Here is a 72,089-nt window from a genome sequence, read left to right on the forward strand (position 1 = left end):
ACTCACCGTATAGTTGGGATCTGGAGTACCGTGAGACGAGCGCGAGTGGTCATCCATTTCCATGAATTCTTTGAAGAATATTGGAATTCGGGCGAACCAAGGTACTAGATTCGATCACTGTTCTTGATAGCTGTATTTAACGCTTCAAAGCTAAAATAAAATTGCTGTTATTCATCTGAGGTGTTTTTGTTTAGCAAATGTACTCACAATTCAGTGGAACGTTAACTTTTTAAATCCAGTAACTTTGTTCTTATTCGACTGCAAAATTCAACTAGTAATTACCTGTAGTAGAAAGAAGCCTGAGAAACAATTCCCATTTTGATTAACTGTAAGGTTTACCTTCGTGGCAATAATAGCTCTGCCTACGGTAATGCAGTTCTGTGCTGAGAGTAGCTATCAACCTGTATCAATGATCCACAATAAATATCATCTAAAGCGGACATAATTCATATTTTACCTAATATTATAGTGAATAGAACTCAAAAGTATTTGTTCGTACTGATTGCACCGATCCGAAATTAGATTTAACAAACTGCGAGAAACTTTTTAATTTGCCCTACACGTTATCAACTTCACATCATCATCTTCATTCGATGCCTATTCATCTACATTGTCTCATCTGACATCTATTGCCTATCCTACCGCGTTAGCGCAATTATAGCTTTCTACACTATCGGTGTGAGTGGCCGGGCTGCCAATCCGTCCGCAGTCGTGGCAACAACTTGAATAAGTAAAAATTGAGAAAACTCGTAAAAGTTTTGCGTAGCATTTCGCATACTGGGGTGGTTAATTCAGGTGGAAAACATATTTTTGGCACATGCAAAGGTATTTCGTTTACTGATCAATTTCATCCCGAAAGCAAAATTATTGATTTTTTATTTTAACTGATATTTACCTATTGCAATAAAATGATTTGTAGTAAAAGTTTCAAACTCGTTGACTGATGAGAATCGTGGTCGTACTTGTTTTATTGCATTGAGTTTGACTTTCTTTGGGTGATCGACTGTACGTTGGATGATATCTTTAATTGGCATTTTAGTCTAATTTGGTCAATCAAAAACAACTATATGTTTTCTTAACTCGACGTTTCGGTCCTTATTGGACCTTTTTCAAGGATTCTGTAATGTTTGAGTTTGACCATATCGTTGCATTCGAAATCACGGTAGCATAAGTGGAAAATTTTTGACAGCTCCTCCCCTCTTAAAGTATATTCTCTCATACCTAATAGAAGGCCCCTAGAAATATCATAAACTTCCCCTAAAATGCTACGTCTTTAATGGACGGTTCCTAACAACAAATACTTCATGTCATCATTTTGCGTGTTTCTCTCCGGTAGAAAAAAAAATGTTTTTATCCTGGGCGTTTTTACATATATTTTCATATATTATATTAAACATAGCTCCATATGTTTGATTCACAAGTCTATCTAATGCAAAGTATTTATTTTATTCTAAATAGCTTTTTGAGATATTTGATTTTTAGTAACAAAATTCAGTTTCTTCAGAAGAAAAACTAAATAAATTTTTCAATGTGTATTTTTCTGAGAGCCGCAATATATTATTCTACAACTTTACTGAAGACACCTTTCCGATCGAACAAGCCGTTTCCGTGTTATAATTTTTTATTTTCTTGTGTTCCATTTTTTCATAGGCCCTAATTGAAAGTTAATCGAGACAAAATATGAACTTTTGATATGAAAAAATGGTTTCTCACATAAAAAGGAATAGTATACAAAAATATCAAGTAGATTAAAAACATCGATTAAAATGGATTCGTGCTGGTCTGTGGAATGCCTCTGCTCAAAACATTTCTACCAAAATAGTTCTGAACCAAAATCAACAGATGGCGCTAGTGTTCAACGGTTTTTATTTTAAAATTTTGGGCGAGAATTTCATGAACCTTTGCACTAGAAAGCACGTCGGTTCGTCGGTGCTAGAATGTCCAACTTGTTGTTTAGAATCCCCAAAAGCATAATTTTGCATGAAGACTCCCATGATTCATAGGTTTTTTAAGCCCTTCATATCTCCTAATAATCACTAATATCACATAAAACCCCAAAGTTCCTTAAAAATCCCCAATATAACCTTAAATATGCTTTTTAATTCTCAGATTTCCAAAAGGCATCATTTTCCTTAAAAACCCCTATGATTCCTAAGTATCCGTTATCCTCCCACATATCTCTTAAAAGTCCCCAACGTTCCAATCCCTAACTTTTCCGAAAATGTCCAACTTATTCTCAGATTTCTTTTAGGCACAATTTTCCTTCAAAGATCACCATCATCTTTCCCAATATTTCCCAAAAAATCAAAACATTTAAACACTATCTCCTAAAAATCCCTCAATATTCTCCAAAAACCCTCAACGTAACCTAAAAATCCCCAACTTCCCCTAAGATGTCCAACTTATTGCTTAGATTTCCCTAATGCATCATTTCCCATGAAGATTCTCATGATTCATACGTTTCCTTTAACACCCTCAATATTTGTAATTTGTAATTTGTAATTTTATTAAAAACGATAACCTGCCAGTATACACTTTAAATGAGGTCAAGGAAACTTACTTATTTTAATATTACTTAGGATACATAAAAATTAACAAATTTAGCTACGTTAGAACAAAATGAAACAAATTAACAATATATCAATGAAAAGTGAAAGTTGAATAGTTAAATACTGATTAATTTGGATTTTGCGCAAGCCGTTTCACGGCTGTCTTGAAGGTCGTAATTGTAGGCTTCTGCTTCACATCTGTCGGTAGGTTGTTCCAGCAGGCGGCTCCAGTGACAATCAAACTTTTGCCGCTCGATGTTGTGTGCCTCGGGATGATAAGGGAACGGGTTCGTTCCATCTGACCATGCACAAGATGATCTTGGATGTATCCTGGTAGGCTACCATCATATCCCTGCTTCATAAAACAACAGGTTCGCAGGTGGTAATTGGCTGGCAGGTCGTGTCCCAAGATGCTATTCCGTACGGTGCCCGTTGAATCACGACGACGTAGGTTGTACACAAACCGTACAGCAGACTTGAAGCATCGGTGGAGTTGACGCTTGAGTGCTGCAGAAAGGCCATGGTAGTAGACTATATCACAGTAAGTGAAAATAGGCACAATCACGGCTTGCACCAGTTTATGTCGAGTTGGCATGGAGAGAACGGCAGCGAAACGTCGAAAAGTTCTAAGAGTGTTATAGACCTTTTGTACCACCGTATTGACTTGGTGGGACCAGGTCAAATTGTTGTCAAGGTGAAGGCCGAGGTTAACCACTCTGTTGGATGGCGGAATAACCTCTCCATCAAACACTACATCTGTTTGAGGTCTGACTGTCCCAGTCTTACTGAAGACGATCATCTGGGTTTTCTTTGGGTTTGGATACAATCGGTTTTGTTTTGCCCACTGTGCAACCTCATTTAGGTCTTCGTTGATGATACGTACCAGACGATCGATGTTGTCGATGGGTCCAGATATGTAGATCTGGAGGTCATCAGCGTAAAGCTGATAGTTAAATTTCAGAGTGGTAGGGAGATTGTTGATGTAAAGGCTAAAGAGGAGGGCGCTTAGGCAGGAGGCTTGGGGCGTTCCGTCGGTAACCTCGCAAACAGCAGACATCTTATCACCAACACGAACCGTCTGGTGTCGTTCTCCTAGAAATGATGATACCAGGTCACATGCAGTTCGGGAGAATAGAAATTCTTCGTTGAAGTTGGTGCGTAGCATGCGGTGATCCACGCAGTTGAATGCTAGTGAAAAATCCACTAGCACCATGATGGTACAACTGTTCTCGAAGTTGCTGTACACGTCGTGAACCACTTTCGCTGGCGCGGTCGTGGTACTGAAACCTTTCCGATATCCAGATTGATTTCGAGCAAGGAGACGAGCATTCGGGTTATCCAGGTGTTCAGAAATCTGACCATCTTCTCTAACACTTTCGAGACTGCAGGCAGAACGCTGATGGGGCGGAAATCCTTCGGCGTTGTAGGATTGGATGTTTTCGGTATTGGCGTAACGATGGCGGTTTTCCACAGAGACGGAAAGGGGTGAGTTTCGATAATTGTGTTGAAGAGATGGCAAAGCAGCGGAAGGATGAAGGGACACATCATTTTAATAAAAGATATTGGAATGTTGTCGGAGCCAGCGGCATTCGTCTGAATCTCAAATATCTTCCGGCATACTTCTTCAGTGTTCGTGTTACGAAAATTGAACTCCATTGCTCCATGGTCAACGGCTGTCCGATGGAGCGGCTCTGTTGATGTACAGATTTGGTTCCTACTCTGAAGCTGGCGATGTCCATCCGAGAAAAACCTGTTAAGTCAACTTCATCAGAGACACTGCTTCGTCGAGTTGTGGATGCCCTCTCTTCTGAGGTTGCACCACAGCTTTTTGGCAGGAAGGTTGTGGTCAAAATGAAGCTCGGCGTATCGTTTTTTGGCCTCGAAGATTATCCCAAGTAACACAGAAAACATCTTTGTCTATCGAATTTTCAAAACATGCTTTATAAACGTATTACAAGAGCATTAGAAAACAATTAATGTTTTTTTTTTTCAAGTTTTATTTTTGTTGGTTGCTGGCTAATAGAAAAATAATATCATTGGCTGTAAAACGTGAAAAAATATGTATACTTTCTTACCGATTTTGGCAACACGAGGTGAATTTTATGTTGCCAAAATCGGTAATTTTTTTTGTGGAATATTTTCAACTTTTATACGTCAATTTGACTTATATTTTAAATATGGACTATTCACAAGTTATAACACGATCCCTTTAGGTGACGTTCATAAATTACGCCATGATTTATAAAATTGTTGATTTTGGAAAATTTAATGAATATTGATTTTTTGAAGAAGAGTAAGGCTGAAATATAAAAACGTCTACAAATACAAACGATTTTTCGGTAAAAAAATTTTGGTCAAAATTTTTTGTTGCCAAAATCGGTAAAAAATTGTTGTCAAAATCGGGTGTTGCCAAAATCGGTAAGAAGTTGTTGCCAAAAACGGGTGTCGCCAAAATCGGGAAGGAAATGTTGCCAAAAACGGGTGTTGCCAAAATCGGGAGTAGACAAAAACGAGTGTTGCCAAAATCGGTAAGAAACTGTTTTGTTTATTTGTTTATTTTTTTATTTGTTTATTTGTTTATTTGTTTATTTGTTTATTTGTTTATTTGTTTATTTGTTTATTTGTTTATTTGTTTATTTGTTTATTTGTTTATTTGTTTATTTGTTTATTTGTTTATTTGTTTATTTGTTTATTTGTTTATTTGTTTATTTGTTTATTTGTTTATTTGTTTATTTGTTTATTTGTTTATTTGTTTATTTGTTTATTTGTTTATTTGTTTATTTGTTTATTTGTTTATTTGTTTATTTGTTTATTTGTTTATTTGTTTATTTGTTTATTTGTTTATTTGTTTATTTGTTTATTTGTTTATTTGTTTATTTGTTTATTTGTTTATTTGTTTATTTGTTTATTTGTTTATTTGTTTATTTGTTTATTTGTTTATTTGTTTATTTGTTTATTTGTTTATTTGTTTATTTGTTTATTTGTTTATTTGTTTATTTGTTTATTTGTTTATTTGTTTATTTGTTTATTTGTTTATTTGTTTATTTGTTTATTTGTTTATTTGTTTATTTGTTTATTTGTTTATTTGTTTATTTGTTTATTTGTTTATTTGTTTATTTGTTTATTTGTTTATTTGTTTATTTGTTTATTTGTTTATTTGTTTATTTGTTTATTTGTTTATTTGTTTATTTGTTTATTTGTTTATTTGTTTATTTGTTTATTTGTTTATTTGTTTATTTGTTTATTTGTTTATTTGTTTATTTGTTTATTTGTTTATTTGTTTATTTGTTTATTTGTTTATTTGTTTATTTGTTTATTTGTTTATTTGTTTATTTGTTTATTTGTTTATTTGTTTATTTGTTTATTTGTTTATTTGTTTATTTGTTTATTTGTTTATTTGTTTATTTGTTTATTTGTTTATTTGTTTATTTGTTTATTTGTTTATTTGTTTATTTGTTTATTTGTTTATTTGTTTATTTGTTTATTTGTTTATTTGTTTATTTGTTTATTTGTTTATTTGTTTATTTGTTTATTTGTTTATTTGTTTATTTGTTTATTTGTTTATTTGTTTATTTGTTTATTTGTTTATTTGTTTATTTGTTTATTTGTTTATTTGTTTATTTGTTTATTTGTTTATTTGTTTATTTGTTTATTTGTTTATTTGTTTATTTGTTTATTTGTTTATTTGTTTATTTGTTTATTTGTTTATTTGTTTATTTGTTTATTTGTTTATTTGTTTATTTGTTTATTTGTTTATTTGTTTATTTGTTTATTTGTTTATTTGTTTATTTGTTTATTTGTTTATTTGTTTATTTGTTTATTTGTTTATTTGTTTATTTGTTTATTTGTTTATTTGTTTATTTGTTTATTTGTTTATTTGTTTATTTGTTTATTTGTTTATTTGTTTATTTGTTTATTTGTTTATTTGTTTATTTGTTTATTTGTTTATTTGTTTATTTGTTTATTTGTTTATTTGTTTATTTGTTTATTTGTTTATTTGTTTATTTGTTTAATGATTTAAAATCATAATCAGTTCAACTTGTTTTTGTTGTTCAAATATCGGCGTGATTACATTACTCCCCATTTTCGCATTTCAAGCACCTCACTACTACCAAGAAAATTTGAATCCGCTCATAGCGCACGCTGTTCCCAACGGAAAAGCCTCCAGTTTCGCCTTAAGGCGAAACTGGAAGCATTTTCTCATTTTTTCGGTTTTTGATTTTTTATTAAATAACGAAGCAATATTTTCAAAATCGGTTTTCGTGCACATGTAGAGTATAGATCAAGGTATCTTCTGAATTTTTTGAGGTGGAAAATGTTTTCCGTTTTCGTAGAAACCATTTTTTTGTGAAATTTTGTTCAAAAATGGTTTCTGCAAAAACGAAAAACATTTTCCATTACAAAAAAAAAATCAGAAGATACCTTGATCCATACTCTACATGTGCACGAAAACCGATTTTGAAAATATTGCTTCGTTATCTAATAAAAAATTAAAAACCAAAAAGTGAGGAAATGCTTCCAGTTTCGCCTTAAGCAATAACAAGCTAACAGGAGCCGAAAGGCTTAGAACGATTAGAATAACAAATTTGAAAAATAGCATGTATGTCGCTTAGTGGCGATACTAGAATATTAACAGCATACTAACGAAGCGGTGCGCATAGCATGAAGAAGATTAGGATAACGAATTGGTGATGGTGCACAAGGCACATAACGCCTCCCCTCCGATCCGAAGAAATACTGCATGGTGGTACCGGAGGGGAATTTAAGGTGGAGGTGAACTAGGAGAGTGTTTTTAGTGGGCAGGCGCACATTCGAATCCCATACAGCGTCTGTAGAAGATTTTTGGACTCCTAAAATAAAAACACACACACACACACACACACACAAACGTGCGCGTACTCAATTTTATCACTCTGCTAGTTAGTGTTCTCCGTCGCAATTTTCGAATTTCTTATTTCACCGGTCAGGTTGGAGGATCATCCATGTGTAAAAAAATCATGTTTCCATTGTATACGCACCACATTGTATGCAGTCGTTGAAAAATTAATTGGCGGAAGAAAGGGTGTTCGCTACAGTACGAACATGACCAGCTTTTTATGTACTAAACGAATAGTATTTCTTCAACTTTGTGAAGGGGGGTGCTGAATATGATGTTCGTATAAAAGCGTATATCATTCATTCAATAACATTCACATTTCGTTTATCAATATAACAGTACGTTAGTTAGTTACTCCATAATGAAACTAAAGTTCGTGGTAAGTGTAACATAATATATTTCATACAACCGCTATTTAATTGAAAAGAATATCGTTCCTCAGAAGGAGGTCACTTTTTTTTAAGACTATTCCTTCTAGGAAACCATTTGACCCATATCATTAGGAGTCATCCTTATAAAGTGCTGTTCGTTTGATTGCTGATCGCTGGCAAACCTGGTTTTCAAATTAAACTTTTGTGTAAAGCGAAGATAAGGGTAGCCACATTGCATGCTTTGAATAATTTATATTTGATTTAAAATAGGTGAACTGGTGACTTCGGCAGATTAATTATTTTACTTTTGGCCAAGGAGAGTGCTAACAAATCAGCATGTCATTATTGATACTTGTTTGAATAACTCTAGAACGAAATGTGCAATTGCGATAAAATTGGCAAGTATCAATAAGCAAAAGCCTAGTAACTTTCAGATGCTACAAAAAAATTGAATTCATCAACAGAAGCTTGAAAAGTTGATTGGATATTAAATCAGTTGTTCTAAAAATTATTGCATATTAGTCATATTGATATCTGTGTCTTGTTTGAATTATATCTTTATTGCTAACTGGCCTATTATAATAAAATCTTGCATTCATAATCTCACACATTCTTAAACGATTGACATATAGTTGAGAAATTATTTGATACACACTTGATCGAATGTATCTGAAAAATCAAATAAGATTGCTCCCATGTACTTTTTTCAAGATACCATAAAATGGGGTGTTAAGAACTCATGGGGTGTTAAGAGATTCATCTTCATATTCTATTTTGAAAAATTGCCAAACCACATAAACATTTATTTACTAATTCACTGCAAATGTGTATTGGAAATAGTCTTTAGAGACTATTTAGATTGATACATATAATAAGAAAATTGGTCAAATGTTTCTATTCAATGCCGCAGTAGTCCCCTCTTTACAGAAGTTTGTGTTCTACATGTGTTTTTTTTATGTTTAAACGAATGTATGTATATTCTTTAAAATCAATATCCCATCTGTTTTCTTATTTAAACATTACACTAGTTTACAAAATAAAACGAAAGTCGTGAACTTCTGTCAACGACCAAAATTTTTGGAGCATAATTTAGCGCTGATTTCGAAACCGTGCTTCAAAAAATTTAAAGTAGAACAGTTTTTGAGTTTTAGCTCAATATCGAGTTTTACAACTTTTTAAAATATGGAATTAACTAAAATTCAAATATCTTTCGTTTTGTTCAACCAATTTTAAATCTTTTTCCATAAATTAAAAGCTGAATATCATACCATTCGATCATCTGAATACAGGTTTTGCGTCAGATTGATGAAATTCAAGATATTGGCGAGTTTTGACGATCTCCTTAAATTTTAGCAAAATTTCAAAAAATATTCGAAGGAATGTGTTTTTTTTTTCAAAGAGAAAAAAAAAATTTAAAAATTCTTTCTCAACGATTATTTGACATATCATATGTAGGCGAGTTACAGTAAAAAAAATAAGCTCAATCGGAGCATTGGTTACGGAGACTGAGCTGTTTCAAGTGAGCGACATTGCTTGAAAATAGAACAAAAATAGATTTCAAATCATCAACCTTGTATGGAAAGTCGAAAAAATTTCCGCTCTACTGTAATTTTTTTCCTTCGCGTTTTCGAATTCAGGGCATGATTCTACACCAAAAACGATCATCAACTTATCGAGTTCAAAAATGCTGTAAACTAGTGTTATCAATGATTGACGCTAAAACTTGACATCCAAAGCTTTTTGGAAATGTGGAATATGCTCGTTTGTATATTATGTAAACCAGACTATCACTAATCTTGGAAAAGCAAGTATTTATGAAGAAGAAGCATGCAATTAGTAAATAATTCAAAAACTTATCGTTTTTAACAAAAAACACAAACAAATAGGAAATTTAATGGCATGTCACAACGACAAAAAAGATATATTAAACTTCTTCCCGTGCAGAGAGGAATAACAAAAGCATAAGAAAATGTGTTGTTTTGGCAAAATAACTAAGTAACAAAATCAGATATTTTTGTGTTATTAGCATAACATGTTATGTTATAAACTTGCCTGTCATAAGCGGCAAAATCACAAATAAATGTTAGTTTCATTGACATCTTAATAGCAGGTAATGAAAAAATAATTGAAAAACAAATTATGAACTTTAAAAGGTATTGATAATAATCCAAAGCAAATTTGCCTTTGGATTATTATCAATACCTTTTATAATATTAAACTCATAACAAAGTAACAAAGTTATAAGTCTGTGGTGGGTTGCGTACTTGCTTCTTGACAGTTGAACTGGTCATAGAATGAACGCCATCCTCAGCCTACTTCATTAGTTCCAAAACTACCACATCTCCTTTTCTTTATATTTGAAAAAGCTTTTTACATATTAAATGGCCGGAATGTTTTAGCTCAATCCGTGATGGACTTTGATTTTGTCTTGCGCTCATGAATGTTCGTGAGGGACTTCATCTGTCATGCCCTTACCGAACCAACCAACAGGTTGTCCGTGAAAGACTTTACTTGTCGTGCCTTCACCGGACCAACCAACCGGTTGTCCGTGAAGGACTTTATTTGTCGTGCCTCCACCAGACCAACCATCCCACATTGGGCAAAATCAAGCCCAAAGGTGGAAAAAATTAATAACTTTCTTAATACAAGACACTATGTGACCATCAATGGCTTATTCGAAAGCAAATTTTCTCAAGAATTGATTGGTGGATGATTAATGTACGGGCAACTTATCTGAAGCGAGTTATAGAGCCCGTTTTACCCCAGTTCCTCCTAAAATTTGTGAATTTCTGTTATTGTACGGCACTTGTTATGATTTTAATGATTATTTCGCTGGGAAACCATCGCCCCACTCCCATTGAGTAACGTTACATACAAAAAGTTATTAAAATGTTGGAATTTTAGGGTGTTGTGGGGTCAATTAGACAATGGTATATTTTCAAGGTAGAAATTCATTTTTTATTTTTATTTATGATTTTTTACGTGACAATAACTAAATAAATGATCGAACACACATGGTTTATTTCTAAAGAAACCATTTTTGGCGAGTTTGATCTCAAATTATTGGTTATATTTAAGTTTTCCCGCATACAAATATGAATAGTTCCCATCCTTATACCACCGATTCCAAACATTTCCAAACGATGAGCCATTGCTTATATACTCCAAAAATATCCTAAATGTTGTTTGCGCATAGCCCCATAGACGGGAGGTGACGGCAGCATATAGTTTTAGAGCTTAGTTTACCCAAACTCCCCTATAAACTTATTTTTTATTGTTTTTAAATTAGAACAACTTTAACTTCAAACTTCTATGCATGATATGAGTTAATATTGATAAAGAGCTAACCAGTAATTTCTCTGCATCCTATGAAGTTTGGAAATTAAAGGTAAATGAGAAAAAAAAACATTCAAAAAGCTTGAATGACCATATAAGGTGACAAATAGCTTGTTTGGCAGATAATTTCTATACGAATGATTCTTGTACTTACGACATTCCTTCAGCGGGGTGTAAAGTCTGTTTCACCCCAATTTCCCTTAAAGTATAATAAAATTATTCCATTGCAGTTGATATAATATATCATTCATATTATAACCTTCTGATTCCAATGAGTATACATGAAAGATGTTACAGTCAGGTCTTTTTTTACGCGGTTTTCATTTACGCGGCCGCGCTTCGGCTATATGTGTTCTACCTGTGCATCAATCAGTGATTAATGAACTCGTATGGATATATTCTTTCAAACAAGTTATTTGTCGACTTTTGATTGTTTTTTTTTCATTTAACCCCATTGTACCCTAAATTTCCAAATTTCATAGGATGCAGTGATATTACTGGTTAGCTCTTCATCAATATTAACTCATATCATGCATAGAAGTTTGAAGTTAAAGTTGTTTTAATTTAAAAACAATAAAAAATAAGTTTATAGGGAAGTTTGGGTAAACTAAGCTCTAAAACTATATGCTGCCGTCACCTCCCGTCTATGGGGCTATGCGCAAACAACATTTAGGATATTTTTGGAGTATATAAGCAATGGCTCATCGTTTGGAAATGTTTGGAATCGGTGGTAAGGTACACCGGGGCAAGTTGAAACGGGTGGGGCAAAGTGAAACACGAAATTTTGAAATAGATTTCAATACAATTTGGAAATTTATCCTTCGCTAAAAGGTGGTTTGAATCAAAAACTATGTTTTATGGCGATCAAACTGTTTATCATCATTAGAAAACATCATGTTAACCCGCTGTTTCATCTTGCCCCACCCGTTTCAACTTGCCCCGGTGTACCTTATAAGGATGGGAACTATTCATATTTGTATGCGGGAAAACTTAAATATAACCAATAATTTGAAATCAAACTCGCCAAAAATGGTTTCTTTAGAAATAAACCATGTGTGTTCGATCATTTATTTAGTTATTGTCACGTAAAAAATCATAAATAAAAATAAAAAATGAATTTCTACCTTGAAAATATACCATTGTCTAATTGACCCCACAACACCCTAAAATTCCAACATTTTAATAACTTTTTGTATGTAACGTTACTCAATGGGAGTGGGGCGATGGTATCCCAGCGAAATAATCATTAAAATCATAACAAGTGCCGTACAATAACAGAAATTCACAAATTTTAGGGGGAACTGGGGTAAAACGGGCTCTATAACTCGCTTCAGATAAGTTGCCCGTACATTAGTCATCCACCAACCAATTCTTGAGAAAATTTGCTTTCGAACAAGCCATTGATGGTCACATAGTGTCTTGTATTAAGAAAGTTATTAATTTTTTCCACCTTTGGGCTTGATTTTGCCCAATGTGCATCCGGTTGTCCGTGAAGGACTTTACTTGTCGCGCCTTCACCGGACCAACCAACCGGTTGTCTGTGTAGGACTTTATTTGTTCCTCGTGCGTCTTGAGGAGGCGTGGCACCGTAGATTTGATCGCTTCGTTAAACTTTCATTTCCAGCCGATTCATTGTCTTCAATTCGATGGTAGCACGGGTTCCCTCGGTAAATCTTGTCGCAATAGATCCTCGATGGCCAGCTTTTTGAACTTTCGAGCCGAAAACATTCAGACGACTTTGACACATTGGGCTGGACTGAGGGTATCGCATCTTCGATTTATTCATGGGTTCATTCTACTTCTTTTTCTTTTTCATTGAAATCGAGCAACTTCCCCGAGATCCGATCCTCGTCACCCATTTGTGGTAGGTTGTGTACTTGCTTCTTGACAGTTGGACTGGTCATGGAATGAATGCCATCCTCAGCCTACTTGATTAGTTCCAAAACTACCACAAAGTCCACAACATAGAACATAAAAAGAGCTTTTAGATCGAGTGCTTGAAGTACCCTATATTTGTTACTCAATACGAGGGACAGAAAATCTGGTCATAGTTGTCCAAGTACTAAAACTCCTAAGCTAAGAAGTTGGCTCTGTATCAAAATGTAATGCCAGAAGGAAGAGAAAGAGATACTGAGAGAATACGCACACGCTCCTCATCACGCAATGTTCTAAACAACGGAATTCTCGAATGATGTGAATTTCAAAATTTGCTATTGTTGTGCTATTGTTGATACAATATTTGTACACTCTCAATAGTACAATAATAACTAAGCTTGGCCTGCAATAAACATATATTAACCAATAGCTTGATCATAACAAAATAAGATTGTTAAACAAAATATGTTATGGGAAGGTAATGTCTTGATAAGAAAATAATGACAAATGTAACGAATCACCTAATGAGACCCGAAATAAACGTGATCCGAACGATCATTCATACCAGTTAGCAGGGTTGTGCAGTTTCAGGATGGTTAATGCCGAACGACACTCGCTTTAACCATCACTTCATACGACAAACGCAGTCCATCAAAACATAATCGATTCACGCAAAAGCCACTCAAGCCAACCCTCGTTCAATGCAGAGTCAACCACATCCAGCAGCAGCGATCGTCTCTTGTTTTCGAACCACACGATTAAACACCGAAGCGAGTTTTTGTTCTACGCCTTGCATTCTATTCATAGGGCGTGCTATGTTTGTGTTTGCTACGCCATGCAATACTACTAAACAAATTGACCTTCATCCTGGCCCTTTTAGATGAGAGTCACCCGGCAGTGAGTGACATACAGTCGAGACTCTTATAAGATCACTGGTCGGGGGGCGCAATAGGAATCCGCTTAATAGGAGACTAAGAGCTTATGGGATTTCGGCATTTTGGGGGTGTGGCCTATTATCTCGAGTGTGTTAAGAGTTAACGCAATACTTTCTTCGGCAAAGTTTTAGGGCATGTTAAGATCTACCATTTAGAACTTTGGTTCATATGATTAGTTGGCAAGTTGGCAATCTGATGCTAAATTGCACTACGGGAACCATATCAGGTTGTCAAGCAAACGTTACGATATGCGACAGCTCAAGACCCTGATAATTTGGAAGGATAGTGTCTTCGGGAAAGTTGTTGGGTACGCCAATAACTTACTGACAATGAGTTGCGAAGTTCGAAATTCCTCCACTGGGCGGCGCTAGTGAGCAAGTAAAATTTCAAAACCTCATATCTCAGAATCCCGATAACTTAGGAATATGGTGTCTTCGGCAAAGTTGATCAGTATGACATGAACTTACATAAAAATAAACACTTGTTTCGCAATTCTGCCACTAGGTGGCGCTAATGAACTTGCAAATTTTAGAAATCTCATAGCTCAGAATCCTGATAACTTTGAAAGTTGGTGTCTTCGGCAAAGTTGATCAGTATGACATAAACTTACATAAAAATAAACACTTGTTTCAAAATTCTGCCAATAGGAGGCGCTAGTGAACTTGTAAATTTTAGAAATCTCATAGCTCAGAATTCTGATAACTTAGGAAGTTGGTGTTTTCGGCAAAGTTGATCAGTATGACATAAACTTACATAAAAATAAACATTTGTTTCGCAATTCTGCCACTAGGCGGCGTTTACCGGGTTTTTTCGTCTTTTTTCGACTTTTTTGGCGGTTTTTCGGCTTTGCATGTTCACTAGCGCCGCCTAGTGGCAGAATTTCGAAACAAGTGTTTATTTTTATGTAAGTTTATGTCACTCTGATCAACTTTCCCAAAGACACCAACTTTCTAAGTTATCAGGATTCTGAGCTATGAGATTTCTAAAATTTGTATGTTCACTAGCATCGCCTAGTGGCAGAATTTTGAAACAAGTGTTTATTTTTATGTAAGTTTATGTCATACTGATCAACTTTGCCGAAGACACCAACTTCCTATATTATCAGGATTCTGAGCTATGAGATTTCTAAAATTTGAAAGTTCACTAGCGCCTCCTAGTGGCAGAATTTTGAACCAAGTGTTTATTTTTATGTAAGTTCTTGTCATTCTGATCAACTTTTCCGAAGACACCAACTTTCTAAGTTATCGGGGGGAGCGACACTAGTTTTGCCAAGCCGAAAAATCGCCAAAAAAATCGAAAAAAGATGAAAAAACCCGGTAAACGCCGCCTAGTGGCAGAATCGCGAAACAAGTGTTTATTTTTATGTAAATTTAGGTTATACTGACCAACTTTGCCGAAAACACCAACTTCCTAAGTTATCAGAATTCTGAGCTATGAGATTTCTAAAATTTGCAAGTTCACTAGCGCCTCCTAGTGGCAGAATTTTGAACCAAGTGTTTATTTTTATGTAAGTTTATGTCATACTGATCAACTTTACCGAAGACACCAACTTCCTAAGTTATCAGGATTCTGAGCTTTGAGATTTTTAAAATTTGCAAGTTTACTAGCGCCTCCTAGTGGCAGAATTGCGAAGCAAGTGTTTATTTTTATGTAAGCTCATGTCATTCTGATCAACTTTTCCGAAGACACCAACTTTCTAAGTTATCTGGGGGAGCGACACTAGTTTTGCCAAGCCGAAAAACCGCCAAAAAAAATCGAAAAAAAGACGAAAAAACCCGGTAAACGCCGCCTAGTGGCAGAATTGCAAAACAAGTGTTTATTTTTATGTAAGTTTATGTTATACTGATCAACTTTGCCGAAGACACCAACTTTCTAAATTATCAGGAAGCTATGAGATTTCTAAAATTTGCATGTTCACTAGCGCCGCCTAGTGGCAGAATTGCGAAACAAGTGTTTATTTTTATGTAAGTTTATGTCATACTGATCAACTTTGCCGAAGACACCATCTTCCTAAGTTATCGGGATTCTGAGATATGAGGTTTTGAAATTTTACTTGCTCACTAGCGCCGCCCAGTGGAGGAATTTCGAACTTCGCAATACATCGTCAGTAAGTTATTGGCGTACCCAACAACTTTCCCGAAGACACTATCCTTCCAAATTATCAGGATCTTGAGCTGTCGCATATCGTAACGTTTGTTTGACAACCTGATATGGTTCCCGTAGTGCAATTTAGCATCAGATTGTTGATGGTCCCTCTAGCGGCCAAATTGCCAACTAATCATATGAACCAAAGTTCTAAATGGTAGATCTTATCAAGCCCTAAAACTTTGCCGAAGAAAGTATTGCGTTAACTCCTAACACACCCGAGATAATAGGCCACACCCCCAAAATGCCGAAATCCCATAAGCTCTTAGTCTCCTATAACGCTCACCCCTGTCTAGTAGGAGTTCGTTTAATAGGAGTCCGTTTAATAGGAATTCGTTTAGTAAGAGACTCGACTGTAGCTCTGCGTCGAAACGACGGTAAACAAGCGTTCGGCTGCTCAGGAGATGTGCAGAGAAAGAGCGGGGCGACGGCAGCCACCGTATCAATGCGTTCGTCTCGAATGTGTTTCGTTAGCAACATAGAGACGGTCGGCTGTAGCGTTGATGGAGGAAGAAGGGCAATGTTGATGTTGCGGCTTTTTTGTGTTATGATGGTGATAATGCACAAGACTGCCAGTTAGTGTAGGTTTGAGCCGCTTGCTGATCGGTCGTCTTTCGTTTGTAATCTTTTTCTGTATCAATACATTAATTTTGTGTTAATTTCAACCTTCAATTGAAAAATCCGAAGAGTTCCAAATAATGAAATCCGTCGTGTTACACAAACAAGATATAAAAAGTTGTGTGATTCCGTAGTTATTTATTTGATTAATTTGCTCGAGTTGCAAGAATTATTTGCTTAACCTTGCTCATCAAGCATTGCTACTAAAACATCTCAATATCTAAAATACGACCTATATCAGCGATACTCCAGAGTAGTAATATGAGCATTGAATACACAGTTTACACCCCAGGCCATCTATGATGCTTCCATATAAAACATCTATTTATATCTATCTCTATATATAAAAATGGATTTCTTTCTGTCTGTCTGTCTGTCTGTCCAGTTTTCTCGCCTTAACCCCAACCGATGTCAATAAAAAATATCACTGCACTCTGTGTACCATCTGGATAACAGTGAAATCATTTTCATGAACGGATTTGTGAAATTAGACGAAAAAACTGCTTTTGAATAGTTGATGATTGCTGATGATTGAATAATGGTTTCATGAGCCTTAAAACCCTGAAATCTGAAAAATATCGTTAATTGCATCTGAATTGTAAGGCTTCCATTTTAAACAAACAGATTATTCACATTTAATATTTAGAGTAAACAAATTAAAAGGATGTGTATTGACAGTTTTTTGTTCACTTTAGAACACATTTATATTGAAACTAGCTGACCCGGCAAACCTTGTATTGCCCATTTGAATTGTGGTTCTTGCACTACGACGTAATTTTTCTAATGTTTTTGTTAATTTTCTTATTTTGTTCTACATATCATATTTCATTGATTATTCAGTTGTATGACTCCAAAGGGTATGTAAACTCATTTCCCAGTCAAAACATGATCGCATATGATGTCGCATAGGATGCAAAAGTGGAGGCGATATAAGCACACTTTACACGGAGTTAAATGGAAGCATGTACGCATATAGCCTCTACATTAGCATCCTATTCAACATCATATAGTCCCCTTATGTTAGAACTAGGTAACTGGTTTTGCAAAATCGCAAGAAATTTTTTTATATCTGAACGTACACCACAATAAACACAAGTTTGTCAATTGAAAATCCGAAAACACATATTAATTAAACTTTTAAGACCAACAAAGAGTTTGTTTTATACCAGGAACAGTTTTAAATACCAGCTATTTTTATCCGTATTTTCCAGAACGAGTTACCTAGTTCCAGCATGAAGGGGGCGATATAAGACTTTGTGTTAGCTGGGTTGTATATACAGTGGAAGGCCGGCTCCAGAGACACGTTATCTTCCATTTTGTACATTTGTCTCCATCCGTTTTCATAATCCAATATTGTAGACTAAGAAGAAGTTCACATTTCTATTAGAACATGCTTCTTACCCTGGGAAACACATAGCTCGTGTTTTTTTTTATCTTGATTGATTTTTTATGTCAAGGCCCACTCTTTCATACCAGCCTTTTTAAAAAGAAGGAAAAATCTCAGATAAAGAATGCTGTTTGGTTGCTAGCCAACTTTTCATCGATGTAAATTAAAGAGTTAACTACCTGGATTCTTGGAATGATGCGTGTATAAAATTCACTGGAGGAGTGCCTGAAGGTATTCCTAAAAGAATTCCTGGAGGAATTCTAGAGCGATCCCTAAGGGATTCCCTGGAGAAGCTCCTGAAGGAATGCCTGTGCGGATTCCTGGAAGAATATCTAGAGAAAATCCTTGAGAAATCTTCAGAGGAACTCCTGGAGGAATTCCTGGAGGATTTTCTTGAAGGATCGCTGGAAAACTTTCAGGTAGAATCCCTGGAGGAATCCTTTAAAGATTTTCTGGGGAAATTCTTCGAGGAATCCCTTATGGAATTTCTACAGGAATTTCATGAGGTATCCATAGAGAAATACCTGGAGGAATAACCGGATGAATCCTTGAGAAATCTCCAGAGGAACTCCTGGAGGAATCCTTGCAGAAATTCCATTAGGAATTTCCAGAGGAATTTCTGAAGGAATTCCAGGAAAAATTATTGGAAGAAAATCTAGATGAATTATTGGAGGAACCATCGGAGGAGTTCCTGGGGGAATCTCTGGAAGAATCTTTAGAGGAATCCCTGAAGGAATATCTGGTAAATACCTGAACCAATTCCAGAAGGAACTCCTGGAGAAAATGCTGGTGGGATTGCTGGAGGGATCCCTTGAACTAATTCCAGGAGAAATCACTGGAGGAATCCTTGTAGGAGAAATTTCTGGAAAAAATCCTCAAGGAAACCTTGGAAGAATTCCCGGAGGAATCCCTGGAAAACTCCTGGAGGAATTACTGAAGAAATTCTTAAAATAATTTCAAAAAGAAATCCCTGGAGGATTTTCTGGATCAAGTCCTGGATCAATTCTCGGGGTAATTCCTGGAGATATTCTTGGTGGCAATTTTGGAGGAAATGCATGGATGAAACCCAGAGTTTCTGAGGTAAATTCTGAAGAAATTCCTGAGTTAATATCTGCAGGAATTCCTGGTGGAATTCGTAAAGGTATTTCTGGCCGGTTGGTGGCCTTTTGTATTCAGCCTTTTGAAATTCAGCCTTATGTTAGCATCCCATCCCAGGCGATGAAACACAAAATTAAGACAAATCCACTACACATTTTGATCACACAATGTTCGCACGATCAACAATATTGGAATTAAACAACGCGAGGTTTACACACAAAAAACATTAATTTTTTGATCAGCAATTAGTATGCGACTAACCCTTCCGTTACCAACCCCCCCTAACGAGAGTGCGAAAAAATACTCTTTTCGTAATAACTTTTTTGTTTTTCAATATTTTTCGACCAAATTTTGACACAATAAGCGGATATCCTTCTAATTTAAGGATTTGCTAGGGATTGTAGGAATGGCCACCTGGTTCCGGAGTTATTCCGGAATCAAAATGGGTCATTCAATTTGGCCATTTTGGAAAAAGTAAATTTCCGATATGAGAGCCGTTCAGTTTTCAGACCTAAGTGCACTAGAATGACAGAAATTTTTTTCTCGAAGTCCATCCCGGTCAGTACGTGCCTTGGGACCCGTTTTACGGATGTTCCGGGGAACCGGTTCCGGGTCAATTTTTGAATATGATTCAATACCATCATGCGACACCTCAAACTTCGCGGTTTTTCAAGATGCATCATTCTGTGCTGTTTTGGCGTTGTCTGAAACACTGTTGGCCATTTTGGAACCGGTATTCGGATTTCCCGGGAATCGGTTCCGGTGGTTCCCAATTTTCGAAAATAAATAAACACCATCCATGCGACATATCAAACTTCATGATTTTGAAAATTATGGCATTTTATCATAGTGATTGGACACTTAGGATACATTTGGCCATTATGGAATCGGTATACAGATTTTCCGAAATCCAGCTCCGGGGCCATGTTTTGAAAATGGTTCAATACCGTCATGCGGCATCTCAAACATCGTGCTTTTCAAAATACATCATTATGGGCCAATATTTCGTTAGCTGAAATACTGTTGGCCATTTTAGAACCGGTATTCGGATTTCCTGGGAATCGGTTCCGGTGGTTCCGGGGTAAATTTTTCGAAAATGAAAAAAAGACTGTCATGCGAGCACGAGCGGAACCATTGATTGCTATTCGTATATTTATGCTTTTAACTAGAGACTGCCACTGTTGGGTATTCATTCTGAGAATGCATCCAGGAATACCTTCCGGAGTTTCCTCATGGAACTCGGCAACCTTTCCAAAGAATTCCCTCCGGAATTCATCCAGGAGATTCCTCTTGAAGGATATTCTTGCAGTTTATTCAATCCAGCGAGGTTACCAAAAACTCATTCCGAGGATTCCCCTAGGAGTTTCCCCCGAAAAGTGTCACAGGAATTCCTTTTAGGGATTCCTCCACGAGATTCTTATGGAGATTTGATTCCGGGGATTCAGAATTCCTTTTAGACATGCTTCCTGGATATTGTAAGGGTTCTTCCAGAAATAAATTACAGTGAATTTTCCAAAAACTCGTTTCGGGTGATTTCGCGTAAAATGCTTCCGAACGCTCTTGCACAAGTTACCTCCTCAAACCCCGGAGGTTCCTCCAGAAGTTTCTTCCGAAAATTCAAACAGGTATCACCTAAAGAATATCTCTAAAATTGCACCAAAGATTCCATCAGGAGCTCCTCCGTGAATTCCTCCGAAAGTGCATCCAAGAATTTCTCCAGGAAGTTCACCCTGAAGTTTTTATGAGTTTTTATGAGAATTCCTCCCAGACTTCCTTCGGGAAATTTTCCAAGGATTCCTTCAGGAATTTCCTCAAAATATTCCGCCAGGAGTTCTTTCGGAAATTCCTCCCATAGTTCATTGAGAAATTTCTTCAGGAATTCTCCCAGTAAGTTCCTCCAGGAGTTCCTCTGGGAGTACCACCGAGCATTCCTCAGGGAGTTCCTCCAGGAATCCTTCCAGGAGTTCCTCTAGGAATTCCTCTAGAAGTTCCTCCAGGAATTTTCCCAGGAAGTTCCTCTAGAGACTCCTCCGACCGAAAGTTCCTGCAAGAGTTGCCCCGGAAATTCCTCTAACTTTTCTTCCAGCGGTTCTAACGGAAATTTCTCCGGGAGTTCCTTCAAAAAATATTCCGGGAATTCCTTCAACATTTCCTCCAGCAGTTCCTTCGAAAATTCCGCCAAGAATTCCTCCAGGAATTCTCCCTGGAAATTCTTGCGGGAGTTTCTCTTGGAATTGCCTCAAGAGCTCCTCCAGAAGTTCTTCAAGGAATACTTGTAGGAGTCCCTCCGGGTGTTCCCCCAAGAATTCTCCCAGGGAGTCCCACCAACAGTTTCCGGGAGGAACGCCTGGAGAAACTTTCAGAGGAATTCGTGGAGGAACTTTAAGAGGAACTCTTGGAAGAATATCCGGAGGAACTTCTGAAAGAACTTCCGGAGGATTTATTGGAGGAATTTCCGGAGGAATTCCCGGAGGAATTTCCAGAGGAATTCCTGGAGGAATTTCCGGAGGAATTCCTGGAGGAATTTCGGAGGAATTCCTGGAGGAATTTCCGGAGGAATTCCTGGAGGAATTTCCAGAGGAATTCGTGGAAGAATTTCCAGAGGAATTCCTGGAGGAATTTCCGGAGGAATTCCTGGAGGAATTTCCGGAGGAATTCCTGGAGGAATTTCCGGAGGAATTCCTGGAGGAATTTCCGGAGGAATTCCTGGAGGAATTTCCGGAGGAATTCCTGGAGGAATTTCCGGAGGAATTCCTGGAGGAATTTCCGGAGGAATTCCTGGAGGAATTTCCGGAGGAATTCTTGGAGGAATTTCCGGAGGAATTCCTGGAGGAATTTCCGGAGGAATTCCTGGAGGAATTTCCGGAGGAATTCCTGGAGGAATTTCCGGAGGAATTCCTGGAGGAATTTCCGGAGGAATTCCTGGAGGAATTTCCGGAGGAATTTCCGGAGGAATTCCTGGAGGAATTTCCGGAGGAATTCCTGGAGGAATTTCCGGAGGAATTCCTGGAGGAATTTCCGGAGGAATTCCTGGTGGAATTTCCGGAGGAATTCCTGGAGGAATTTCCGGAGGAATTCCTGGAGGAATTTCCGGAGGAATTCCTGGAGGAATTTCCGGAGGAATTCCTGGAGGAATTTCCGGAGGAATTCCTGGAGGAATTTCCGGAGGAATTCCTGGAGGAATTTCCGGAGGAATTCCTGGAGGAATTTCCGGAGGAATTCCTGGAGGAATTTCCGGAGGAATTCCTGGAGGAATTTCCGGAGGAATTCCTGGAGGAATTTCCGGAGGAATTCCTGGAGGAATTTCCGGAGGAATTCCTGGAGGAATTTCCGGAGGAATTCCTGGAGGAATTTCCGGAGGAATTCCTGGAGGAATTTCCGGAGGAATTCCTGGAGGAATTTCCGGAGGAATTCCTGGAGGAATTTCCGGAGGAATTCCTGGAGGAATTTCCGGAGGAATTCCTGGAGGAATTTCCGGAGGAATTCCTGGAGGAATTTCCGGAGGAATTCCTGGAGGAATTTCCGGAGGAATTCCTGGAGGAATTTCCGGAGGAATTCCTGGAGGAATTTCCGGAGGAATTCCTGGAGGAATTTCCGGAGGAATTCCTGGAGGAATTTCCGGAGGAATTCCTGGAGGAATTTCCGGAGGAATTCCTGGAGGAATTCCCGGAGGAATTCCTGGAGGAATTTCCGGAGGAATTCCTGGAGGAATTTCCGGAGGAATTCCTGGAGGAATTTCCGGAGGAATTCCTGGAGGAATTTCCGGAGGAATTCCTGGAGGAATTTCCGGAGGAATTCGTGGAGGAATTTCCGGAGGAATTCCTGGAGGAATTTCCGGAGGAATTCCTGGAGGAATTTCCGGAGGAATTCCTGGAGGAATTTCCGGAGGAATTCCTGGAGGAATTTCCGGAGGAATTCCTGGAGGAATTTCCGGAGGAATTCCTGGAGGAATTTCCGGAGGAATTCCTGGAGGAATTTCCGGAGGAATTCCTGGAGGAATTTCCGGAGGAATTCCTGTAGGAATTTCCAGAGGAATTCCTGGATGAACTTCCGTAGGAATTCCTGGTGGAGTTCCTGGAATAATTTCCGGAGGAATTCCTAGAGGAATTTCCAGAGGAATTCCTGGAGGAACTTTCGTAGGAATTCCTGGTGGAATACCTGGAATAATTTCCGGAGGAATTCCTAGATGAATTTCCAGAGGAATTCCTGGAAGAACTTCCGTAGAAATTCCTGGTGTTCATCTTCGAAAAATTCACCCCGGAACCACTGTAACCGATTCCCGGGAAATCCGAATACCGGTTCTAACATGGCCAACAGTATTTCAGATAACGCAATATTAGCCCAGAATGATGTATTTTTAAAAGTACGATGTTTGAGATGCCGCATGACGGTATTGAACCATTTTCAAAACTTGGCCCCGGAACTGGATTCCGGAAAATCTGTATACCGATTCCATAATGGCCAAATGTATCCTAAGTATCCAATCATTATGATAAAATGCCATAATTTTCAAAATCATGAAGTTTGATATGTCGCATGATGGTGTTTGTTTATTTTCGAAAATTGGGAACCACCGGAACCGATTCCCGGGAAATCCGAATACCGATTCCAAAATGGCCAGCAGTGTTTCAGACAACGCCAGAACAACACAGAATGATGCATCTTGAAAAACCGCGAAGTTTGAGGTGTCGCATGATGGTATTGAATCATATTCAAAAATTGACCCCGGAACCGGTTCCCCGGAACATCCGTAAAACGGGTTCCAAGGCACGTAGTGATCGGGATGGACTTCGAGACAATTTTTTCTGTCATTCTAGTGCACTAAGGTCTGAAAACTGAACGGCTCTCATATTGGAAATTTCCTTTTTCCAAAATGGCCAAATCGAATGACCCATTTTGATTCCGGAATAACTCCGGAACCAGGTGACCATTCCAACAATCCCTAGCAAATCCTTAAATTAGAAGGATATCCGCTTATTGTGTCAAAATTTGGTCGAAAAATATTGAAAAACAAAAAAGTTATTACGAAAAGAGTATTTTTTCGCACTCTCGTTAGGGGGGGGTTGGTAACGGAAGGGCTAATCACACCGTCAGCACAGTAAAAAAAAATCGGAATTTCACTAATTACACAAGTTTACAAAATAAAACGAAAGTCGTGAACTTCTGTCAACGACCAAAATTTTGGAAGCGCAATTAAGTGCTGATTTCGAAACCGACCTTCAAAAAATTTTAAGTAGAACAGTTTTTGAGTTTTAGCTCAATATCGAGTTTTGCAACTTTTCAAAATATGTAATTTACTTAAATTCAAATATATTGCCTTTTGTTCAACCAATTTTAAATCTTTTTCCATAAATTAAAAGCTGAATACAATACCATTCGATCATCTGAATACAGGTTGCGTCAGATTGATGAAACTCAAGATATTGGCGAGTTTTAGGGACGATCTTCTTAAATTTTAGCAAAAATTCCAAACATTTTTGAAGAAATGTATTTTTCTCAATATGAAAAAACCAACTTAAAAATTATTTCTCGACGTTAATTTGACATATCATATGTAGGCGAGTTATAGTAAAAAATTCAGCTCAATCGGAGCATTGATTATGGAGAATGAGATGTTTGAAGTGAGCGACTTTGCTTAAAAATAGAAAAAAAAATCGATTTCAAATCATCAACCTTGTATGGAAAGTCGAAAAAATTTCCGCTCTACTGTAATTTTTTTCTTTCGCGTTTTCGAACTAAGGGCATGATTCTACACCAAAAATGATCATCAGCTTACCGAGTTCAAAAATGCTGTAAACTAGTGTTATTTATCCATCTTTTTCACATATATCTCTTTCGAGACGGACCAAGACTAATTATCTGAATTTTTCTCTTATAAACTAAACATCTTCTAGAACAATACTTTCTTCACTTCGGCTACTTTATCCCATGCACTTTTTGGGGTCAAATTTGGACCAGCACAATTGTCGATGTAATATAAGAAATTGTTGACTTGCCTACTTTTAGGCGTTTTGTTATATAGAAGATTGATTGAAATTATTAAATCACTACAATGTGTTAGTTTGTACAAATTAAGACGTGCAATTTTAACCAAGGAACATGAGGTCATCTTGACAAGGTATTCAAATCATAGAAGTGAATTAGAAGAAATGGATAAGAACAGTAAATCCTCGTTCCAATCTTATTCATGATTTCGATAATATGGAGTAATATTAGTCACCCAAGTATTCAAAGTTATTTGAAATACTCGTGCAAACTGATATCGTATTCCTTAAGTTAAAATTATACGTCTAAATGTTTACAAACTAACCCAATAATAGGCAATTTCCGATGGAACTTCGACCGCCATGGGGTCCCACTTTGACCACCCTGAAATCTTGTACTTTTCAACAAACACTTTTTCTTCGCCGTTTTGCAGAACTACTCTTTTTCTATCGATTTTTTTCTGTGCATACCTGGTTTAAACAAATATTTGTAAAAATACGACAGATAAAAAATTTTCAACTTCTAGGGTGATTCTTTACTTTTTGTTTAACTAATTGTGGCGTTTTTTTAAAAAGATTCCAATCAAAGCTGAGTCTCAGAAATGCAAGTATAAGTTATCACACGATCATAGAAAATAATTACATGAAATATTTTTGCGGAAAAAAACAGTTGAAAAAATATGTAAAACTAATGCATAAAAACAGCACGATTGTGCTGGTTCGTCCCGAAAGGGATATATATATGTTGAGTATCATTAAATATCATTAAGCCTAACTTTACAAAACACCGTATGTCACAAATGTAAACAAATCTATATTTCGACGATTCTGCAACAATGCAACGGGGGTAGACGGTACCGAGTCCGCCAATATTTAAAAAACACCACACTCTTTTCTTACACCTATTATGGGCTATTTACCTTTTCTATAGATTTTTGAAAGTGGTTACGGTGTTTTGGTATTAGGTATTTTGGACAGACCGTTCAACATAAGTTTGCAAAAAGCATTGTGAGTCGTGAGCCAAGGGATCAGAATCAAGCTCGCTTTCGCTGATTTGTGACTTCGACACGGCACAAGACCCAGTCAGCGAAAGATGAAACCCGAAGTTGTGCCCATCGTCACAATAAAAACCAGTTGACTTAAAATGAGAGTCAGAAAGAAAAATCTTCACGAAAGTCATTGTGTCACTCACTAAACAGATGTAATTGCTGCGTAAGCTATGATTTTCTGCTTATTTCAAATGTTTCATGATTTTGCGAATGAAAATCAAGGATTGCCTTGGTGATCGCGATGTTTAATCATTTTAATCAGTTTATGCTGTTAAGTGAATCCCCCTATTGTTCAAAAATTTAAAAAAATATTTTTTATTGCAAAAATCGTTGAACACAGATATCTGTAGCCAAAAACGGGAAAAAATCTGTGTAATTCTAGGTAAATCTGTGTATGTGGCATCACTGACGGTAACAAAAGTATGGAAGTGCCTTTGATGTTCGCCCAACACGCAGTTTCGGAAAATATTGAATTTAAAACAGAAATATGTGACTAATTGTCTGTAAAACATGTAAACTCATCATTCAATAACCCTTCAACGGCTGTTCGAGCCCGTATGAAGTTGATCATCAATATTAACTTTTTTTCTCGATAAGCATAGATGGCTGTGTAGCGTCGCTAGCGATTGTCTCAAATGGCTAAGAATAACTACGGACCGCCTGTTCCGGTAGTAAGAGTCCACCCCTAAGCATGCTTCATGCTTACCGTGCCTATGAATGAATCGCTACACGCTAACGCCGCTCAGCACTAAAGTGCATAATTTCCAGACTACACCAAAAATGTGTAACCCTTGCACATTTACAAAATCAGCTCCAGTGTCCGCAAAATTGTTAAAAACGCAAAAATTTTTGTACGCCAATCTAGGTAGGATTACTAGTGACCTTGGAAAACAAAAAAAATCAACATTTCGCATCTAGAAGAGTGTACGAGCTGTTTTTCGAGAATGTGTAACTGCTACACATTTTTGTGTGGTCTGGAAATTATGCACTTATGAGTAGGTCTTACACATTTTAGTGCTGAGTAGTTTTAGCGTGTAGGGGGTCTAATAAAAACCTAACCGCAAACAGAGCCTGTGGAGTATCAGAGCGCTCTTCACAGTATGTTGCCCTTACTGCGCTAACCGGAGCAATGGTGCAGTGGACCTTGTGTTTCTCCGACAATCGGCTGCCCTTCTTTAGTCTCACTAGAGGCTAAATAAGGGCGGGATTATAAAGATGTTCTTAATTAGTTTAAATTTTCACCTATATGGTTTCGCATTATGCGATTTACACAGTGTATTCTGTGTATCCTCGCCTTTGGCGTTTTCCAATCGATACCGATCTGGTTTTATTGCTGCTGTTCTTTGTTGTGCTGTTATTGCGAAGAGTTTAATCTTACCAAGTTTGGGTAGTGGCTACGGTTAGGATAGCTCTGATCAATCTTCAGCATAAAAGAACAGCAACGATCAATCTTTGCAGACTTATGCAAAATGGTACAGCCCAATTGGCCGCGGTCGAAGAACCTTACTTTCGTAAGTGGAATATCTATCTAGGAAACCTTGTGAACCCGGTGTTTGCCACTTTCAGTAAACATGAAATGGCGCACTCGCGTGTCATGCCTCGAACCTGTGTGCTTGTCAACAACGCAATAGTTGCTACACTCATTTCTGAACTAACCACCAGAGATGTATGTGCTGTCACAATAGATGTATCTGTTGGAAACCTACACAGGAAATACGTCTATTGTTCGGTTTATTTACCACATGATGAACCATCCCCTACGGATGGTTTCAAACAAGTCATCGCATACTGTACTTCAAAAGGCCTCCCGCTAATTGTTGGCAGTGATGCTAATGTTCACCATATCATCTGGGGTAGCTCAGACATTAACTTGAGAGGCTCCAGTTTGATGAAGTACTTACCCAGTTAACACAAAGTCGTACATGATGTAGAATAGGATGCTAAAGTGGAGGCCATATGCGTACATGCTACCATTTAACCGCGTGTAAAGTGTGCGTATATCGCCTCCACTTTAGCATCCTATCCAACATCATATACGATCGTGTGTTGGCTGGGTAATCTTGCATTACTTAACATAGGCAACCGCCCAACCTTCATGGTATCTTTTTTTTTCCTTCTAAACCATAGGGGGATAATCTGCTCAACAGACACCCTAACAGAAGGTTAGGGTAGTGTAGGTCTGACAGGCCGTCTTCTACAACAAAAGTAAAATCCAGGACTATTCTCTCCTCGTACCCACTAAACCATTCATATGGTCGCCAAACCCTATGTCTCTCCGGAACCACCAAGAAGGTATTGCTTCAGAGAGAGGCTGGTGCACATCGCACCCACAAGGTTAGCTGCGTAGCCTGCAGCAACGAACATCGATGACTCGCTTTGGAGAGTCCATCACGGTAGCATGCTGGCGCTTAGCCAGTTTCCCGAGTGGTCCTCGCCACTCCCTTTGTCCTCGGAAGGCGGGCAGGGTCAACCCCGCCCTTGGTATCTGCTAGAGAGGAAGTGTTAGACATAACACTTTGTTCTAGTAGAATTAGTCACGAGCTGACCAATTGGCATGTGTCAGATGAAGAATCTTTATCGGACCATCGCAACATCTTTTTTGAACATTTAAATGTTACTTCGTAAACATTGTGCTTCAGAAATCCCCGGTCAACAAACTAGGATCTTTTTACTGATTTGGTTGCGGCCAAATTTCATGGATACTCACCATCCATTGACACTCCAAGTGATTTAGATGATGCCGTTGATACTACAACGACCTTCATCATGGAAGCTTTTGAAGAAGCATGCCCTCTACGGTCTGTGAAGATCACAAGAGGAACAACTTGGAGGAACTGTGATATGGCAAAAGTTATATCATCAAATACATGTACTTATTTCATCAAGTATGTGAAACTACATGGCTCTGGATCAGTGTGGTCTGGTTGTTCATCAAATTTAAGCTAATTTTGTTACTGTTATAGTCATTTTGTTTAATGACTATAGGGCGCGCAGTTCATTGATACCCGCTTATTAGGCTTACATTATCACATGGTAAACATCAAATATGTTCATTTTTATTTTTCGATGCTCGAATATAGAAATTCATTGATACACCGTCATGAAAAAATAGTCATATATATCCCATATTTAGCGTGTAATAGTGCCTTGAACTTTTCGCATTTTTTTCTACCGCACCCTGTACCTCAACGAAATGCTTCAAGAATTTCTTCACGAATTCCTTAAAGAGCTCCTTTAGAAGTGGCTCCAATCTTTTAGGAATTCCTTCACGGAGGAACTCCTCCAGATATTGCTTACGAATATCTCCAGTAATTCGTCTTGAAATTCTTCCCGAAATTTCCTATGGTTTTATTTCAGAAATTCCTCAATTTTTTTCCAGGAAGGCTTCCAGAAATTGCTCTCGGAAACACTCTAAGAATTTCTCCATGAATTACTTCAAGGGTTACTCCAAGAATTATTCCAGAACCTACTCTAGGAATTACTCCAGGATTTCCTCAAGAAATGTCTCTAGAACTTCCTTCAAGAATTCTTTCGATTAATCTTTCAGGAATTCCTTCCGGAATTATTTTAAGTATAGGAATTCCTTAACCGTAGTGTGGCCAGCAAAAAAAAAAACACCCGTAGAATGCCGACAGGGTACTCGGGTACCCACGAAACTGAAATGATCATATCTCCGTCAATTTTCCACCGATTTTATTTTTTTTGGCCCATTCAACTCACAAACTCATTATCTATAGATATAATATTTGGTAAGACCGGTCCGATCACCGTGGATGCCGGGAAATCCGGATTTCCGGGCTTATGTTTTTATACAAAACAATGCTCGGAATTTTCGGTAGGTTAGCGGTAATATCGGTATCAATCATCCTAAAATTGCTTCAGCATATAGTATCTGACCAGCCTGGGATCATAAAACGTGTTGACTTTGTAGCTGCGATTTCGGATCAGGCTTCCCGCGGGGCCATGGCTGGCAATGGCCACTATACGGTATCCTAGGCTCAACAACGTGGTATTCAATATGGTACAATGACATGCTTCCGCAAATCCGAATTTTCCGAAAACTACACTCATCTGATCGGCACAACCACATATTTTATAGATTGATAATGAGTTTCTGAGTAAAACGAGAAAAAAAATTTAAAATCGGTGAAAAATTGACGGAAATATGTTTATTTCAGTATCGTGGGTACCCGGGTACCCTGCTGGCATTCCACGTAATAAAAAAAATCAGAAACCTCCCCCCCTGCCTCTCGTCACTTGGGAATTCGGTCAACCCCATTAATAGATATATATTCACGGGTTCTAAGATCTGGCACAGTTTCAACTTTCTACTCTCAATAATCATAAAAATATCGAGATTTGCAATCGATAAAGGTACCCGGGTACCCTGCTGGCCACATAAGAGTTACTTCAAGGATTCCTCTGGGAAGCGTTTCATATTTTTTTCTCAGGAATAGCTCCAGAAACTCCGTTAGAATTTACTCCAAGAATTCCTCCAGGAATCACTCCAGTAATTCCTCTAGGTAGGATGTCATCCAGGAATTTCTCTAAGAATTCCTCCCAGGAATTCCTTCAGAGTTTCTTTCAGGAATTTCTTCCTGGAAGAATCCGTGGTGTAATCCTCGGAGGAACTCTTAAAATAATCCCTGGAGGAATTTTTGAAGAAATACCTGGAGAGAGTCCTTTAAGAATTCCTGGAGGATTTCCTGGGAGAATTCCTGAAGAAATTTCATTAGGAATTTCTGGAGGAATACCTGCAGTAAGCCGTGAAGGAGTTTTTGAAGGAGTCACTGGATGAATACCTGGAATAATTCAAGGAGGAATCCCTGGAGTTATCTCAAAAGTTATTTTTGGAGGATTTCCTGGTAGAATTCATGGAGAAATTCTTGGAGGAATTTGTGAAGGAATTACTGGAGGGCTCGATTTTCAGGAAAAACTCAAAAACTGTTCTACTTAAAATCTTTTGAAGCACAATCGTGATATCAGAGCATAATTATGAATCAAACATTTTGGTCGTTGATAAAAGTTCATGACTTTGGTTTTTTTTTGCAAACAAGTGTAACCTTATGAACAGTAAGCAGGAAAATAGTCTCAGACCATATCTGAACTGGTAGTTGAACGGAACCAATTCCGGGTGTCCTGCCGGATGTGGACATATATACATACATGGACATAATACAAATGCCGGACAGAACCTGAAACTTTCTTCAAAAGCGTTGAAATTTACATCTCTAGATAATTTTTGTACGCTGGATCTGTTTTTGGGATCAAAACTTACATAACCTGCATTATTTTTGTATAACAGTAGATTTAAGTATGAAAATAACCTTATGTTAAATTAAATTAATGAATAGCTTATATTAAATAAGTAGGAATCAAGATAGATATAGATAGAATATAGATTTACACACAAAATTTTTTGAAACGCTTTCAGCACAAAAACAAATCAGCAAAATAAATTGATGAATTTCAGCGAATTTTTTGCTTAATTTCAGCACAGCGTTGCTGATCAACTGCAAGTTGAGAAATAATTGCTGATATTCAGTAAATTCGTATTGCTGAATGAAATCAGCACAAAAAAATCAGCAAAGTTTGCTGAATACCAGCAAACAAAATTTGCAGTATAGTGCTCTATGATATGAAATAAAGGTCAACATATGTTTAGGCGACGTCCACAAATTACGTAACGCTCTAGGGGGAGGGGGGGAGTACGGCAGAGCGTTACGGCCCATACAAAATTTTTAGGATTTTCATACAAAAAAAGCGTTACGGTGGGGGGAGGGGGAGTCGAGAAATCTCGATTTTAGCGTTACGTAATAAATGGATGCTGCCTTATTTAAATAGTTTTTTATACAAAGCATGTGTACAATTGTATAGAAATGCAAGTTGACTAGGCAATGTTGCTGCACACATTTCGCTAAGTAAAGGCTACTTTCTATTCATCATATACTCTTCTCACACAGCGGAAATAACAATGACGATACCTCTTGCCATGTCTAGAAAGAAAAGAGTCAGTAATACAAGTTCACAACCCAGACAAACAGACATCCCACTCAACTCACTTCTCATATCAATCCTCCTGTTATCACCTACACACCATTTTTTTTTGAAATGCGCAGCGCAAAAAAAAATCAGAAAAATAAATTGCTGAATTTCAGCAACATTTTTGCTGAATTTCAGCACAACGTTGATGACCAACTGTCAAAATTGCTGGATGGTTCAGCAAGTTGAAAACAGTAAATTCTTATTTCTGAATGCAATCATCACACAAAAAAATCAGCAAAGTTTTCTGAATACCAACAATAAAAATTTGCAGTATAGTTCAAATAATCAAATCCTATGAGCGTACGATTTGCTCACTACCGCTACATAGATAGGATTTGCGAAACATTGGCATTGATTCAATGAGAGTCTAATAGAGGTGAAAAAGAAGATACTTTGTGTGTGTGTGTTTTTTTTTTTTTTTTTTTTACTTGGTGGTAAAGCCTTTCCGCCTTCCCGACACGCGTTCGATAAGCATGACCAGTGCTACCGATTTCGTCCATCGCGTGCCAGTTCGTGAGGGACTCAGAACAGAGAAGAGAACTCTGAACCCTACGCCTCTAACCTCCACCAAGGTCTACAGTGCCTGCTTCCCCCGGATTCCACTAGAAGCGACTACTTCGGGGGGGCTGTGCTCATGCACTTACGGTATCCTAGGCTCAACAACGTGGTATTCAATATGGTACAATGACATGCTTCCGCAAATCCGAATTTTCCGAAAACTACACTCATCTGATCGGCACAACCACATATTTTATAGATTGATAATGAGTTTCTGAGTAAAACGAGAAAAAAAATTTAAAATCGGTGAAAAATTGACGGAAATATGTTTATTTCAGTATCGTGGGTACCCGGGTACCCTGCTGGCATTCCACGTAATAAAAAAAATCAGAAACCTCCCCCCCTGCCTCTCGTCACTTGGGAATTCGGTCAACCCCATTAATAGATATATATTCACGGGTTCTAAGATCTGGCACAGTTTCAACTTTCTACTCTCAATAATCATAAAAATATCGAGATTTGCAATCGATAAAGGTACCCGGGTACCCTGCTGGCCACATAAGAGTTACTTCAAGGATTCCTCTGGGAAGCGTTTCATATTTTTTTCTCAGGAATAGCTCCAGAAACTCCGTTAGAATTTACTCCAAGAATTCCTCCAGGAATCACTCGAGTAATTCCTCTAGGTAGGATGTCATCCAGGAATTTCTCTAAGAATTCCTCCCAGGAATTCCTTCAGAGTTTCTTTCAGGAATTTCTTCCTGGAAGAATCCGTGGTGTAATCCTCGGAGGAACTCTTAAAATAATCCCTGGAGGAATTTTTGAAGAAATACCTGGAGAGAGTCCTTTAAGAATTCCTGGAGGATTTCCTGGGAGAATTCCTGAAGAAATTTCATTAGGAATTTCTGGAGGAATACCTGCAGTAAGCCGTGAAGGAGTTTTTGAAGGAGTCACTGGATGAATACCTGGAATAATTCAAGGAGGAATCCCTGGAGTTATCTCAAAAGTTATTTTTGGAGGATTTCCTGGTAGAATTCATGGAGAAATTCTTGGAGGAATTTGTGAAGGAATTACTGGAGGGCTCGATTTTCAGGAAAAACTCAAAAACTGTTCTACTTAAAATCTTTTGAAGCACAATCGTGATATCAGAGCATAATTATGAATCAAACATTTTGGTCGTTGATAAAAGTTCATGACTTTGGTTTTTTTTTGCAAACAAGTGTAACCTTATGAACAGTAAGCAGGAAAATAGTCTCAGACCATATCTGAACTGGTAGTTGAACGGAACCAATTCCGGGTGTCCTGCCGGATGTGGACATATATACATACATGGACATAATACAAATGCCGGACAGAACCTGAAACTTTCTTCAAAAGCGTTGAAATTTACATCTCTAGATAATTTTTGTACGCTGGATCTGTTTTTGGGATCAAAACTTACATAACCTGCATTATTTTTGTATAACAGTAGATTTAAGTATGAAAATAACCTTATGTTAAATTAAATTAATGAATAGCTTATATTAAATAAGTAGGAATCAAGATAGATATAGATAGAATATAGATTTACACACAAAATTTTTTGAAACGCTTTCAGCACAAAAACAAATCAGCAAAATAAATTGATGAATTTCAGCGAATTTTTTGCTTAATTTCAGCACAGCGTTGCTGATCAACTGCAAGTTGAGAAATAATTGCTGATATTCAGTAAATTCGTATTGCTGAATGAAATCAGCACAAAAAAATCAGCAAAGTTTGCTGAATACCAGCAAACAAAATTTGCAGTATAGTGCTCTATGATATGAAATAAAGGTCAACATATGTTTAGGCGACGTCCACAAATTACGTAACGCTCTAGGGGGAGGGGGGGAGTACGGCAGAGCGTTACGGCCCATACAAAATTTTTAGGATTTTCATACAAAAAAAGCGTTACGGTGGGGGGAGGGGGAGTCGAGAAATCTCGATTTTAGCGTTACGTAATAAATGGATGCTGCCTTATTTAAATAGTTTTTTATACAAAGCATGTGTACAATTGTATAGAAATGCAAGTTGACTAGGCAATGTTGCTGCACACATTTCGCTAAGTAAAGGCTACTTTCTATTCATCATATACTCTTCTCACACAGCGGAAATAACAATGACGATACCTCTTGCCATGTCTAGAAAGAAAAGAGTCAGTAATACAAGTTCACAACCCAGACAAACAGACATCCCACTCAACTCACTTCTCATATCAATCCTCCTGTTATCACCTACACACCATTTTTTTTTGAAATGCGCAGCGCAAAAAAAAATCAGAAAAATAAATTGCTGAATTTCAGCAACATTTTTGCTGAATTTCAGCACAACGTTGATGACCAACTGTCAAAATTGCTGGATGGTTCAGCAAGTTGAAAACAGTAAATTCTTATTTCTGAATGCAATCATCACACAAAAAAATCAGCAAAGTTTTCTGAATACCAACAATAAAAATTTGCAGTATAGTTCAAATAATCAAATCCTATGAGCGTACGATTTGCTCACTACCGCTACATAGATAGGATTTGCGAAACATTGGCATTGATTCAATGAGAGTCTAATAGAGGTGAAAAAGAAGATACTTTGTGTGTGTGTGTTTTTTTTTTTTTTTTTTTACTTGGTGGTAAAGCCTTTCCGCCTTCCCGACACGCGTTCGATAAGCATGACCAGTGCTACCGATTTCGTCCATCGCGTGCCAGTTCGTGAGGGACTCAGAACAGAGAAGAGAACTCTGAACCCTACGCCTCTAACCTCCACCAAGGTCTACAGTGCCTGCTTCCCCCGGATTCCACTAGAAGCGACTACTTCGGGGGGGCTGTGCTCATGCACTTCACTTGTTATCAGGCATAGCTAGTCACGCTAGATCGCTGACTTTATCTCCAACATAACTGCTGCACTCTCATGAGCTTTATCTTAATCACGTAGCTTTAACTGCTGCGCTCTCGTGAGCTTTGACATACTGCTGCTGCTCTCCAAGTTGACCAGTGGAATGCCGAGGTCAGTTCGGCAATGCCAGTATGAGGGTGGCTATTCTACTACGGGTGGCTTTCTCGCTGCGTTCGTTGACCTTTTCCTGGGCGAACCGGTTGAGTGCCGAGGTCGATCCGGCGATTCCGGTTGGAGGGTGGCTTTCGGTTCGCTGGCGCCCCGACGACTCGAACCCGGTTGATTCGACGTAGTTTCTTGCGACTCAGCGTAGTCCCCGGCGGTGGAGCTAGCTTACTCCGACGGAGAGTTCTCCGGCGGTAGAATATCTCCCAAAACCGTTGTTCGCGTTGCGTATTCCTTCGATGTTGATTGGCAGGGTGTCGAAGTCGGTCCGGCGATTCCGGTTGGAGGATGGCTTCCGGTACGCTGGCGCTCCGACGACCCGAACCAGTGGTTTTCCACGGGCGCTGATTACTCAGATAGTCCCCGGCGGTGAATCTATCCTACTCCGACGAAGAGTTCCCCGGCGATGGAAGATCTTCCGAACCGATACTTCCCAGATCGGTGCCGAGGTCGGTCCTGCGATTCCGGTTGGAGGGTGACTTCCGGTTCACAGGCGCCCCGACGACCATTCACTGGTGCTTCTCGCGACATACTCGTCCTAGTCCCCGGCGGTGGAGCTAGCCTACTCCGACGGAGAGTTCCCCGGCGATGGAAGTTCTCCCGAACACGGTGGTTTGATCCCGCCCAAGTAACACACAAAACATCTTACCAGATCAATTTTTTAAAAGATGTATTATAAACGTCTTATAAGTGTTTTTGAAAACACTTGGCATATTACAAATAAAAACAAATATTTTGTTTTTGTATTTCAGATTCATCATGTATGAAATACGTATATTATACAAGTAAATAACATTGAGCATCAAGACCCAACATTACCGCGTTTGCAAATTTTTGCGTTATTTGTATAATATTCACCATCACCAAATAAAGTCCGCTCATCTTTCTGCTCTACCCGAAAGGTCAGAACTGCCGCAGTTTAAGCCCCATCGGTAATCCACCATAATCAACCTGAGATTTACATACTACAATAGAATATTTGTTTTAAATTTTAAACACTTCAATACTTGAAACTTCAACACGATTTTCAAGCACTTATAGGAGGCAAAAGTTATTCCTTCAAATAGAACTGCAAACAAAGTTACACCGCGCAGTATGTAGGTCTACGCTGAGCGTGGATTCGTTTGCATCCTGGTGTGACTTTTTTTTTACATACCGGCGTTTTTTGGAACTGGTGTTAATAGCCGCTGTTAGGATACTTGCACAGAATCATCCGCCATTGAATAGTTCTGCTTTGGAATGCTGATACATCCGAAGTGTTCATTCGCCATTCAAAGCGACTTTGTGCTGATGGGTGCATCAACACAAAGTTTTTATTCGTAGGAGCACTCGCGGATTTTCCAAAGGCGTTCACCGGGCAAAACGTCGATAGTCTTGCAAAGGACATTCGACTAACCGAGGAAACTAAAAAAAAGGCCGACGACGGTTTCCACCATGAACAAAGTAAACATTGCGATTGATAAAAACAATATTTTGACATTTGGCAGATCTGATCTGATTAAAAATTTAAGTTATAATTGAGTTCTTTAAGTGTTGAAATACTTGTTGCAATACATAATAAAGACATGCAATTTGCTTATGTTGAAGAAATGTTATGGAAACATATTATAAACGTTCATTAACCTTCACATACCCGCACCTCGACATCTCATTTTCAAAATGCTGGCATTTCGTCAATTTTCAGCCGATTTTTTTGAAGTCGCCCTCAATCGATCATAATTTGGTGCTAGTCTATTATACTCAAGTGGCCATGCAATATCTGGAACCATTCCGGAGATATTCCGGATTGTACTGGGGTCAGGGGGGGTGCTAAAATGGCAAAAAGTGATTATTTCGTGGGTTATTGTATTCGAATCATCAATTTTCAGCGTAACTTTTGTTGCGAGCAATGAAACACAACTGCAATAACCAGATTTGTATAAGTTGACCGATCCGGACCACCGTGACAGGTTCCGCGGGGGCCTCATTGGGGACACTTTTGGTTTTCAACCAAAACATGTCATGCGACGTATCAAACTCCATGATTTCGACAGAATGAGACAGAAAAGGTACACTGAAGTATGTATCAACTGATATGGCCGCTCCGGAACACCTGGAACAGGTTCCGCGGGGGCCTCATTGGGGACACTTCTGTTTTTTCAACCAAAACAAGTCGTGCGACGTATCAAACTCCATGATTTCGAGAGAATGAGACAGAAAAGGTACACTGAAGTATGTATCAACTGATATGGCCGCTCCGGAACACCTGGAACAGGTTCCGCGGGGGCCTCATTGGGGACACTTCTGTTTTTCAACCAAAACATGTCATGCGACGTATCAAACTCCATGATTTCGAGAGAATGAGACAGAAAAAGTACACTGAAGTATGTATCAACTGATATGGCCGCTCCGGAACACCTGGAACAGGTTTCGCGGGGCGTCATTGGGGACACTTCTGTTTTTTCAACCAAAACAAGTCGTGCGACGTATCAAACTTCATGATTTCGGGAGAATAAGACAGAAAAGGTAGACTGAAGTATGTATCAACTGATATGGCCGATCCGGAACACCTGGAACAGATTCCGCGGGGGCGTCATTGGGGACACTTCTGTTTTTTTTTCAACCAAAACAAGTCGTGCGACGTATCAAACTTCCAGATTTCGAGAGAATGAGACAGAAAAAGTACACTGAAGTATGTATCAACTGATATGGCCGCTCCGGAACACCTGGAACAGATTCCGCGGGGGCGTCATTGGGGACACTTCTGTTTTTTTTCAACCAAAACAAGTCGTGCGACGTATCAAACTTCATGATTTCGGGAGAATGAGATAGAAAAGATAAACTGAAGTATGTATCAACTCATATGGCCACTCCGGAACACCTGGAACTGGTTCCAGGGGGCCTCTTTGGGACCACTTCTGTTTTTCAGCCAAAACAAGTCGTGCGACGTATCAAACTTCCTGATTTCGAGAGAATGAGAGAGAAAAAGAAGACTGAAGTATGTATCAACTGATCTGGCCAATCTGGAACACCTAGAACAGGTTCCACGGGGGCCTCATTGGGGACACTTCTGGTTTTCAACCAAAACATACCATGCGTCGTATCAAACTTCATGATTTCGAATGAATAAAACACTTTGACGGAGTGGAAGGTACAAAATGATGAGAAGACCTCTTGTCTTCCTAGGTCATGCTTCAAGAAATCCTGTACGCATGTGGAATGTCCACGTTACGCGTAATACGAACGATGATCGTCAGCAAGAGATGAACCACGCCTTCCCCTATAGCGAAACAAATATGCATAAAGTTGTAAGAAACGTACAGTCATACCACGATTATGGTCACCCTCAATAATGGGTCATTTCCATTTCAATAGCGTAGTGAACTAACTAACTAATAATTTGATAGAGGGGACAATAATTGTGCAATGACATTACGGTAGAAAGAAAATATTTTAGGAATATTGAAGAATAATCTCGTGCAGATTGTGTTGGCAACGAATTGGGATTGAACAACAAGTATATTGTAGTATTTTATATGTCATTTATCTGCTGTATATTATTTTTTATTTTAATTTTAAACTTGCATGCTGCTACCAAGGTAGGAACAAATAACAGGAGGATATAAAATTTTGCAATTGAAATTGAATACAGTCATGGAGCTATTTGTAATCCTATACACCCATATTTATTCTATTTCGGAACAAAGCGATTACATTGCTACAAAGGTAGTAAAGTCTTCGAAACTGTTGTTTGCACAAATTGCAAATCAAAAGCCTAAAGATGGCTACTTTGATTGTTATCTGTTGTGTGTTGTTATTTAGATATAGAAGAAGTAAAAAACATATTATGAATAAGTATAAAAAGTATTTTTGGAAATAATCATCTAACCTTTTATTTTTTCAAACATATGCCGATTTTTCAGAAAATATACAGCTTGTGTACGTTTTGTGGATTGCTTAATCTAAATTTAAAAGGAATCTTTGGGAAGTTTTCTAGAGCGCCCTTTAAAGTCGATACCGAGTCGAGTCTACCTAGTTATATCTTATTTCTGGCTTATTCATTCGAAATCATGAAGTTTGATATGTATCACGGCAGGTTTTGATTGTAAACCAGAAGTGTCATCAATGACGCCACCGCGGAACCTGTGCTAGATATGCCGAGGTGGCCATATTAGTTGACACAGACTTAAGTCTATCATTTTTGGCTCATTCATTCTAAATCATGAAGTTTGGTACGGCGCACGACATGTTTTGATTAAAAACAAGAAGTGTCTCCAATGTGGCCCCCGCAGAACCTGTGCAAGATGTTCCGGGTGGTCATATTAGGTGATACAGGCTTAAATCTATCATTTCTGGCTTATACATTTGAAAACATGAGGTTTGATACGTCGCACGACATGGTTTGGTTGAAAACCAGAAGTGTCCCCAATGAGGCCCCCGCGGAACCTGTTCCAGGTGTTCCGGAGCGGCCATATCAGTTGATACATACTTCAGTGTAACTTTTCTGACTCATTCTCTCGAAATCATGAAGTTTGATACGTCGTACGACTTGTTTTGGCTGAAAAACATAAGTGTCCCCAATGAGGCCCCCGCAGAACCTGTGCAAGATGTTCCGGGTGGTCATATTAGGTGATACAGGCTTAAATCTATCATTTCTGGCTTATACATTTGAAAACATGAGGTTTGATACGTCGCACGACATGGTTTGGTTGAAAACCAGAAGTGTCCCTAATGAGGCCCCCGCGGAACCTGCTCCAGTTGTTCCGGAGCAGCCATATCAGTTGATACATACTTCAGTCTACCTTTTCTGTCTCATTCTCTCGCAATCATGAAGTTTGATACGTCGTACGACTTGTTTTGGCTGAAAAACATAAGTGTCCCCAATGAGGCCCCCGCGGAACCTGTTCCAGGTGTTAAGGAGCGGCCATATCAGTTGATACATACTTCAGTCTACCTTTTCTGTCTCATTCTCTCGAAATCAGGAAGTTTGATACGTCGCACGACTTGTTTTGGTTGAAAAACAGAAGTGTCCCCAATGAGGCCCCCGCGGAACCTGTTCCAGGTGTTCCGGAGCGGCCATATCAGTTGATACATACTTCAGTCTAGCTTTTCTGTCTCATTCTCCCGAAATCAGGAAATTTGATACGTCGCACGACTTGTTTTGGTTGAAAAACAGAAGTGTCCCCAATGAGGCCCCCGCGGAACCTGTTTCAGGTGTTCCGGAGCGGCCATATCAGTTGATACATACTTCAGTGTAACTTTTCTGACTCATTCTCTCGAAATCATGAAGTTTGATACGTCACATGACATGTTTTGGTTGAAAACCAAAAGTGTCCCCGATGAGGCCCCCGCGGAACCTGTCACGGTGGTCCGGATCGGTCAACTTATACAAATCTGGTTATTGCAGTTGTGTTTCATTGCTCGCATCAAAAATTACGCTGAAAATTGATGATTCAAATACAATAACCCACGAAATAATCACTTTTTGCCATTTTGGCACCCCCCTGACCCCAGTACAATCCGGAATATCTCCGGAATGGTTCCGGATATTGCATGGCCACTTGAGTATAATAGACTAGCACCAAATTATGATCGATTGAGGGCGACTTCAAAAAAATCGGCTGAAAATTGACGAAATGCCAGCATTTTGAAAATGAAATGTCGTGGTGCGGGTATGTGAAGGTTAAAAACATATTCATATTTTAATATTGCATTGCTGTCATAACGTAATTTGAACGTTATCTCAACTTAATTTCACATCAAAGCTTGTTGAAATAATTAGATTCTTTCAGCTTACAGTACCGACCACACACATGAATACATATGTTTTATGTAAATACAAATTTAAAACTAATGGGTACTCTGATTTTATTTATTTTCCGATTCCTCAAAATGAGACTACTCCTACATTCTGATCTATACATCACATTTAAGATATTACCAGTAATAATTATTGTAAACCAAAAAAATAGCAAATGAATTTGTTTGTAACATTTTGAACTGTACTGTAACTTTTTCGAGAAATCGGCCATATTGCTTTTCTCTAGTGGATTTTAAATCTATATCCCAAAGCAGTATTTTGTTTGATTCGTATTACATTTCCAACTTAACTCAGTGGCGCTTGATTTATTGGCGAGTAAAAATAAAGGTTTCACAATAAATCTTGAACCGCATGTAAAACTTTACTACTACTACTGAGTGAACCTCATTTCAGAATTTGATATCTGAATAATATATAAAAAACCATTGCATCTTGAGTTGCATGCATAACATACAAATTATTTTTCTGGCTAAAAAATAAATATATTTATAAACACACTTAGTTTTGATTTTTTTTGTTTTCCATTCTGTCAGCTTCTACGCTTTGTTTTGATTACTTTGATTAACTTATTTGATGATAAGTTATATCACATAGAATCAGCCTAGTCTGAACATATGAATATGGTATGTAGTATAAATGTATTCTGCAAGCTATTTCACCTGGAGGCAGCACATTAAAAACCAATAAAAAATATTGGTTTATAAACGATTTTTTCAAGTTTTCTGTGTTGACGAATAACTCAATTATAAGCAACAATTATACAAGCCTTGAATTGAATGTACTGCAGTTGTAATATAAGTGTATTATAATACATCTTATATAACTTGTAAGATGTTTTATAAGCCGCCATTTTTTGCGCTGTTTTGAGTATATAGGTGTTTGGTATCAAGTAAATATAACAAGAAAAATACTTCAGAATAAGTATTAAAAGTGAATTTTAAACTATTATGTAACAAGTTGTGTTACTTGGGCGACCAGTCAGGTGCCGAGGTCGGTTCGATGATTCCGGTTGGAGGGTGGCTTCCGGTTCACCGGCGCCCCGACGACCCAAGACCAGAGCGTTACGACTACTCGGACTAGTCCCCGACGGTGGATCTAGCCTACTCCGATCGCGATCCGATGCCCTTTGGTCTTCACGCCATTTCCGCTGCAGTGACGACAGGATCTGTCCCACAGCCCTGTTCACCGCATTCCAGGTGCTTTCTTCCCGACACATTCGTTCTACAATGTTGTCGGGGCTAAGGCTTGTGATACTCTCCGCTAACATCCCGTCTCGTGCTGCCCTGAATCTGGGACAGTGGAAAAGCACGTGCTCTGGTGTCTCCTCATTACTCGGGCATGCTGGGCAAAGTGGGGACTCTGCGTGCCCGAATCGATGCAGGTACTTCCGGAAACATCCGTGGCCTGACAAGAACTGTGTCAGGTGAAAGTTGACCTCCCCGTGTTTCCTATCCAACCAGGTTGAAACGTTCGGAATGAGCCGATGGGTCCATCTACCGTTTTTAGCGTTATCCCACTGCTGTTGCCATTTTCTTACGGTGTCAGCTCGGGCTCTTCTTCGGACTCCTGATATGCCTCTATCTCTATAGCACTCGTTTTCTTCCTCGAGTAGAAGATCTATGGGAATAGTTTCGGCTATCACGTAGACTGCTTCTGACGAAATTGTACGGTACGCACTGCATACTCGCATGGCCATCAACCTGAACGTACTGTTCAGCCGAGATCTGTTCCTCCTTGTCTGTAGTGCCGTCACCCACACAGGCGCTGCGTATCGGAGCACCGATGTGGACACACTTGCCAGTAGTCGCTTCTTGCTACTGCTGATCGCTGAGTTGTTGGGCATGATCCGAGATAGTGCCGAAATCACCTTTGCAGCCCTTTCACACGCGTAGTCGACGTGACTATTAAAGTTTAGCCTATCGTCTAACATAACTCCCAGGTGTCTCACATTCCGCTTCGATTCGATGATGCACTCTCCGACCGAAATTCTCGCCTGTTGTACCGCCTTTCGGTTGCTTATCAAAACCATCTCGGTCTTGTGATGAGCTAGGGCCAGCTTTTTCCCCCGCATCCAGTTTTCGACAACATCTATCGCCTCCGTGGCGAGCACTTCTACTTCCTCCAATGATTCACGGATCACTAGGAGCGCGACGTCGTCCGCGAAACCGATAATCTTCACGCCCCTGGGGAGGCGCAGCTTCAGTACTTCGTCATACATAGCATTCCAGAGGGTCGGACCGAGAATGGATCCCTGGGGAACTCCCGCTGTTATGGTTTTACTTCTTCTCCCGTTGTCAGTATCGTGGATCAATGTCCGATTCTGAAAATAGCTGCTCATAATGCTACAGAGGTACTCGGGAACTCTCAGTTTGTGCAGCGCATTGGCGATTGCAACCCAACTAGCACTGTTGAACGCATTTTTCACGTCCAGCGCGATCACTCCGCAGTAGCGATTACCTCTTCTCTTTTGATTTTGCGCCGTCTGCATTGCTTCCACGACCGTTCGGATGGCATCGACAGTGGATCTACCCCTCCGGAAGCCAAACTGCATATCGGACAGGCCGTGCTCTCCTTCCGTGTATTTTGTGAGCCTGTTGAGGATCACTCTTTCCAGCACTTTGCCGACAGTATCCAACAGGCAGATTGGCCTGTATGCTGAAGGATCTCCAGGAGGCTTCCCTGGTTTCGGCAGTAGCACAAGATTTTGGCGCTTCCATATGTCGGGGAAGTTGCCATCATTGATACACCTTTGAAACGTAATCCTAAATAGTTCCGGGTTCGTTAGGATTGCTGTTCGCACCGCTACGTTCGGGATACCGTCTGGTCCCGGAGCCTTCTTTGTTTTAAGAGCTTTTGCTATTGTTATCAGCTCCTCGTTGGTTATTCGAGCTTCCGCTTCCTGATCCTCCTGAGCACCGTACGGTGTGGGTGGCCAACCCGTCAGTACGTGCTGCGGAAATAGCGCGTCTACGATGGCTTTCATCTTCTCCGGACACCTTTCCGGTGGTACAGCTGGTCCCCTTATTTTCGCCATGGCTACTCTGTAGGCGTCTCCCCACGGATTAGAATTTGCGTTCCGACAAAGCTCTTCTAGACATGCCTTTTTGCTGAGCTTGATTTCTCTGTTAAGTGCAGCTCTAGCTGCCGTATAAGCTGGCCTGCGAACTGCTCTTTCAGCGTCGTTGCGGGCTCTCTGCATTCTTCTCCGAGCTCGGTGACAGTTCGCTCGTAGGTCGGCGATCTTCGAGTTCCAACAATAAGCTGGGGGCCGACTGTGTCTTGGCTTGCCCTCTCTCGGCATAGCTGCATCGCACGCGCGTGATAGTAGCGCAATCAGCTCGTCCACGCTGGGGTTAACTACAGCTTCCAGCCGCAGCGCTTCCGCGAACACGTCTTTGTTAAAATTCGCGATTTTCCACCTCCGCTCATTTACCTGCGCTCCGCCTGATACCACCTGTGGATCGCGCCCAATGCGATATCGGATTGCTTGATGGTCGCTGTGGGTATATCCCTCGTGCACTCTCCAATTTCTGATCAGTCCAGGGCTGCAGAAAGTAACGTCTATTATGGATTCTTGACCTTCCCTACGGTAGGTGCTGATAGTACCTTCGTTGGCAAGATCGACGATCAACTTGGCAAGCGCCTCTAGGAGGTTGCTCCCTCTTGGACTTGTAAGGCGGCTGCCCCATTCGATCGCCCAAGCATTGAAGTCACCGGCTATAACAGCAGGTCTACGATCCGTTAGCTCTTCAGTTAGCTTGTCCAGCATCTGGTTAAACTGCTCTATTGTCCATCTTGGAGGTGCATAGCAGCTACAGCTGAAAACGCTATTAATTTTGGCGATCACGAAGCCTTCATCTGCGGTATACACCACTTCTTGCAAGGGGTATTTTCCCACTGTCCATATCGCTGTTGTTTTGTGTGTGTGTGTGTGTGTGTGTGTGTGTGTGTGTGTGTGTGTGTGTGTGTGTGTGTGTGTGTGTGTGTGTGTGTGTGTGTGTGTGTGTGTGTGTGTGTGTGTGTGTGTGTGTGTGTGTGTGTGTGTGTGTGTGTGTGTGTGTGTGTTTTTTTTCTCCCCAGCAGAGAAAACCGATTGGAAAAACTCTGCTACACCTTGACGCCTCGATCCCCCTGGTACCACTGATATGCGACTGCTTCAGGGGGGGCAATGCGCTCATGCGCCCTTCTGCTACTGTGCTCATGCACTTTTTGTCGCTTCTAAATTTGTTATTCTAGTCGTTCTCGTTTTCGTACCTAACCTATCGCCATTCAGCGACACAGTTAGTACAAACATACACCAAATTTGTTATTCTAAAATTAAAATTTGTTATTCTAGTCGTTCTCGTGTTCGTACCTAACCTATCGCCATTCAGCGACACAGTTAGCACAAACATACACCAAATTTGTTATTCTAATATCACCAGCAAGTACTTCGGATCATACTAAGTTTCTCCGAGGAACGGTGCCGTTTCATCACTCCAGCTTTTCGCGCACGACTCGTGTAGTCCCCGACGGTGGATCTACCCTACGCCGACAAAGAGTTCCCCGGCAGTGGAACATCTTCCGAAACCGTTTCTTCCCAGACAGGTGCCGAGGTCTCTCCTGCGATTCCGGTTGGAGACTGGCTTCCGGTTCACAGGCGCCCCGACGACCAAATTCCGGTGCTTCTTCGCGATAGACTCGGTCTAGTCCCCGGCGGTGGCCCTAGCCTACTCCGACGGAGAAAAACCCCGGCGGTGGAAGTTCTCCCGATACCGATGTTTCTATCCCGACCAGTAAGGTGCCGAAGTCGGTCCGGCGATTCCGGTTGGTGATGGACTTCCGGTTCAGCGGCGCTCCGACGACCAAAAACCGGTGCCACGTTACGGACGACTCAGTCATGTCCCCGGCGGTGGATCATGCCTACCCGGATCGCGTTCCGCCGCTCTCTGGTCTTCGCGCCACTTCCTCTGCAGCGCGGACAGCACCCTCGTCACTGCTCTGTCGACAGCGTTCCACGTGTTTTCATCGCGACACATCTCTTCGACAATGTTGTCGACTGTCACTCCGCCCAGCAAGACGCGAATTTCTTCGAACCTGGGGCATTCGAAAACGACATGTTCCGGTGTCTCCTCCACGTTCACACACTCCGGGCAAAAGGGCGAAAGAGCATGCCCAAACCGGTGCAGGTAATTCCTGAAGCAGCCATGGCCGGACAGGAACTGCGTCAGATGGAAGTTCACCTCCCCATGCTTCCTATTCACCCACGCTGACACGCTAGGGATAAGCCGGTGAGTCCACCTGCCATTCGCCGAATTGTCCCACTCTTGTTGCCACTTAGCCAACGAGTTCGCTCTGACGATATCTCTTACGCTCCTGGTACTTCTGCGTTGGTAGCATTCCACGTCTTCGGCGATGGTGATGCAAATGGGCATCATTCCCGCGATAACACATACTGCCTCCGTCGAAATGGTTCTGTACGCGCTGGCGACCCGAGTGGCCATGAGTCGGAATGCGCTGTCTAGCGCTCTTCGATTCCGCTTCGTACTCAGTGCTTCAGCCCATGCTGGGGCACCATACCTGAGTATTGAGCCTGCTACGCTCGCCAGAAGACGCCTCTTACTACTTCGTGGTCCCCGACGTTCGGCATGATCGTCGCTATAGCATTGACAGCCTTCGCTGCCTTTCCGCAGGCGTAGTCGACGTGCTCCTTGAAGTTAAGTCGATCATCGACCATCACTCCTAGATGCTTCAAAGCTCGTTACGATGTGATAACGTGCTCTCCGACTACGATCTCCATCGTTTGGACTGCTTTACAGTTACTGACCAGAAGCACCTCCGTTTTGTGATGGGCAATCTGTAGCTTGACCCCAGTCATCCATCTTTCAACAGTGGACATTGATTCCGTCGCCAGCATTTCAACATCTTCAAGAGTCTCTCCCATTACCGTCAACACGACGTCGTCTGCGAAGCCCACAATGACGACTCCTTTGGGAAGTTTTAACGACAGTACGCCGTTGTACATGGCATTCCAGAGCGTTGGGCCTAGTATGGACCCTTGTGGAACACCTGCCGTTATTTCTATAGACCTCTGCCCTTCGTTGGTCTCATACACTAGTACCCTGTTCTGGAAGTAGCTCCGTAAAATCTGGCACAGATAATCGGGAACCCGCATACTGTGTAGCGCTACGGCGATAGCCTCCCAGCTGGCACTGTTAAACGCATTTTTGACGTCTATCGTTACCACAGCGCAGAATCGATCACCTCTCCGTTTTTTCTTGGACGCCTTCTGGGCATTCTCGATGACTACCCGAATCGCATCCACCGTGGATTTTCCCTTACGGAATCCGAATTGCATCGCTGACAGTCCCCTCTCACTTTCGGCGTATTCTGTCAACCTGTTAAGGATGACCTTCTCTAACAGTTTTCCTAGGGTATCCAGCAGGCAGATCGGTCTATACGATCCTGGGTCCCCCGGCGGCTTTCCTGGTTTCGGTAGAAGCACCAACTTTTGAACCTTCGAGTCGTCTGGGAAGTAGCCTTCATCCAGGCATTTTTGGAGCACCATCCTGATCATGTCCGGAAACGCCAATATCGCCGTTCTAACTACTACGTTCGGGATCCCATCCGGACCGGGAGCTTTCCCGATCTTGAGCCCCTTCGCAATTACCAGCAACTCTGCATTGGATATCCGAGCACCTCCGTTGGGTTTTTCTGCATTCTCTGCGTACGGTGTGGGCGGCCAAAGCGTTGGGGCATGGTGCGGAAAAAGACCTTCCACGATCCTCCTTAGTTTGTCCGGGCACATTTCCACGGGTACTGCTGGACCTTTGAGCTTCGATACCACGATTCGGTACGCGTTGCCCCAGGGATTGGCGTCGGCTTCTCGACACAACTCTTTGTAGCAGTTCGACTTACTCAGCCTTATCTCGCGTTTAAGAGCGGCTCGAGCTCCCCGAAAAAGGGTTCGCCTTGCTTCTCTCTCAACTTCATTTCTGGCCCTCTGGAAGCGTCTCCTAGCACGGAGGCAGGCAGCACGGAGGGTACTGATCGTCGCGTTCCACCAATACGCTGGCCGTCTTCTGTTTCTGGGCTCTATCTTCCTCGGCATTGCTATGTCGCATGCCGTAACAATCGCTTCCGTTAGTTCACCTGCATCAAGGGTTGCACCGCCGTATGACCGCAGCGCCTCGACAAAGACTTCCTTGTCGAAGTCTTTTGTCTTCCACCTTCGTTCGCATGTTCGCGTTCTCCTCGTCGAAGTAGAGGCTCGCCGGCCAATGCTGTAGAGGATCGCCTGGTGATCACTGTTGGAATATTCCCCGCTGACTCTCCAGTTCATGTCTTCCGTGAGCGACGGACTACAGAACGTAACATCGATGATGGATTCACGGCCGTCTCTGCGGAATGTGCTGGCCATACCATCGTTGCAAAGCCTCACATCTAGCTTCGCCAGGGCTTCCAGTAGGCTGTAGCCCCTAGCATTGGTGAGCCTACTACCCCATTCCACGGCCCAGGCGTTGAAATCTCCTCCGATGACTACCGGCTTCCGCCCGACCAGCGTGTCCGTGAGTGCATCCAACATCCTGTTGTACTCTTCATCTGACCACCTTGGAGGTGCATAGCAACTGCAAACGAAGACTCCATTAATTTTGGCAACCACAAAGCCTTCGTATGAACACTCGATCACTTCTTGAATGGGGAATCTACCCATCACCTGTATGGCCGCTATCTGGGATCTGTCCGTCACCCAATTGCCGTTCTCAGGGGGCACCCGATACGGCTCTGCGATGATTGCAACATCGCACTTAGTCTCTGTTGTCGACTGCCACAACAGTTGCTGTGCGACGTCGCAGTGATTGAGGTTGATTTGGGTTATCTCAATCATTGTTGACCTGCCATCGCCTTTTTATAGGCCGGGCACTTAAAGCCTCCCGTCTTATGGTCGTTTCCGTCCTCCGGCTTACACAGCATGCACTTGGGTTGGCTCGTGCAGTCCCGAGCAACGTGGCCGTTTCCACCGAAACTCCAGCATCGTCCGGACCTATCGGGGCCCTTGCAATTTATCGCCTGATGACCAAACTCCATGCATTTAAAGCATCGCTCCATTTGTTTGGTGGCTCGGGGAGCCAGTCGCAACGAGCACTCCGCCCATCGAATTTTTACCTTGCCAGTTGCTACCAGCTTATGGGCAATATCCACAGGCAATCGGATTGCCGCCGTCTGAGTGCCTCCATACGACTTCCTTATCCGAATCACCATCGGTCCTTCGACGTTGCACTGCTCCTTCAATGCGCGTTTCAGATCATCTTCTGTCGTGATCTCGTCCAGATCCTTGACTTCAACCACCGCTTCCTGTGATAAGGCTCTCACATTGGCCTCGTTCTCCAGGGATTTGGCAACGAGCTCCCTGAACGCCGAGCTCTTAACCGACGGATCCTTCTTGAGCTCGAACAGCATCTCTCCTTTTTGGGTGCGTCTGGTCTTCACTACGTTTTCGCCCAACACCTTCAACTCCGGGTCCTCCTGCAGTTTCCTAAGCAGAGCAGCGTACGTCGTCTGGTCCTTCGCCTCGACGATCAATGCATCGCCCTTCTTCCTCTCCCTAGGAGGCCGCTGGGTTTCTTTCTTCTTCTGTTCCTTCTTCTTTTCTTCCTTCTTCTTATCTTCTTTCTCCTTTCGCTTTTTCTTCTTCTTCGCCTGCTGGTTCTCCACAGTGCGCCATCCATCATCACTCCGATTGCTGGCACGCACCCGTTTGCTTCTCTGTTTCTTCGGGACTTCCTCTTCTCCTGGCGTGTCCCTGCCTCGTTTCTCTGAGCGAGTACTCCGGTGGCTCCTCGGCGTCTCCATGTTTTCAGCCGTAGGTCTATCCGTGGCTTCCGCCAGGGACTTCTCGGCTGTTTCCACTCTCAGCTTGAGCGTCTTCTGATCGCGTTCCGCAACTGTAACGGCAGACTTGATGCTCGTCACTAGTTGCTTGATCTTCAGGTGAACGATGTGCTTGTCTTTGACAAACTCGTACAACTCGTTCACCCTTCTCCTCACTTCGAACAAGCTCGACTCTTGAGCTGTGCCGCTGTTCGAGTTCGGTGTAAGCACTCGCTGATTCAGGAATGCTAGCTCCCGTTGGCTTCCTTGAGGCTCGCTCCGTATCGCGCTACTACTCGTTCTCGCAGCAGTTTCCAGCGGCGTCACTGGTGATCGCTGCATCATTCCACTTCTTCTGAACGCGTCCGCGCTCTCTCCAACTACTTCGGTATAATTTGATGTCTGCATACTATTGGGTCCCCCCTCCGAGCCGCTATCTCCACCTGCTGTACGTAGTCGCTTTCATGATCTCTTGGTTGTCTATGAATCAGGGAGGCCAAGCGAGGGTTGAACACGTACCTTCATGGGGTCCGTGTCCAGAGCCAGATCAGCGCAAGTCGGGAGTGTTACATCCGAGCCTAGTACCCATCAAAAATGATGGACAGATGAAGAACGTATCCGGAGGCCTGCCAAGGTTTTACCGGGACGGAGGTAGACGCGCCATTAGCCCGCTCGCCGTTTCAAGTAGGTGTCACCCTTCCTTACTCAGGGAGCAGAATGGCACGAATGTCAGCCCATCGTCGTCGTCCTATCCGTAATCCGTAGTCCGTTGTCGTTTGCGTTGACCAGTATGCCATAATCAGGATGTTACTGGCATCGATCCTGATGTGCCGGCTGGCACTCCGAGTATTTGGGCTAAGGCACTTTGGAAGCGGTACCAGGTCGCTTGTACAGAGTTGCTTGCGGATGTGTGGCTTTTTATGGAGATCCAACAGAGCCCACTGTTGAAACCCCGCCACATCCTAGGCATCCTCTGCTTGAGCTATCTGGAAACCAGAAGCTCGGTTACTCCCCGAAGGAAGAGCCACAGGTGGTAATCCACACGGATGTGTGAACGATTTTCGCTTTGGATGAATTCCCAAGCTGCCACCCGACTCGCAGAAGGGGGAGGTTCGTCATGCCCCTGGACTCCTGTCCCTGCTGCCCCTGTGTGTGTGTGTGTGTGTGTGTGTGTGTGTGTGTGTGTGTGTGTGTGTGTGTGTGTGTGTGTGTGTGTGTGTGTGTGTGTGTGTGTGTGTTTTTTTGTCCTTCTAAACCATAGGGGGATAAATCTGCTCATCAGACACCCTAACAGGAAGGTTAGGGTAGTGTGGGGATGAGGCCGTCTTCTACAATGCCGGTAGAAGCCAGGACTACTCTCTCCTCGACCCACTAAGACACATTCGCCAAACCCTACGTCTCTCCGGAACCACCAAGAAGGTATTGCTTCATGTCGTGACCTTGGCAGTCTGCCAGCCAAAATGCCGACACGTTCCTGACGAGTCCGCTGCTCCTCGACGCTCCGGCTAGCAGGGGGCGGTGCCACCCGCTTACCCGCTGCCGGAACGGAGATCCCGGCTGGCTCCGCTGCTCCTCGACGCTCCGGCTAGCAGGGGGCGGTGCCACCCGCTTACCCGCTGCCGAAACGGAGATCCCGGCTGGCTCCGCTGCTCCTCGACGCTCCGGCTAGCAGGGGGCGGTGCCACCCGCTTACCCGCTGCCGGAACGGAGATTGTCCCGTTGCTCCTCTGCTGCTGCTGCTGCTGCTGCTGCTTGTCGTCCGCTGCTACTGCTCCTAATGTGATTCGCCTCACATTTGCCAATAAACTGATGAAATGCAGTCCGAGTAGGCATATTTATGCCCGACACAGACGTGTTCCGTTTGTGATGGATAATATGATGCCGTTCGGCTTTCTTTGGCGGCGTCTCCGTTCTAACCGTGACACAGTGTTCAATTCAAATGATGATCAAAATAATTTAAATTCTTTTTTTTTTCTTTTGAATCACATGCGAGCTAATATACTTATCAGTTTATAAAATCATTTTCTTATTTTAACTTATTACTTATTCTATACACTACATTCGCCCCCTCTTCTACTCTCCTAATATTTGATAAAGTTTAATGTTTCAAACATTTTCTTAATTGAACAAGTTGTTCAAAGTAATAGGATGGTTTACACCTGATATAATATGAATTTTGACTTTTTCCGAGATGTAAAATAAACTTTAGGGCCCACAACAATCTATGTTTTACCTTAATCAAATAAAACCGCAAATTCAATCCAAATAAATTCCAATCCAAATCAAGTCCGTTCTATATTTTATCCAAAACATATTTGAATTTATTCCAAATGCAAATTAATGTCAGCACAAACCAATCCAATTCAATTCAATCTGACTTCAAATCCAACTCAAACTTACTTTAATCCAAATTAAACGTAGACCAAATTTTTAAAGATTTTCAAACATGGTGAACAACAAATCCCACAATTACTGAGTTTTCCTCATTCAACTCAACGCACACGCTGAAGCGATCTGCTTCTCTCTCAGTCTTCTTCTGACGTCGTTCTTTTTCAAGTTGTACTCTCATATTGATTAGTTGGCGTTCTTATGCTTTATTAAATAGCTTGTTCTTGAAATTCTCCCTACTTGACATGTCCAACAAAGCCCCAATTCAAATGCATTACGATTATTATTAAAGTTTCTTCAAAATTTAAACCAAACAACTTTGGAATTCCATCCAAATTTATTCTACATCTTAATTACATTGAATTTAAATTTCATATTCGATATCCAGTTTGAAACAATTTAACTCAATTCAAATCTTACGAAAAGCCTATTCCCATACTACTGGAAATAACATATAAAATTGATCATACGCCTAATGGAATTCGTGTCTAATCCAAATCCAATCCGAGCACGGTTCATTTGCAAATAAAATTGATTCAAAATCGCATCAAAAACAAAATTTAAATCTTAGCTCCATTAAAATCATCCAAATCTAATCTAAATCAATTTCAGATCTAAGGAATCCAAATCTATTCAGAACTTTTGCTAAAACTCCAATCCAATTTTAATAAAAAAAATCTACCTGAATTCAATTTGGAATTTATACTTCTTCAAAGTAATTTCAAACACATTCCGACCCAATTCACCTTCGAACTACATGTGTTCAAACTCGATTTAACGATAAATGAATATTATTTATTCAATTAAAATTACAATCCAATCCAAAATTCATTAGAATTGATACGAATTTCAAAACACAATCTGAAAAGCAAATTAATCCCATCCATGCCCAATCCAAATCTAATTAAAGCACAATGAGATTATCACATATATCGACTTTATTTTACCGTTTGCTAACCGGGCTGTACAACTTTGTCCTCTGCGCATAGCGCTTTCACAAAACGTAAATTAGTGGCCTTCTTTGGGTTCTTTGCTATTTCACATAGTTCAGATAACCCGTTTGTGAGTTTTCAATCAAATTTTAATACAATGCGATTCTCATTCAAATCCTTTTAAAATCTATAAATCATACGGTTTGACGTGCAAAATCAAATATATTTCAATTCTAAATTCAATTCAAATCCACATCCATATCTAATTTACTCTGAAGTCCAATCTGAAGTCTACTCAACTCTTATTTTATGTAAATCTTATCCGCTGATACAAACCATTACACCGTTTGTTTCGCTTTCGACTACTGCATGTCGTACTTTCACCTAAAAGTGATTAGTTTAAAGTTTACATTCGTTTTCCTTTATTTTTTGCTAGTGTGTTTAAATAAGCGAGTGAGTTTCTTCATGCTTGCCAGTCGAAAAAATCCAAACTCAATATCAATTTGATCCTTGATTCAATCAAAATAGTTTAACACATCCACTTATAAAACCGTTCCGAACCCAATCAAAATCCAATCCTAAAACAAAATATTCGAGATCATATTAGTTTCAAATCAAAAACCAATTATTCTTAAAAATCTTTTGGAATCCAGTCCAAACATATTGGTATGCATACTACATTTGAATCCAATGACTAGATGAATCCAATAAATACATTTTTATTTGAATCCGATTCGAATCCCAATCCAACTGTAATTCAATTATAATCAAAATTGTATTCCACAATGAATCAAATACAATTTTTATCAAAATACATTTCTTACAAAATTTATATTAAAATCCAGTGAAATTTTATTCCAAAAGCCATCAATCTATTTCAAATTTCTATGAATTCCTAACCGAGACTAAATACAACTCTTACTAATCAAGGGTTCGATTCTATTAAAACCACATCCGCTTTGAGTCATCCGTCCTCAATCTAATTCAGTTCGATCCAAATCCGGCCTAATACAAATCTCGGGAATTTGGCGTTGCCACTAAACTGAATCAATTACTAATTTTGAACATTCATGCTGAAATTTTTTCAATACTGCTACTTCTATATAAAAACCATTCTTATCTTCACTTTTATTTAATATTTGTGAGTAGTCTCTGAGCATCATTGAAAATGCCAGACAAGCCCGTTTTTTCATAGTTTTCGTCTTTCATCGTAATTCAAGTTTTCGTCTTTCTCCACCGAAAACCCGTTTAAGTTTGTTTCTTATTGTCTCTTTCCTCTCCGTCTATCTCCACCGGAGGAAATTTATTGCTTCGAGTTCCGTCTATTTCCACCGGAACTCGTATGTTCATTTTCTTTGTGCACCCCGTCTATCTCCACCGGAGGCAATTTCTTATTTTGAGTTCCGTCTATCTCCACCGGAACTCATATATTAATTTTCTTTGCGCACTCCGTCTATCTCCACCGGAGGCAATTTCTTATTTCGAGTTCCGTCTATCTCCACCGGAACTCGTCTTTTGCATCATTTTTTTCTCTCTCTATAATCCTACCTGTTGCGCCATTGTCGTGACCTTGGCAGTCTGCCAGCCAAAATGCCGACACGTTCCTGACGAGTCCGCTGCTCCTCGACGCTCCGGCTAGCAGGGGGCGGTGCCACCCGCTTACCCGCTGCCGGAACGGAGATCCCGGCTGGCTCCGCTGCTCCTCGACGCTCCGGCTAGCAGGGGGCGGTGCCACCCGCTTACCCGCTGCCGAAACGGAGATCCCGGCTGGCTCCGCTGCTCCTCGACGCTCCGGCTAGCAGGGGGCGGTGCCACCCGCTTACCCGCTGCCGGAACGGAGATTGTCCCGTTGCTCCTCTGCTGCTGCTGCTGCTGCTGCTGCTTGTCGTCCGCTGCTACTGCTCCTAATGTGATTCGCCTCACATTTGCCAATAAACTGATGAAATGCAGTCCGAGTAGGCATATTTATGCCCGACACAGACGTGTTCCGTTTGTGATGGATAATATGATGCCGTTCGGCTTTCTTTGGCGGCGTCTCCGTTCTAACCGTGACACAGTGTTCAATTCAAATGATGATCAAAATAATTTAAATTCTTTTTTTTTCTTTTGAATCACATGCGAGCTAATATACTTATCAGTTTATAAAATCATTTTCTTATTTTAACTTATTACTTATTCTATACACTACACTTCAGAGAGGGGCTAGTGCATATCGCACCCTCAAGGTTAGCTGCCGTAGCCTAGCAGCAACGAACATCGATGACTCGCTCTGGAGAGTCCATCACGATAGCATGCTGGCGCTTAGCCAGTTTCCCGAGTGGTCCTCGCCACTCCCTTTGTCCTCGGAAGGCGGGTAGGGTCAACCCCGCCCGCGCCCTACTGCTGAGCGGACATCAAGAACTGATGCCCACATGCAACCCGATCTGACCTGCTGAAGGCAAGGGTATCACTACCCTTCAGGCCTTATCAGCTGCATCCGTAGGTTGCAGACAGCAGGGTCTCACCTACCCCGACCCTTGCCGGGGACCCCTTTCCAACCGCGGGCTCAGATCCAACCCAGTAGACTGACGCCACGACAGCACCGCTACCGGGACTTCCTCTCCGCGGCCACTTAATCGCTGTAAGGGTCGATCTCGACCGCAGGGCACCGGTATGACCTACGAAGCCGACTTCGAACCCCTGGACCACCTCTTGTACTGCATCTGGACTAGCCATTCTCCGAGTCCACGCGCCACCTCCTTTGTAGCTCCCAGACGATATGGGTGATAGCCGTTGAAACGGCATTCCAGCTAATCTCATCCCTACACATTCTCTGGACCAAGTTGTCCGGAGTTGTGTCCTCCCCGCATGTTGCAAGCATGCGGTCACGCATTGTGCGAAAACGCGGGCACACGAACAAAACGTGTTCCGCCGTTTCCTCTAAACCATTGCACACTGGGCATTCGGGAGAATCCGCATGCCCGAAACGGTGTAGATACTGTCGGAAGCAACCATGACCTGTAAGGACCTGTGTCAGGTGGAATGAAACTTCCCCATGGCGCCTATTAATCCAACTATCTACCCTCGGTATCAACCTATGGGTCCACTTTCCTTTGGTGGAACTGTCCCACGCGCGCTGCCATTTGACCATAGAGGCCATCCTGACAGTCTTGCGTATGCCTCTTGTGCCGCGCATTTCGAAGCACTCCATATCCTCACTGATAAGAATGCTGATGGGCACCATACCAGTAATGACACAGAGAGCGTCGTGTGACACGGTACGGTACGCGCTTGCAACCCTCAGACACATAAGCCTGTAAGTACTTTCCAGCTTCCGTCGGTAGCATTCAGTACTTAGCGCGGTACCCCACGCCGGGCCGCCATACCTAAGTATGGACGTAGCAACACTAGCCAGAAGCTTGCGCTTACTGGCGTACACCGCTGAGCTATTGGACATCATCCGGGACAGTGCCGCAATAGCTGTGGAGGCTCTTTTACAGGCATAATCGACGTGGCTACCGAAGGTAAGCTTATCGTCGATCATCACGCCCAAGTGCTTGACAGAGCGCTTCGACAGGATAGTGCACTCTCCTACACTGATCTCCGTCTGCTGCGCCGACTGCATGTTGTTAACAACCGTCACCTCTGTCTTGTGGTGAGCCAGCTCCAGTTTTCTGGACCGCATCCACGCCTCCACAACCTTGATCGAGTGGTCGGTAGTCAACTTCACCTCCTCGATCGTTTCACCGTAGACTTCGAGCGTAATATCGTCGGCAAATCCGACAATCACCACTCCCACTGGGTACTCTAACCTCAACACCTCGTCGTACATGACATTCCATAACACCGGACCCAGGATGGAACCTAGCGGGACTCCTGAGGTTATGTGAAAGCACTTCCGACCCACCTCCGTGTCGTAAACCAGTACGCGATTCTGGAAGTAGCTTCCGAGAATCTTGTACAAGTACTCCGGTATCCCCAGACGCAGGAGCGCATCGGCAATAGCAGCCCAACTGGCGCTATTAAATGCATTCCTTACATCCAGAGTCACTACCCCGCAGAAGCGAATTCCCCTCCTCTTAGGCTCGAGTGCTTTCTCGGCGGTTTTTGTAACCGACAAGATAGCGTCTACGGTGGACCTCCCCTTCCGGAAGCCATACTGGTTACTCGAGAGACCATTTACGCCCTCAGTGAACTTCAACATTCTATTGAGGATGATCTTTTCGAGCACCTTCCCCGCCGTGTCAATCAAGCATATTGGTCTATATGCCGACGGGTCTCCGGGTGGTTTCCCCGCCTTTGGCAATAGTACCAGGCTCTGCCTCTTCCAAGCTTCTGGGAAAACTCCCTCGTCCAGGCATTTCTGCATAGCAGACCTGAACATCTCGGGAGCTTCTGCAATAGCTACTTTTAAGGCCAGGTTCGGAACTCCGTCCGGACCTGGGGCCTTACCTACGCTAAGGGACTTAGCTATCCCCGCAAGTTCCACATCGGTGACCCTTTCCTCATCGCCAGCCCCAGTCCCCGGCTGTCCTACGAAAGGAGGCCAAGGACTAGGATCATGACGCGGAAAGAGTCCTCCAATGATCCCCTCCAACATCTCTGGAGATTGCTCTGTAGGAGCCATCACACCTCTTGTCTTGGCCATAACAATCCTGTAGGCATCACCCCACGGGTTCGTATTGGCACTCTGACAGAGACCCTCAAAGCAGGCCTTTTTGCTTGCTCTTATCTCGGTCTTGAGCGCGGCTTTTGCAGCGGCGAACACCACCCGCCGTTCGTTTCGCTCTTCCTCTGATCGTGCTCGCTGCATCCGCCGCCTAGCCCGTAGGCAGGCGCGGCGCAGGTCCGCAATCGCGTCGGTCCACCAGTAAGCCGGTGGCCTCCCATTCCTAGGGTGGACTCGCCTAGGCATGGTCGCATCACACGTCTTGAATGGGAGAGTTGTCGTAGATCGAATAAAAGACTTGTTACTAGTTCAGTGGTAAAATATCGAATGACTAGATTTATTAGCTCCTCCTGTATTTATATTACTCTAATGTCAGCTCTGGGATACTTAATCGCCTACTTGATCTAATATCGCCAGGGTCGCCTACTTGATTAATCTTCTACACTCCTCCTCGATGGAAGAATCCCAGCAGCTTGTCGGAAACGTGAAAGCTTGATGAATTGCAATGGTTTAGTCATCATATCAGCTATCATCTCTTCAGTTGACAAATATTGGGGTTCTATTATGCCTTCTTGTTTTAATTGCCTTACAAAGTGGTGTTTGGTTTCAACGTGTTTTGACTTACGATTGACGCCTGCTGCACCGATTTGTTTAATGCAGCTTTGATTGTCCTCGTGTATCTTGATTGGTAAATTCACAGGGATTCCAAGGTCGTCAAAGAGTCGCAGGATCCAGTTCAACTCCTTACAGCTTTCAGCCAAGGCCACATATTCTGCTTCCGTGCTGCTTAGTGTCACGTTGTCCTGTTTCCTCGAGCACCATGAAATCATCCCTCCTGCGTATTGGAACAAATATCCTGTGGTTGATTTTCTGTCCTTAGCATCGCCTGCCCAGTCAGCATCCACGTAGATTTCAAGCGGGGAAGTATTGGCGCCAAGATGCAATTCGTAATCCATGGTTCCTTTTAGATAACGTAAAATCCTTTTTGCTTCAACCCAATCCGACTGTGTTGGACAACTGGTCTTCCTTCCTAGGATTGAAACAGCTACTGCGATATCTGGGCGGGTATTGACGGCCACATACAGCAATCCTCCTATCAGGCTAGCATACTGGTTGTTGTTTGGTAGCTCTGGTTCCTCCTCCTTTGGTAGTAGGTGGCCAGGATCCAAGGGAATTTTTGACTGTTTGGCTTCGTCCATGTAAAATCGTCCAAGTAGCTTCTGGATATACGCCTTTTGATTAAGAGCAACGCCATTTTCCGAACGAGTGACCTGGATTCCAAGGAAGTGCTTCATATTGCCCAGCGACGTTATTTTGAAGTTACGATTCAGGGCATCGATGATTTCTTGATATTCTTTTTCGGTTTTACATACCACAACAAAATCGTCTACGTATACAGCCAAATATGCAGTTCTTCCTTTTTCGTTTCGCACATACAAACAGGGATCATTGACGGATGGCTTGAACTTCAAACTGGCAAGTACTTTGTCCAACGTTTTGTTCCAAATTCTTGCAGATTGTTTTAGTCCATATAGTCCTTTGCGAAGCTTGCAAACTAAATTCTTGTCGCCGATTTCACAGCCGGCTGGCTGACGCATGTAGACCAATTCTTCTAGTTCTCCGTTCAGGTATGCAGTTTTCACATCTGCATGTTTGATAAGCATGTTCCGTTGAGTCGCCACAGACAAAAGTGTTCTGAACGTTACCATTTTGACGACGGGGGCATAGACTTCATCATAATCGGTTCCAAATTTTTGAGTAAAGCCTTGAGCAACCAGTCTTGCTTTATAGCGGGCCACATTTCCGTGTTCGTCTAACTTACGCTTGAAAATCCATTTACATCCTACGGTTTTTCGTCCAGGTGGGAGTGGTACTAGATCCCACGTTTTATTCTCTTGATGCGACATCAGCTCCTCCTTGATGGCACTTTTCCAAAGTTCACTTTCCGGTCCTTCCACGGCTTCCTTGAACGAGCGAGGCTCCGGAAGTTGGTTTTTAGCCATACCGACCTTGAAACGACTTGGAGCCACTCCTTTCGTACTTCTGTTGGACCTTCTTAAAGTATTGATCTCCACCACATCATCCTCGCTTTCAGCACTGGAGCTGGTTTCCCCTTCACTAGCGTCCACGAAAGAATCTTCATCATCATCGAACGTTGGTACAGGATTGTTACTGTCATTCTCCTTTGGTGTTCCCAAATCGATTTCAATATTTCCAGGCCGCTCCACTGCTTGGATTTGAAGATCTTTTCCTTCGTTGATGAAACGTGCATCCCTGCTGCATGTCAGCTTGTTTGTTGATTGGTCCACGAAACGATAAGCTTTTTGAGAGTCCGCGTATCCAACAAAGGTAAGTTTCACTGCCTTTGAGTCTAGTTTTGCCCTTTTCTGGTCCGGTATGTGAACAAACGCTTGACTTCCAAACATTTGAACATGCTTCAGGTCAGGTTTCCTTCCAAACCATGCTTCGTAGGGGGTTGATTTGATTGATCTTGTCGGGAGCAAATTTTGTATGTATGCTGCAGTATTGATGGCTTCAGCCCAAAAACGTACGTCCATGTTTGCTTCAATTAACATGCAGCGAGCCATTTCAACGAGTGTTCTGTTTTTCCGTTCTGCAATGCCATTTTGCTGGGGACTGTATGCTGCTGTATATTGCGGGGTGATCCCTTTACTGCGATAGAAACGACCAAGATGTTTGGATTTGTACTCTCCTCCTGAATCCGAGCGAATAATGGCCGGGGTTTTTCCAAATCGTGTTTCCGCCATTTGAACGAATTCCTGGATCTTTTCAGGTACTTCATCCTTTCGCTTCAAAAAATATACCTTCGTGAATCTCGTGAAATCATCAATCATAGTCATGAAATATCGTATTCCGCCGGGAGTGATCGTCTTCATGGGTCCACATACATCAGTATGCACCAAGTCGAGCATCTTCTTGGACTGTTCTCCGGTTTGCTTGGGGAACGGTAACCTGGACAGTTTTCCTTCGAGGCAGCATTCACAATCTTCGTCCACAGCGCATTTCTCGATCCGAATCCCGGTTGCTAGGTCCTCTCGCACGAGCTTCTGTATAGCATCCGGGTCCCGATGTCCAAGTTTCTTGTGCCACATGTGAATGCAATTTTTCGGGTGTTTCGTTTCAGCCTTCAGTGACTTGTTCCTCAGGAGATTCAAACGGTACAAACCTTCGCTTTTGTCTGCAGTAGCAACGACCTTGCCATTCTTCATAATCTTGCAGGTGTTTTGAGTGAACAGGACATCCGCACCCTTTTCAGTGAATCTTCCTACTGACACCAAATGAGCATCCAAACTCGGCACGTGCAAAACATCGGTAAGCTTCACTTCATGATGGTTACGAACGTCATCCAGACACATCAACGTGCAACTGCCTTTTCCAGCAACTGCTGCTTCGTTACCATCCGCCAACGTAACGGTCATTCCGGATAGCTCGGCGTAGTTTTCGAAAAAATCTTGTTCTCCACACATATGGCAGCTGGCTCCGGAATTGACGATCCACATATTCCTGGGCTTTATTTGTTTGTTGACGGTGAAACAATACGGTTGATCTTCATTCTCCTCGCGTACCACACGGGCTTTCGGTTTTGGTTTCGATGATGGCTGACGAAATTCATTCTTCGGACGAAATCCTAGATTCTCCTGTCGACGCTGACGGTTTGAAAACGGGCAATCTTTCATTTTGTGTCCAGGCTTGTTACAAGAATGGCACAAGATCTGTTTTCTTCCAGCTTCAATCTTCAAAATTGATTCTCCGACGTTGTGCGTTCCGGAACGTTTCAAGGATTCGTCTATCAGCTTCGCTTTCACAAGTTCCATCGTAAGCTCGTTGTCGGACCGCGTCTCCAATGCCGTCGTCAAAGTGTCGTATGAGTCAGGCAGACTCCTCAAAACCATGGCTACCATCAGTGGCGGATCCAGTTTCTGACCAGCATTAGACAGGCGGGAGAAAAGCGATTCCATATCTTGAATATGACGTTCCATGTTTTCTCCATTGCGGTACTCCATTTGGCAAATTCGTTTGAGGATAGTGACCTTCGACGATAACGACGCATTTTGATGACGTTGCTTCAGAGCTTCCCAAGATTCTTTAGCGGTCTTGCAGTTCATGATGGTTGAGTGTTGACTGTCTTCAACGAATAACGCTATGGTTGCCCTTGCCCGGTCGTCCCCGGATTTCCAATCGGCGGTCACCGGCACGGGCGCTTGTTCCGAAATATACTTCCATAATGACTCCCGGATCAGCAACATTTCTGTCTTGAATCTCCAGCTTTCGTAGTTGGCGTTGTTCAGGCGCTCCAAAACGACCTTGTTCGCTTCCATCTTGAGCTGAACCAAAGTTTCGACCGGTTCGCTTCAGTGATTCTCCAAGACTGTTCAACTGATCCAAAGGCCCATAACCTCTTGAATGGGAGAGTTGTCGTAGATCGAATAAAAGACTTGTTACTAGTTCAGTGGTAAAATATCGAATGACTAGATTTATTAGCTCCTCCTGTATTTATATTACTCTAATGTCAGCTCTGGGATACTTAATCGCCTACTTGATCTAATATCGCCAGGGTCGCCTACTTGATTAATCTTCTACAACACGCACGTGAGAGCACCGCTACCAGCTCGTCGCCGTCTAAACCGAGTAAGTTTCGCTCACGGCGGAGCGCTTCCCTATATACCTCTTCGTCGAAGTTTGATGTCTTCCACCTACGAGGGCTTGGCCTTGGCCTAGCCGCCTCTTCTTCTATCCGCTGTCTGCTGTTGTTGTAGTCGATACTGTAGCGAACCGCCAGGTGGTCGCTGTGAGTGTAGCAATCATCTACTCTCCAGTTCGGACTACTTGTTAGGCCAGGACTACAAAAGGTCACGTCAATAATTGACTCCGCTCCGTTTCGACTATAGGTACTCTTGGTACCGACGTTAGCCAAGTCGACATCTAAGATGGCCAGTGTTTCTAGCAGGATCTGACCCCGCTGGTTCGTGAAACGGCTTCCCCATTCCACGGCCCAGGCATTAAAGTCACCCGCTATTACCACCGGCCTTCGCCCTGTTAGCACGGTCGTTAAGCGGTCCAGCATTTGCGTGAACCGCTCGATCGGCCACCGCGGAGGCGCATAACAGCTACAGAAGAAGACCCCGTTTACTTTGGCGACCACGAAGCCCTCGTAGGTAGTAGACACCAACTCCTGCACGGGGTATTTACCCGTCGTCCATATCGCCGCCATTTTCCTGGTCCCATCCGAGGCCCAGTTGCCGTTGCCGGCGGGTACTCGGTATGGGTCCGAAATGATGGCGATATCCGTCTCCCACTCAGAAACCGCCTGACAAAGCAGTTGCTGAGCCGCATCACAGTGGTTCAGGTTCAGCTGCGTTACCTGCACTGTGATTTGTTGTTCACTGCGGCTTTCTTAAAGGCCGGGCACCCTGGACCACCCATCGGATTTCTGTTTTTCGAGGTTTTCCCGGTACAGATCATGCAGATGGGCGGACTCGTGCAGCTTTGGGCCTTATGACCTTCAGCGCCGCATCGCCTACACAGTTTGCGCCTGTCGGGGCCTTTGCAGTCCCACGACTTGTGTCCTGGTTCCAGACACCTGAAGCAAACCTCAGGTGGCTCGTGGAATGTCAGGTGACATACACACCAGCCCACCTTAATACTCCCTACTTTAACGGACTTTTTAACATCCGCCACAGGTAGCTGAACCAGAGCTATCTGTGTCCCTGCTGGCCCCTTCCGCAGCCTGACGGCTGTGGCGGCCACCTGAACATCGCACTGTTGCCGCAGTGCCGTGACGAGCTCTTCCGCTTCGGTGATCTCGTCTAAGTCTTTGACCTTCAGAGTCGCCTCATGCGTAAGAGCCCTCACCTCCACTCCATCACCAAGGACCTCTTCTGCCAGCCTCTTGTAGGCGGCGCCCTTGTGATCCTTCTGGCGCTTAAGCTCCAGGATCATTTCGCCCGTACGAGTACGTCTGATACTGCGTACGTCGGCTCCAAGACCCTCAAGCTTGGCGTCGCACCTCATCGCCTTCAAGACGTCCGAGTATTTCGACTGTTCGGTCTTGATGACGATAGCGTCACCTTTTTCGCGCCTGGCACCTGCCTTCCTACGCCTTGGCTTGGCGACCTGCACTTCTGCCTGCGGATTCACCTTCTTCTTCCTCTTCCGCTCTACCTTTGTCCAAGGAGGGTCCTCTCCTTGTATCGCCCTGCTCTGTGGCTGCTGAGGGCCCACCATTGGTCGCAACCCCTTGTTCCCATCGTTCCGGGACGGGCCAGCCTTTTCAGGCCCACCCTTCCCAGCTTTCCGGGAACCCTGGCTGGGGTCCGACTTTCCGGCCATAATACCGACTTTAGGGGTTATTATACGCCTGGCCTTGCGGGCGCCGCCAGACAGCTCCTCACCTGACGGCTGCCTCGCCCGCTTCTGCGAATGCTTGTCACGTTTGTCACGAGCATTCGCTTCCACACTCCTCGGACTACCCGCGAAGGAGAAGGCCTCCGTTTATGTAAACTTAGACGCTTTCTCCTTTGCGGGTTCCGCTGCTGCTGCAGCCAGCAACGCGACCGCGTGCTCCTGCTTGGCCTCATCGACAGTCGCTCTAAGCCGAAGCAAGGCCGTTTTCAGGTCCTTGCTTATGTTCGACTTCGTTGTCGCGAAGTCGATAATTTTGCCAAGCTGCTGCTCAGCTACCTCCAATGCGGGCCGTCCTTTTCCTGCTACTTGGCTGATGGCCCTCAGCAACCATGCTCCGTCCATGACCTCCGCCGGCTGGCTTGCCGTGGAGTGGACAGGAGCTCCCACGCTTGAGCTGCGCAAGCAGCTTCCAGCACCTGACTCCTCGCTTCTCCTTGTTGGAGACCGCATCAACCCGCTTCTTGCGAAGGGGTTGATCGCACCACTACTACCTGCTACACCTTGTTTTTGAATTTGTTTGTTATTTTTTGTGTGTGTGTGTGTGTGTGTGTGTGTGTGTGTGTGTGTGTGTGTGTGTGTTTTTTTTCCTCCCTACCTCCCCAGCAGAGAAAACCGATTGGAAAAACTCTGCTACATCTAGATGCCTCGATCCCCCTGGTACCACTGCTGCGACTGCTTCAGGGGGGCAATGCGCTCATGCGCTCTTCTGTTACAGTGCTTTTGCACTTTTTGTCGCTTCTAAACAGTGCTTCTCATCTGTGCACTTAATTTTCAAGCGATCCCAGCTTGCTGGTCGCTCCTCCACTTCCGCTGCAGCTCCGTCATCATTTTTGTGACTGCTCTGTTGATCGCATTCCACGTCTCTTCAGTACGGCACATCTCGTCGACGATGTTGTCCACGCTTAATGCCGGCATCGATCTTCTTACCGCCTCGAATCTGGGGCAGATGAACACCACGTGCTCCGGTGTCTCCTCCACGTTCTCGTACTCCGGGCAGAAGGGCGAAACGGCATGGCCAAACCGATGTAGGTACTGCCTGAAGTAGCCATGACCAGACAAAAACTGGGTTAGGTGGAAATTCACTTCTCCATGCTTCCTGTTCACCCAAGTCGACACATTAGGGATGAGCCGATGGGTCCATCTTCCTTTCTCCGTGGAATCCCATTCCTGTTGCCACTTTGTCACTGAGGCCGTTCGCACCAACGTTCTCACTTGGCTGGTCCTCCTCCGCTCGTAGCACTCGATGTCCTCCTCCAAGGTGATGCAGATCGGTATCATCCCTGCAAGCACACAAACTGCCTCCGACGATATTGTTTTATACGCGCTCGCTACTCGTATGGCCATGAGCCGGTACGCGCTGTTTAGCTTCCCCCGATTTCGCTTGGTTTTTAGCGCCGCACCCCAGGCTGGGACTCCGTACCGCAGTATTGAAGATGACACGCTCGCTAGCAACCGCCTCTTGCTGCTTCTCGGACCACCGGTGTTTGGCATGATCCTCGACAGTGCGTTGATCGCCTTCGCTGCTTTTTCACAGGCGTAGTCGACGTGGCTGTTAAAGTTTAGCCGATCGTCGATCATCACACCCAGATGCTTCAATTCTCGCTTCGACGCCACTGCGTGTTCTCCGACGGAGATTTCCACTCGCTGCACTGCCTTGCAGTTGCTCACCAATAGCACCTCCGTTTTGTGGTGGGCTATCTTCAACTTGACTCCATTCATCCAATTTTCGATGATACCGATCGATTCTGCCGCCAACATTTCTACCTCCTCCGGTGACTCGCCTGTTACTGATAAGACGATATCGTCCGCAAAGCCCACGAGCACGACGCCTGTGGGTAGCTGTAGCGTTAGCACTCCGTTGTACATAGCGTTCCACAACGTTGGCCCGAGGATGGAGCCCTGTGGAACTCCCGCCGTCACATTCATTTTCCTCTGTCCAGCTTCAGTGTCGTACACCAAGACTCTGTTCTGGAAGTAGCTTTTCATGATCCGACACAGGTAGTCTGGAACCCGCATTCTGTGCAGCGCTACGGCGATGGCCTCCCAGCTGGCGCTATTGAACGCATTCTTGACGTCAATTGTGATTACGGCGCTGTACCGGTTTCCTCTCCTCTTCTGTTTGGACGCCTTCTCGGCCCCCTCCAGGACCGTGCGGATAGCATCCACCGTCGACTTTTCCTTACGGAATCCTGTCGGAACTGCATCTGTGACAGTCCATGCTCTCCTTCTGTAAACGGTACCACCCTGTTAAGGATGAGCTTTTCCAGCAGCTTCCCAAGTGTGTCCAGCAGGCATATCGGCCTATACGATGCTGGATCACCCGGCGGTTTTCCTGGCTTTGGCAGTAAAACCAGTTTCTGCACCTTCCATATGTCTGGGAAGTGACCTTCTTCCAAACATTTCTGCATCACCGTCCTGAACATATCGGGATAAGCTAGGACCGCCGATTTCAACGCCACATTGGAGATCCCGTCCGGACCCGGAGCTTTGCTCGCTTTTAGTTTCTTCGCCACTACTTCCAGCTCGGCATTTGAGACTCGCCGAGCTTCCGCACTACCGTCGTTTTCCTCACCATACGGTGTTGGTGGCCACGTCGTTGGGTCGTGCTTCGGAAAGAGACCCTCCACGATTACCTTCAGCTTGTCAGGACACATCTCGGCTGGCATCGCTGGACCTTTGATCTTCGCCATCACGACTCGGTACGCGTCACCCCAGGGATTTGCGTCGGCATCTCGGCATAGCTCCTTGTGGCAGTTCGACTTGCTCTCCTTTTTTAATGCGGCTCTGGCCTCCTGGAACACCAACTTCCGCTCCTCCCTATCCGGAAGGTTTCTTGCCCTCTGATAGCATCTTCTGGCTCTTAGACAGGCAGCACGGAGGGTGCCGAGTGTCTCGTTCCACCAATGCGCAGGACGTCGTCTGTACCTTGGCTCCCGTTTCCGTGGCATTGTAGTGTCGCATGCCCTTGTAATCGCTCTTGTTAGCTCTACCGCATCTAGGTCTGGAGTGTCACTGTCCATACGGAGTGCCTCAACGAAGAGGTCCTTGTCGAAGGCCTTCGTCTTCCACTTTCGCTCGCATATTCTGTTTCTCTGCATGGCCGTAGGGTTCCGTTGGCCAACGCTGTAGCAGATCGCCTGGTGATCACTGTGGGTGTACTCTTCGCTTACTTTCCAGTTCATATTGCTTGCTAGCGATGGACTGCAGAAGGTAATGTCGATGATCGACTCCCGCCCGTCTTTCCTGAATGTGCTTACGGTGCCAACGTTGCACAATTGTACCTCCAACATCGCTAGTGCTTCCAGCAGGCTGTAACCTCTTGCGTTGGTTAGCTTGCTACCCCACTCCACGGCCCACGCATTGAAGTCTCCGCCGATCAGTACTGGCCTACGTCTAACCAGCTTGTCGGCTAACTCCTCCAGCATCCGATCGAATTTCTCTGCTGTCCACCTTGGGGGTGCATAGCAGCTGCATATGAAGGTACCGTTGATTTTGGCGATGACGAAACCTTCGTACGCGCTTGCGATCACTTCCTGAATTGGAAATCTTCCCATCACTTGTATAGCAGCCGTTCCCGTGCTATCTGCCACCCAGTTGTTGTTACCGAGAGGAATTCGGTACGGCTCTGCAATGATCGCAACATCGCACTTTGCTTCCGTTGTTGACTGCCTCAACAGTTGCTGTGCGGTATCACAATGATTCAGGTTGATCTGCATTATCTCCATTACTGTTGGCCTGCGATCGCCTTCTTATATGCAGGGCACTTGTATCCACCCGTCGAATGGACGTTTCCTTCTTCCGCTGTGCAGAGCATGCACTTTGGCGCTTGCGAGCAGTCCTTCGCAAAGTGTCCCTTCTCTCCACATTTTCTGCATTGTTCAGATCTGTCTGGGCCTTTGCAGTTGGCCGACATGTGTCCAAAGCCCATGCACTTGAAGCATCTCAACACCCGTTTGCGGTCACTCCTTGCTATTCGGGCGGCGACCATCAGCGGGCACACCGAACAACCAACTCGTACCTTGCCTACCTTCAACAATTTGCTAGCCGCAGGCACCGACAGTCGAATCATCGCTGTTTGTGTGCCTTGGTACCCCTTCGTCAGACGGATCGTTAGAACCTCTTCACCCAATTCGCATTGCGTCTTCAGTTCACGACCAAGCTCCTCCACTGTTGTGATCTCGTCCAGGTATCGGCATTCAATCGTTGCTTCCTGGCACAAAGCTTTCACGTTCCCACCATCCCCGACGAGGTCGCCCAATGACTTGGCGAACTGCTCTCGGTAGGCAGAACTTTTAATCGCCGGATCCTTCTTCAGCTCAAAGAGCATTTCTCCTTGTTGAGTGCGCCTGGTTCTCACCACGTTCTCACCCAGTTCCTTCAACTCCGGATCCTCTCGGACTTTCTTGAGGATTGCTGCGTACGACTGTTGGTCGTTTGCCTTGACCAGCAGGGCGTCTCCCATGTGTCTCTCTCGATGGGGCAGACGGCGTTCTTGCCTGTTCTCTTTGGATCTCCTTTCGTCTCGAGCCGGCATTCTACCTTTTTCGATCCGATTATTCCCTTTCGTTTCCTCCTTTTTGGGCTGATTTTTCTTCTTCTCCTTTCGATTTTTGACGACGTTCCAATCGCTGTTGGCTCTCTCGTTGCTCAACTCCTCGCTACCTTGAACATTCTTAGTCTTCTTCGGGCGTTCCTCCTCTCCTGGTGTTTCTCTATCCCGCTTGTTCGAGCTCTTATTTCTGCGTCCTTTCGGCGTCTCCTGTAACTCTGTTGATGCTTCCACCGCCGCAATCTGCTCCAAGGCCAGCTTCAAAGCCTTTTCAGCAGTCTCAGCTCTCTTACGCAACGCTGTGTGCTCGCGGTCAGCTTCCAACACGGCGTACCTGAGGCTCGACACCCTTTGTTTAATCTCAGTGTGCACGTTGTTACGGCCTTTTAGGTATTCGTGCAGCTCGATGACCTTCCTGCTCAACTCCACCATTGACACCTTGGGCCTCGCAAGTTGTAGGCCTTCTTGAGTGGTGCTGCTGCTCGGTGTAGACACCGGGGGCCCTCCTTTAGTGCTACCGCTTGGTGTGGACATTTGACTCGTTACCCCTTTTGCTCCAAAGAGTCCATGTCGCCCACCTCGTGGCGTGCTGCTGTTATCCGTTGCCGCGATACTAAAAGTTTCTACCGGCGAACGTGTCAACCTACTGCTCCTTAGGAATGCGCTCGCATCCTTATCATCTGCTACCTCCGTTGTTGTGTAATTGTTGTTCTTCTCCATCTGGTTGGGTCCCCCCTCCAAGCCGCTATCTTCGCCCGTCGTAAGTAGTTGCCGTCGTGATCCCATGGTGATCTTTGCAAGCAGTGAGGCCATGCTAGGGTTGACACGGTCCTTTATGGGGAACCGTGTTCAGAGCCAGATCGGCACTAGTCAGGAATGTTCAACTGAGCCTACTTCCACCGGCTAAGGTGGCGAGTTCGGAACGTACTTGGAGGCCTGCCAAAGTTTTAACGGGACGGGGGCAACCATACCATTAGCCCACTCGCCGTTTCGGAAAGGTGTCACCCATTCTTACTAGGGTAGTGGAATAGTACGGTTGTCAGCTCTGTAGTGTCTGGTAGTATATACGTATTCCTTGCTCGTGTCCATGTCCATGTGCTGCCAGTTTGCCATAATTAGGGTCTTACTGGCGTCGATCCTAATGTGCCGGTTGGCACTCCGGGTGTTTGGGCTAAGGCACTTTGGAAGCGGTACCAGGTCGCTTGTACGGAGTTGCTTGCAGATGTGTGGCTTTTTATGGGAATCCAACAGAGCCCACTGTTGAACCCCCACCACATCCTAGGCATCCTCCTCTTGAGCTGTCTGGAGACCAGAAGCCCGGTCACTCCCCTAAGGAAGCGCCAAAGGTGGTAATCCACACGGGTGTGTGAATGGTTTTCGCTTGGGGAAGACTCCCAAGCTTCCACCCGACTCGCAGAAGGGGAGGTTCGTCAGGCCCCTGGGCTCCTGTCCCTGCTGTGTGTGTGTGTGTGTGTGTGTGTGTGTGTGTGTGTGTGTGTGTGTGTGTGTGTGTGTGTGTGTGTGTGTGTGTGTGTGTGTGTGTGTGTGTGTGTGTGTGTGTGTGTGTGTGTGTGTGTGTGTGTGTGTGTGTGTGTGTGTGTGTGTGTGTGTGTGTGTGTGTGTGTGTGTGTGTGTGTGTGTGTGTGTGTGTGTGTGTGTGTGTGTGTGTGTGTGTGTGTGTGTGTGTGTGTGTGTGTGTGTGTGTGTGTGTGTGTGTGTGTGTGTGTGTGTGTGTGTGTGTGTGTGTGTGTGTGTGTGTGTGTGTGTGTGTGTGTGTGTGTGTGTGTGTGTGTGTGTCTGGTGCTAAACGTGTCACTACTAAAAGCAAAGCGACCTCCCATAACACGGAACCGACAAACTACCCAAAATTGAGTTCTTCTGACGCAATCCTATAGTTCCGCCCAATAAGCCAAATTTGAGTAAATCGATTAAACTCACACGAGGGAAATTGCCTTTACCTCCAGCAAAAGAATATACTTAAGAGCAGGTAAATTCAACCCAAGACCCCCCCCCCTCATTCAACCCAAATTTGAGTAAACCTACATTTACCCAAAATTGGCTTATTGGGCTCAAGGACCCCCATTGGGTACACGGTCAGAAAATTCACTCATTTTCGAGCTAAAGTGGGACAACTCAAAATTGAGTAATTTTTTTTCCAGCGATAGCACAAGCCCAAGTGCAAAAATCTCATCAGTTTAAGCCGCCCGCATAATCACAAACTGTAAATATAATGTTTCTCATACTGTAGATAACCATTAGCAATTGTCATTTAACCATTTCTCAGACTATCGGAGCTAACAGTAAGCTTACCATTCCATGTACATATTTGCCAGTTTGACAAATGGTAATCCGCCAATTTACAGTATGTGGAATAGGCGGTTAAGATAGGTTACCATAAAAAATCGCTCGTTTTCCCGAACAAATTTTTCGCAATACAGTGAAGAATATGGTCAACATACTATCCAGTTTTTCGGACAATTCACTGCATAGCAAATGGTTGGAGAACAGTTTAACCATAAATTTGGAAGAAAAATGATTAATGTATGTATAACTGGTGATTTATTGTTCTTCATAGTAGAACAACTGTAAACCGTATTGTATTCATACAGCTATACAATTATATTGTACTGTTCTTTTGTTTAAGAGAAAAAGAGAAATGAGGAA

At 42.9% G+C, this 72,089-nt stretch overlaps 1 protein-coding gene across 1 annotated transcript; it reads right to left on the reverse strand.

Moving 5' to 3' along the window:
- Positions 1–2,676: 2,676 nt before the first annotated feature.
- Positions 2,677–45,401, reverse strand: LOC134286561 (uncharacterized). Its single transcript, XM_062848191.1, has 2 exons — positions 44,433–45,401; positions 2,677–3,945 (listed from the first exon to the last, which is right to left on the reverse strand). Exons 1-2 carry the CDS (start codon positions 45,399–45,401, stop codon positions 2,677–2,679), a joined length of 2,238 nt encoding a protein of 745 aa, XP_062704175.1.
- Between the last annotated feature and the right edge of the window lie 26,688 nt (positions 45,402–72,089).

The sequence above is a fragment of the Aedes albopictus genome, chromosome 2, assembly GCF_035046485.1.
Source record: "Aedes albopictus strain Foshan chromosome 2, AalbF5, whole genome shotgun sequence".
In the NCBI taxonomy this organism is placed as follows: domain Eukaryota; kingdom Metazoa; phylum Arthropoda; class Insecta; order Diptera; family Culicidae; genus Aedes; species Aedes albopictus.

Bases quoted from the DNA above. Each gene is read 5' to 3' on its own strand.
- LOC134286561 (XM_062848191.1), bottom strand. From the start codon at position 45,401: ATGCTGGACAAGCTAACTGAAGAGCTAACGGATCGTAGACCTGCTGTT. The intron at 3,946-44,432 runs GTGCGAACAGCA...CCGCCCCATCAG, and splicing joins ACGGTATCCCGAACGTAGCG to CGTTCTGCCTGCAGTCTCGA.